Source organism: Netta rufina (genome assembly GCF_964035555.1).
Source record: "Netta rufina genome assembly, chromosome: 5".
Taxonomy (NCBI): Eukaryota; Metazoa; Chordata; class Aves; order Anseriformes; family Anatidae; genus Netta; species Netta rufina.
In genome coordinates this window covers 46441194-46512356 of record NC_140128.1, presented here as the reverse complement: position 1 = coordinate 46512356, position 71163 = coordinate 46441194, and the positions used below count along the sequence as shown (strand labels likewise).

Genomic DNA, 71163 nt, shown 5'->3' with positions numbered 1-71163 from the left:
AAATATTCCTAGTCATTAGGCCAGCAGTTTGAAATCATTCTATACCTTTACAAGCCAAAATTTCCCCTTGCACACCTGGTACAGCTGTAGTGAAGTAACAGGATGCTCCGCAGCCAGCTGTAACAGGTAGGGGAATAAGTGTTTCACCTAAATCACGATTTATCAGCAGAGAGGATACAAAAGCAGCCTGGGAACTCATCAAGCCTGCACTTCCATAGAGGAATGAGAACAACCACAGCCCTCTTAATTCTGGCTGACCAACTATTGCTAACCAACCATTTTCAGCACCAGAAAGGGAGGCAACCACCACCAATGGGTCTATTCTCTCTGATAAAGGGTTTCTGATCACAACCACTGTCCTGCAGATCCTTTGCCACCAAAACCACAAACCAGGCGAAGAGCTTTAAGTTGTTACAGCTCCTGAATACAAGGCATCCCTCCACAGATACGCATGAGAGGTTGGAAGAGGGCAATGCAGCCCATTTAATTCAATTCACTTCCTCTTCCATCTGCTCTAGACAGACATGCCCCATTAGTCTCCTGAGAAGAGGAGGAAAAATGCCAGGAGCCTACGTACATCCAGTGTACATCAGATGCACTGTTCAGAGCCACTACAGGCTCACCAGTTGTGAGCTGCACACCAGCACCAGAGAAATCCTTGTCTCTGTATAATTCCACCCAGCTTTTATTTATCTTTAAAGATAGTTTTAACAATTAAACACAAGCTCCCTGCCAGAGACACTTCCTAACTGCTTCTGCATTTAGTACTAGAGCCAAGAGACAGACTAAGCTCAACTGGTACCTGCTTTGTTTCTGCTTTGACCATTCCTCTCCTAGGAAGCTGCAGTAAGCCTTTGCTTCTAAAACCAGATGTAGATATGGGAGACAGCAAACAGCATCATCACTAGGCGCCAGAACCACTGCATGCATGCTGCAGCCCTATGAGCAGGTATCAGTATGTCACAGACCGAACTGCCAAGGGAACAAAGTCACCCACTGCTACAGAATGAACACCCATGGGGCTAAACCCAGCCAACTGCCTGGCCACAGCTACAAAACAGAGCCCTGCCACTACACCGGATAAATAGGAAGAGCTTAGAAGCAGCTCTGGAGGTTGCAGTGTGGAAGGGCAGCCACCTGATACAGCAGCAGATTGGGACTTTTCAGCTCCTGCACCACTTCTTGCTTTCTTCCACCCGCCCCGCAGAAAGGTGGCAATGATCACGCGTGCATTTTTGTTCAAAATGATTAAGCATGATCTTTTTCCTTCTTATCAGCTAGTCTCCTTTTCTAGCACAGTAACAACATACAGACTTGCCTGCATGCTGTCCAAAAAACTGTATAAAGGTGGAAAATCACACCTGAGCCGCTGAAGCAGGCCTAACATCACCACTGGTCCACAGCATACTGATTTAGCAGCTATTTACCCAATAAAACAGGAGTGCCATATATTTTACAGTACCTATGTGATTTGTACAACTGAAACACAACACATCAGAGCACGGTTTTCATCCTCAGCAGAGGCAATCTGAGCTCCGAGGATCATTTCCCAGGGATGCTGAATAGCTTGGCAGCCTAACAGTTAACTCATTCAACCAAAACCATCCATCTGAAGAGCAGCTGCTCGGTCTGGCAGCTTCCTAGCTGAGAGCCCACATCCTACAGCCATTAAGCACCACTCTTTTGCACCCATCATCAACGAACAGAGCCAGGCAGATCAGCCTTGAAGACTGCACAGCAGGCAAGCATCATATTCTGAGTAAAGCCTGCTCAGTGCACACTAGGCTAGCACAGACCTACCTCCTGTGGGCCCTGGGGTGCCAGCAAGGTGCTGTGCCCAGCCAGCCCACACAGGGCACCAGGCACCACCAGCACCCACCTGCTCCCATTGGGATAGCTCAGACCTTCTCTCACCACCAATGCTGCAACTGGCAGGAGCTGGGCACACACAGAGGTTTCTCCTAAGGACACCAACGACAAATAAAAGCAACAGCACGGTATGTCAGAGCTGCCTGTCACAGCGGGCAAGTCATTTTTGCTACCCGGAGTCCTTCCAGCTCTACATTCGCCCCGATCCTCCCTCCCCAAGCCCATCGCCAAAGAGAACATGCTGTGTTACAGAGACTTTCATCTTGGGAAAATATTTTAATGTAGTAAACAAGTCAATTTACCTCTTTCACATCTGTTTAAATAAGTTTATGCTCATCGGCTAAACAAAACTCGGTACTTAAACAACGGGTTACAGCCTCTACATCCACACTGTCCCCGGCCGGTCCTGCCAACAGCCACAGCTTTGGGGCCCCACCGACATCCTCCCGGTGACAGCCGGGCGCCAGCAGCTCGCGAGTCCAACGCGGGGTCGGAGGGAGAAGCTAGCCCAGAAGGAAGCCACCAACACCCCCCTTCGGAGGACGAATTTCGGGGATTAGGGGAAGATAAGGATGTCCCGCAGCCACAGTCCTCCAGCGGTCAGCCTCCAGCGCCCTCACCGCGGGGGCTCCTCAGGGGGGGGCGCCGCCTCCGTGCGACCCCGGCCGCAACTGGGGGCCCTTGGAAGGAGGCGGCGAGGGGGAGGCAGAAGAAGAAGATGAGGAAGAAGAAGCCGGGGATGGAGGAGGCTCCTTCGGGCCTCCCCCCGCCTGGGCGAGGCCGCTCGAAGCCGCTGCCTCCTGCGTGGTGGCGAGAGGCCGCGGGGAGCTGGAGCCGGGCGCCGGGGAAACGTGGGGCTGCGAGGAGGAGTTGGCGACCGGGCCGGCGCCGCCGCGCACCGGCTGCCAGATGAGGCTGTAGTAGACGGCGAGGACGATGGCGGCCAGCGAGACGGACAGCACGTAGGCCAGCACGGTGGCCAGGCGCACCCACTTCTTGTTGGTCTTGGCCGCCATGCGCGCCTTCTTGTCCCCGGTGTAGGTGGCGGGCTTGCCCCGCTCCGCCCCGGCCTCCTTCTCCTTCATGGGGGCCCGGCCCTTGGCCCGCTGCTCCACCGACCCCTCCGTGGTGGGGGCTCCAAGCCGCCGGCCGCCGCCGCCGCCTCCTCCTCCTTCTCTTCTTCCTCCCCTCAGGACATGGCGCTGCTGCTGCCGCCGCCCCGTGCCCGCGCTGCTCCGCCGGCTCCGGCAGCCGCCGCGGGGCGGCCCTAAAAGCGGCGGCACCGCCCGCAGGAAGGGGAGGAGGGAGTGGGGCTCTGGGGGGCTGAGCTTAAAGGGCTGATGGCCGCCGCCAACGCCTCCTCACGGCCCTGCTCAGCCCCCTCAGGGGGACCTTGGGGCTGGGGAAGCGCGGGGGTGTTGTGGGGAAACAGCGCTATGGGGTGTGTGCTGCCCTCCCGCGGCGGTGCTGTGATGGTGCTAATTGTAGAGTCATTAAGGATGGAAAAGCTCTTCAAGACCATCTGGTACAACCACACCCCTTCCACCACTTTCCCCACTGATCCATCTCCCCAAGCACCACATCCAACCTTTCCTTGAACACCCCCAGGGATGGTGGCTCCACCACCTCCCTGGGCAGCCCGTCCCAGTGCCTGACTGCTCTTTCTGAGCAGAAATGTCTCCTCATTTCCAGCCTGAACCTCCTCTGGCGCAACTTAAAGCCATTCCCTCTAGCCCTATCACTAGTTATCTGCAAAAAGAGGCTGACCCCAGCTCCCCACAGCTTCCTTTCAGGCAGTTGCAGAGAGCAATAAGGTCTCCCCTGAGCCTTCTCTTCCCCAGACCAAACACCCCAAGTTCCCTCAGTTGCTCATCTTAGGACTTGTTCTCCAGACCGCTCACCAGCTTTGTAGCCCTTCTCTGGACACACTCGAGCACCTCAATGTCCTTCTTGTAGTGAGGGACCCAAAGCTGAACACAGTACAGAGGGACAATTACCTCCCTGCCCCTCCTGGCTGCACTATTCCTGATACAAGTCCGCAGTTTTTGGAGAGGCAGTTTTAGTGCCATTCTGGTTGGGCTAACACCAAACTTGCTGGAATAATCCAAAGTGGAGTTACAGCTGCTGAGATTTGGGTTGGCCTTACTCTCTGCGTGTTATTTCCCCACAAAAACATTTTGTCAGCTTATTCTGAAGGTCGCTGAAATGCTGTTCCTGGGTATGGATTAGCTTTTTTTCCCCTTCTTTCTCCCTTTATGGTGCAAGATGTTTATTTCTTAAAGGGTTACATTGTGCTTTTTATAATCATTGTCTTTTCTTCCCTCCCATCACTCTTGGGGCAGCCAGGTGTGTTGCACCTGAAACCCTTTTGTCTGCAACAAGGAGTTGCAGTTGCAAAAGAGGCCCATGGCAGCTGAAGAGAAGACCATCACCCAGAAAAACCTCAGAGAAAGGGGATGAGTGAGTTTGGAATTTACCCTAGCATTCTGCTTTTTCCTTTAATAACGGGATAAAACCTGGAGGGCTGGGAGAGAAGGGAACCTCCCCCCCCCCCCCAGCTTTTTGCAGGAAGAAGCAAGGAACTTGCAGCTCTGAGGAAGACTACTGGGGATAGGGATTAAGATGGAGTAATTTCAAAGCAATTACAGTTCTTGGCAAAATGTGGATTGCATTAACTAAAAGCTCTAGGGCTATTGCATGTGTGCGTAAGGGTGGCATCGTAGTGACAATCTGTACCTGCTGACTCCCAGCGCTTTCCTCATTAACCTGGTTATGGTTCCTCATAACCATAAGGTGGGCATGGCAGTGTCCAGCAGCAAGGGGAGCCTTCAGAAAGGGGCTACGAAACACCCCAGTAAGTGGCACTGGATGGCTCTGGCTGATTGTTCCTAGAAGGGTGAAATAATCTGGGGCTCTAAACAGTCCATCAGGGTGAGCTGATTTTGGTAACAGTGCAGCCGCCTGCCTGCAGTATACATTTTTATCTCCTTGAGCTGATCTGCTTTTGGGGAGGGAGAGCAGCTATGCAGTCATGGGATGTTCTGTATACACACCCTGCTCCTGTGTGGAGGGAAGAGCTAAAGGGTGTGATGCTGCTAGCTGCTTTTGGAGACCCTGACAGTTTTTGCATGCTGCCTGTCTAGTCCATGTTGTTATCTTGCATTTTAAATCTGTCCTTGGAAATCTTACATCATCCCATATTACTTAACTTTAAACCTGTTGTAATGTCTAGAAGTTGGCAGACAAAATTCAGAGTTGGTGTTGCTAGTTATTCAGATGTATAACATGTTGACTTTGTTGTTTGTTTGTGGTTTTTTGTTTGTTTGTTTTTGTTTTTTAAAAAAAAAGATGTTTAAACAACTCAGTAGGTTGATACAGGAAACACAGGGACTGAATGTAACAATGAGCTGGTACTAATGAGTGGTTACAGCTGCATGCTTTAGTCCTATATCCCCACAATCAGATTCCCCTCTCCTGGGAAGGAAACAAAGTTTTAATCTGTGCAAATATTTGTGGCTTTTTCACTGGTGTTTTTTTTTTTCTTTTTTTTTTTTTTTTCTTTTTTTTTCTCTCCTCTGCTCATTGAAAGTCAGTTTTTAAATCTAACAATTAATTAATGGTGCTCCTCTTTTATCAATGGAGATCTTGGCAGACTAGATTTGCTAAGGATGTGCTGTGGAGTTGTAGAAGCAGTCCCAGCAAAGGTGCTGTGTAGTGTGATTGGGATCCAACTACACCACGTACCTCTTGAATGTAGATTCTAGGAGCAGCCAAAGCTGCTTCAGCTAGAAGCTGTGGCAGTAGACAGCTCAGCGTGTTATTCTTTCCTGCCTTCCCACCTCTTTTGCTCCTCTTCCTTCACTCTTCAGGACTATAGTTATGCAGTTTTAAAACTGAACTGTGTTGCTCTTGAGATCATACCTTGAGCCTGGTGTCTTCATCTCCCCGCTACATTTATTCATTGCTTATTAAGGGCATGGTGTGCCTTTGGGTCACAGTGAAGACTTAGCCTTCATAATTTCACCACAGTGTCAGAGAAAATCAGTGTTCTTAAGGCACTCTCCTCTCTGCCAAGCCCTCTGCTCTGAATAAGACAAGAGGTGTGTTGGTAAAGTACTAATTCTTGTTGGCTTTTGCTGTAATCAGGGGGCGAGCCTTTCTTTTTGCTGTGAAGAAATGGGTGTGAGTTTCTCTCCAGGTCTTTTTGTTCAAGTACAGGCAGCTGCCAGAAGGCATGTGCCTTCTGTTCCTAAACTTAGCTCCTTGCTAACAACTGCTTTAAAGGCAAGCGAGAGCCAGGAAGCCAGGGCTGCAATAAAGATATTTTCTTTGTCCTCTGGGTTTCAGCAAAAATGCCAAACTGTGCATCAAACAGCCTCCTGTGGTGCAGAAGTAGAGCTCTGGGAGCAGAGCACAGAGAGGTCTTGTGGAGTTAATGAATGCATCAGACTAGACAAAACTTGCAAATTAGTCCTCTCTGAGATTTTGCCTTGAGAACACGAGAGGGGTTGCTTGCCTGAGAGGAATGAAGGGCGTGTGGTGCACCTTGCGACTGGACCTGCCAGCAGAGGAGAGCTGTGTAGCCCTTGGACATCCAGCCTTTCTCCCAAGCTCTGGTTCAGGCACTGTACCCTTTGGGGTCTGATTGTGTAAAAGCTCCTCTGATTTTCTACTTCTCATGTCTGAGGGTCCTCTGGGAGACTCATCTTCTTATGAGCCCGCTACTTACTGCCCTACGCTTGTGTTTAGTTGAAAACCTCAGTGCCAAAGCATATTATTGAAGATTAGGTGCTCCACCCACCTGACTGATCAGCAGTGCTTGAGTTCTGCAGCTACCTGTTGCAATGGGATGCGTGTGTGCTCTACAAGGGCCCCGGAAGGATGTAGCTAAATAAACTTGTACTATTGATTTTCCACATTCAGAGTCAGTGGATAGCATCTAGTGCTTCAGGACAGAGAAGACTTAATTACGGGAAGATCATTGGCCTAAGAAATTACCTCTGTGCAGACCTTGTTTCTGAGAGCAGTGGAGCACTGGAGTGGATTGCCTGGGAGGTTGTTGAGCCTCCCCTGCTAATGGAGGCCTCCTGAAGCTCTCTGAGTCAATGCCTGTCAGTGCTGATAAGTCACAGCTGATCCTGCCTTGGGACAAGGGATGGGCTGCAGGGCTTCCTACGGTCCCATTGTTCCTGTGCTTTTGGTTTAATGACGGAGCTGCTCTGCCTTCCCTTCCTGTGCTCGGTCCTTAGGAGGCAGTTGGATGTGACACCCTACAAACGATCAGCTTGCTCTGGGAGGTGTGCCTCTTGGTCGCTGCACTTATGCTAGCTTGTATAACACAAAATAAAATCATAATTCAGTCCCATGGCACTGTCCAATCCCTCTTCTGAACTCTAGCCCTGGTTTTTGTTCTGGGTGCCTGCCTCCAGCAACGTGACTTCTGCAGGTAGATTACAGACTTTATTAGTTGTAAGGACGTAGTGTTGTTATACAATGTTCTTGGTCACATCTGTGAGTTGAGAAGGGGAGAGACGGATGAAGCCTGCAACTGTTTAAAGGACAGAATAGATATGTTTAAATCCACCTCTTTCTTGGCTAAAGTTCTTGAGCAAATACTTTGCTAGACTTGAGCCTTCTGTCATGCTGAATGTCTCTGCCCTTGGTAGGGGGCAGTCTTTTAAGCTCAACTCTCCACTCTTCCACTCTTCTAAAGGAAATAACATTTTACACCGATTTTATACTGTTGTTCCCATCTCGTTTGAAGCCTGCAGGGAATCTGATTCCGTTCCTCTCTGGCATTTTTCCTACCACACTTCAAAATCTTCTCTGTCTTATGTAGGAAGGTGCTACTTCTCTCCCTTGTTAATCCAGTAACAGACTGGGGGGAGGCTGGGGATGTTCTTTTAATTCCTTCACCTTCTGATTTAGCTGTAGTAAGCTTGCACAACCCACTGTCTTGCGCTGTCTTGGAAAGCAGAGGTTATGAGATGGGTGGGAACGATAGTAAAAGTGATGCTAGATTTGAGATGTAACAGTGAGATCTGGTTTTGCTCAGGGTAGGGGCCCTGGGCAAAAAGCTCCTGGTAGCTCAAGGCAGTGATGCACCAACAGTTCAACCTCGTGTCATCAATCTGGTGAGCTGTTTTATTCTGTCATCTACTTAGCATAAAGACTATGTCCTACTTGTAGGAGAGCTTTGGATAGTGAACATGCCATGGGAAAACACACTAGATTTATGGGAAAAAGTATGTCTGAAAAGGATTCATTGTTTTGTTTTTAATGCTTAGAAACTCCTGTAAGTAGATGATGGTTCAGGCTCTGGCGTGGGGAGAGCTGCTTGGCTAGCTTTATAACAGGTGCTTACAAAACTGCAGAAGCTCTGCTTTTGTTTAATGTACTGTCAAGTGGATACAGAACTCAGAGAGCTTTCTGATGGCATGGGAGTTCTCCAAGATAATGTGAATTCTCTGTGGCTTGTTATTTTCATGACACATTTCTGAAACTGAAAAAAGGCTGACAAGGGTGGCTTGACAGTGCCCTGGGCATTCACTGGAATAAGAAACCCCACCGTTTGCTTGAATGTTAAGCTCTAGTCCCAGGGGTTCCCAGCACTCTGAGCTGTAGGTTTCACACATGGAGTTGTGGAGGGAAAAGTTGCCCTCATTTCACCAAGTATGGGGACACTAAGAGAGGGAATGTTTTTCTTTTCCTCTTTTTTTTTTTTTTTTTTTTTTTTCCTAAATAAAATCTCTTTGGGTGTGAACTTGTGCTGTCTGTATAGGCTGTGACTATAAACACAATCTCTGCAGGAATCTAGAGTCACAAATCAGTGCTGCTTTTTGCCAGGAGGAAATGTGTATGTGTGCATACACCCACACAGGCTTAGCATCCGAATGCAGTTCTTCGGGCTGCATTTTGAAAATAATCACCATTTTTCAAGCAGTAGGAAAGCGATTGATGGCCATGTAACCCGACTGTGGATCTTTTCCTCTGATTTTCATGGTTTGTTGGAAGAAGCTGAACTTTTCCACCTTTGTGTGGAGAATAAGTACGTGTGTTTTTTCTCCCTGATGCATGCAGACATACAACCATGTTTATGTTATTTGCACACATGTATGTGTGGCAGATCCCTGTCAGAGCTTCTCTGAAAATGCAGCCTGTAATGTTCGCAGAATGACAATACTTTATTCAGTCGCACTCATTTTTGATTGCCCCTGCAAGCACTGGAACAGGATTTTCTAGGAAATCCGTATCTGTAATCTCATGATGCAGACCTGATGCAGTGATGCTGGCTTAGCATGGGTTACAGCTGCTTCAATCCAGTATAGATGTTTTCCTGGGATAGAGAAGGATGCTTTTGTACCAGTTCATTCATGCTTGATTGCTCCAGGGCTATGTCTGACACTCTTTAGGGCCCGCTCTTAATACAGCCAGGCTCTTGGTTAGACCAAACAGCTTGTGCATTCTTCAAAGTCAATTTGCCTTAGCTTAAGTGTGGGTCCTTGCTGAGTTACACTAAGGCAATGTGAAGTTTTAACTGTTTTAAAGATCCACATAAATGCTTTCATATACAGGATTAGTATGGGTTTTCACCCTACTTAAAATAATGTAGCTTTGAATGTGATAAAACTACTGTGAGATCAGGAAGCATTTGCTTGCAGAAACGTTCAGAAGCCGCTGTTAGCTTTTTGACTTCCTTCATTTCTGTGTGCCAGGCTCCAGAAGCTGAATAGGGAAAATGTGCTGGACTTCTATTGATAACCCTGTGCAAGGGTTACTGAGTGAATTAAGATAGCAGGCTGAAACCTCTCCTGATTTTGCTGGAGCTGCACTCTTGTACATTACATCTTACTGATTTCACGCTTGTGTCATACTGGTTCAAGCTGTGACTGGAAATGGAGCTGTAAAGTCTTAAGAGAGTGACTGTTCTGATGCTTCCAGGGGCAGAAAGCACAAAAAACGGCAGCAGAAGTCTCTGCTGTGTTGTACACCTGTGAAAAAGGAGACTTGTTGGTAATGAGCCTAAGAGGGATTCTGCATTACTGCTGTTTTCTTCAGATAAACCTTGTGTTACAAACCACTGGCTGTTCTGCTCAGGAAAATATTTATTCCAGATCCAATAGTTTGACAATATCCACTCATCTGGCTATGTGCACTGCCAACAGAGGTGTCCAAATCATTTTGGTTATGTTACAGTGTTATTACGCTATTTCCTACAGACCACTATGCATCATTATCAGCTGGAAAATACTACAGAGGTCATGTAATCCTGGGGACCAACTATGGCTCACTTACCCAGACCTTAAAGACCACAAATTGTGGACTGCAGGATGAAATCAACCCTGACAACTAACCCAGTGGTGTACACGCTAAGTAGTAACAGGTGGCCTGGGTCAGAGCTGATGTTAAGTTTCATAGAGAGCTTTCTTCCAAGAGTCTGTAGTCATTTTGTATTTGCATGTTGCTTGTTCTCTGTCAGATAAATGTGATGAAATAAAAAACAAAACAACAACAACAACAAAAAAGTTCTAATTTTAACCTCTAGAGAGAAAGGAGGTAATTTAAGATGTAGTGCTGATTGCACCTGTCAGGACTAGAAAAGCTGTGTAAACAACACAAATAAGCAAGGTAAGAAGGGCCTTTCCTGGTAAGGCAGGGAGATGAGTCCCTCAGAGGAGCAGTGGAAGGATGTGATTGCCATGCCATGTGTGTATTCATGTGCTCATCAGTCAGTGGCATGGGTCTGGTCAGTAATCCACTTGTGTGTACTGCAGGGTCGTGGCCAACAACGATGCATCAGTAGAGCAAACCTCTCCTTAAAAGCAAACAAAAGCAGGCTTCATCTCTTCAGGACCTGCTGTAAAACCTTCATCCCCTCCACAGATGGTTAGCAAAGACCAATGCACGAGTGGGTTCTTGCCCCCTTAGCTTCAGACAGCTTTATTTCTCAAAAGGCCATGCTGCCTTTTGAGGTTTTTCAATAGCCTCAATGATACAGGTAGAGGTCAGTGAGAAACCTGAGAGCTGGAAGTGGTCCTTGCCCTGAAAAACCTGCCAGTCTGATTTTTGTGCTATTCACTTAAAATGGTGGAGGCTGTAGACCTGCTTGTTGACCTGCCTGCTTGTTGCTTTGCAGCCTCTGATGGAAAATACATTCTTAGCTGCAAGACAACTTGAGTACGTCGTTGTTTCACCTCAGAGGCAAAGTATTTGGCACGTAGTTTGCAAAGGCCATTGGCAAGGAGTGGAATAGTGGGAGGTGAAGGCTGGGTATAACAGGGCTCTTACTAAAGCAGGTTCTTGGGTAGCAGGCTGAGGCTGATTTAACCTGGAGGCAGCTGGTAGGGGCAGAGCAAAGAAGGCTTAGAGCATGTCTTTTATTCCTTCATCCCTGAGTAGTGCTGCACTGGGGTGTAGTCTGGACTGGGAGCCTCAGTTTTTTGAATGGGATTCACTGGGACTGTGCCTTTCAAAGTCCATGCATTGGGGCTTATGTGGACACAGGTGTCCAAGTGATACAGGAAACCTGCAGTGCACTTGCACTACTTCGTAGTCCTGTCTTAAAGTGCATAAATTCATAACTCATGCGGGGTTGAGAGATCACTATGACAGTACTGATGTGTCTGGGTGTACCTCCTTGGGAGAGAGCAGGCAAAGGTGAACTCTGCGCTGTCAGCCATTCTGTGCTGGATGACAAAAAGCCATCTGTGGTCTGAAGGCCATGTTACCTGCCTCAGCTTGATGGGAACTGAGCTGATATCTCTCTAAATCTGCACACACAGATGTACTTACTCTCAGGGAAGTGTGGATTTAATCCTCCCTCGAAAGCTAATCTGTTGCCTTACCCTGGAAATCCTATGCTAAGAGGCTGCCTCAGAGCTCACTGAAGGGGAAGAGCCAAAACGTGGTCAGTACCTGAGCCTACACCCAGGCTCTTGGTTGGGATCTTGTCTGGATGGGGCAAGAACCACGCATCGTGCCAGTGCAGCTTGGTTTTTCCTGCACCCTGAACACTTTGAGCAAAAGCTGTTGTGTATCAGAGGTCATTTTTCATTCTGGATTCCACAATGAAGACTGATGCTTCAGAAATAATAGTTTCTCAGCTGAAAATGAGCACGATGACCTTAAAAATATTCTCCCATTCCCAAAGCCGTTAGTACCTGGAGCAGGACACAAGCCTATATCCGTGGTGTGTCATTTAAGGTGTTGACCCTGATCTTCAAAGCCCTCCGTGCTGCAGCTGAAATGTCTTGTTCTCTGTGACCTGCCCAACGAAGCTGCACTCTTCTGGACTTGACCTGTGTGGGTAGCAATAGCTATTGTGGGATCTGACCATGTAAGTGGAAAAAAAATATGCCTAACCATGAGAAGAGTGAGCAACGTCCAGGATGTAGAACTGATTGACTGCAAAAAGCAAAAACAGTAAAGTTGAAATTAGTTGGGCTGGTACAGTGAAAGAAGTTGAGATCAAGAGCAAAGGGGGGTCTTTGTCCCCCAGTATCATGATTTTGTGTTCCTTACGCTGTACTGGAGATGAACAAAGCAGGGCAATTAGATATTCTTGCTGCTCTGTTACTGCAAGGTAACATCAGATTGACACATTCTGCCTAGCGTGCTGCTGCTCTTCATCTTTCTTGCTCTTCTGTTCATGACCTCTCTTGGGAAATTTTATTCTTTTGGTTGTAATTAGGAATTGCATGGTCCCATCACCCCTGTGCAGTGATTACGTTTGCACTGTAGTAGTGCATAGGATGCTTAAATTGTGTGTGATTCTGCTGGCAGCACTCAGTCAGCAGTGCAGTCTGGGATCATGCAGAAAGCAATCAGAGTTGTAAGTGTAAGGGCTGCACGTGCCTGCTCAGTTTTGGATCTAGCCAGGTCGTGATCATTTTATTTATTTATTTGTTTATTTTTACACAAGACCTCACTGCTTTTATAGTGTGGCACCTGTGACCACTTGTCTTTCCATGATGTAGCAGCCCCCAGCCCTCTGATGTGACAGCATGGCTGTTGTAGATCAAGATGAAGCTGTCAGCTGAGGGCTGTTGTGAATCCTTGGCCTTTGTGGTTTGGGCTGCAAGCAGGACACGCAGTATATCTTGGCACACACTCAGCAGTTCCCATCTCCAGGGATGGTGAGGATATATTGGCCTTTGTGGTCCTGAGGGTCTCCTTAAGCCGTTCAGGATTCCTGTGGCTCAGACTGCAGAATAGCAAAAGGACAAGTAAGATTAATTCAGTTTTGCTTGGCTGTGAGTTCATTACTGGTGTTTGAAGGTAATGCTCTAAGGCTGTGTGTGTAATATCATAGCTCATTCAGCAGAGGACAGTATTGCACACTGCAAAGTATAATTATAATGGAGCAATGCTGGGAGAGATTTCTTACAGATTTCAGAAGAAGTGGGTGTGCTAGGAATGGGTTGGGGTTGAGGTTACAAAGGAATTTGCTAGAACTGAGGAGTCATCCAGTCAAGGTGGTTCAGGAGATAGTGTGTCTTAAAAGCTCTGTCTATAAACCTTATCTCATAAAATCTCTGAAGGGTAACTCTGGCTACCTTGCCTCTGCATGTATTTTGTGGGGGGTAGAGGCTGCTGAATAGGTAGGACAAAGGAGGTAAGAGAGTCACGGGGGGTGAGGGAAATGTTTGATATTGAAATTCTTGTAGTAGGTGGTGGTATGTACAGTGGTGAAGGTAAAGGATGAAAGCAAAGGAGGTGCAGTGGATGTGGGATGGCTACAGACCAGGTGATGGTTTTGCAAGAGGGTGCTTAGAATAAATGCTGCTCCAAGTGCTGTTGCTTCTGCCTGCTTTGATATCAAAGCTTTCAGCAGAGGGCAGGACTGTTTTATTCTATCGCTATGCCATCAGCTGTCTCTTCATGCAAGAGGCAGAAGCTCTGACATAGAGCAAGGAGTGTGAAATAAGAGATAAGGTGCCTGGGTTATGCAAAAGGAAGTGAGCTTCAGCTATAATGACCATCTTTCTGCAAGGAGGGGTCTTTGCAGTTGGTGTTGCAGTGCCAGGCAGCCTCTCAAGACAGCTGCTGGCTTGGTTGCTTCTTCGTGTTTATTTATTATGTTACCCTTCAGGGAAAGCTCACCGTGAGTGCCAAGCAAGTAAACCCATGGCACAATTCTTGCTTGCTTTGGGTTTGTTGATGGGACAGTGAAAGCTGTTAAATGTACAGTTCTGAGAGAATACAGGAGAGAAGCTGCTGTTCTGTGACACCCTGGTTCTGACAAGAAGCAAGCATTGCTTATAAAGCTGTTATATTTGTGTTAAATACAGGGTGCCCACTGAAATCACTTGCTGTGGCTGCCTTATTTTGCGGACTTCTGACAGCACCTGGTGGCAAAGCTCATCCCACCTTTTGCTGCTTCGCAGCTGTGTTCTCCAAGGCCTGCCTTTAGTGCTTTGTGTTGCACAATGGGAGTTCTGGGAGGACTGCAGCGCTCCTGAGCAAGTTCATCTGTTTCACAGCTGCTCCCTGAGTCAAAGACAAGCAGTCCTGGAACTGCTCAGGCCGTACAGAAGGGGTCAGGTGAGAGTAGCCCAAACTTTCCCTCCTCACTGCAGCCTCCTGTGTTCCTGTGGGCTTTACATACCTATATAGCCTCAGGGTCTGTTCCTATGCTATTCACAAGAAGAACAGAGAAAAAAAAAAACACTCATCGGTGCCTGGAGTTTCACTGACATTTATGCCAAGTCACAGGCTGTTGCTGGCATGTGTGAGCTCCTTCATCACAGCCCTTGGGATCTGGGCAGCCACTGTCATCTGCCACTTTGCTTGTGAGTAACAGCAGTCCCTGCAAGAGGGAGCTTGGTTGTGCTGCCATGGCTGGGCCTGCAGTGCCCCCTGCTCTTTCAGCACATGCAACTTTGATACATAAGCAAAGAAACTTAAAACTGCAAGCATGCCTTGGTTATAAGACTGGAGATAATGCTTTCCTATGTCTCAGTCTCAGCCCTGACACTGAGCAACCACAGTGATGGGTAAGCCACCTCTGCTCTCTGTCATAATAAAATAAAGCTAACAGCCATCAGCTGGGTAGCCAATCCTTAGAGTACAGTGCCTTGCAAAATATTTTGGTAAATGCAGAAAACTCAATGGTAGCTGGCAGTGTAGAAGCTCCCTAATTCAATGTTTGTCAGGCAGATAAACTCTTGAAAGAAAGGTACAACGGATGCGAGGTTTGCTCAGCATTGTGTTTCTGCAGCATGAATCTGTCTGACAATTGCTGCCATCTTTGATTCTTACAGCTAGAGCACTTCCTGCAGGTCCATTTAATCTCCTTCCAATTTCTCTCCTCCCTCATGCCACTGACATTTGAAAATGCCTTCCGATTCCTTCAGATAGGCTAGGGAAGGATGACTGATCCACCTTCAACTGGCCTTGCTGAAGTGGGTAAGTCGAAGGTGGGAAGGAACAACAAAATTATGGAGCTAGCTCCCTTTGCTTTACTTGGTATAGTCTCATTGCCCTTATAAACAACACACTATGACTTTCCTGGTAGGATTTTATCCTTGGCATCTTCTATGAAGAAGGAAATCTTATTACAGCAAGTGCAGTACAGCTATCTCCACTTCTACTTAGTTCCATGGCTCTACCTTTTTGACTTAATGTTGCCTGTTTCAGTACTTCACACAAGACACTCTCCTTGAGGTTAGCCAGTACACTTCTGGCAGCAGAAGCTCCTTTTCTCCTCTGCTGTCCACGTTTAATTCCTTTTCTTCAAGTTTGGGAGTGGGGGACTTGTTTTTGCACTGTTTGCCATTAACCTTCTGTTCCCCTTTCTGTTTCTTCCCTGCAGCTTCATTGTTATAGTCCCCACCTTACTCATCTTTATTATCCTGTGCTCCCAGAGGACCTCCCAGAGACCAAAGTGAATCTGGAGCATGTTGCAGTTCCTAAGTACTCTTGTGAAGGTTTTTTTTTTTTTTCATCTGCCTGTGAAATTTCCATCTGCCCTGCTGGTGGACCTTCTCACCAGCACCTTCTCACTTTGAGGCTAATGTTAAGAAGAACCTGTAAAACAAAGAAAAAAGTTAGATGGGGCAGTGCAGCAAGCGGCCCCACAAATGGAGTTGACAGAGCAAAATATAAATTGTACGTGATATTTGTCCTGGTTGCATGAAGGGGGCAGTCTGCTTGTAGCCAAACCCTGAGCTGTTCTGTAACCACATCTGCTGAAATAGTTTTGAGTGTCAACTGGCAATGCCTGCACTTTGTCAAAGAGAACATTTAAGGAAGTTCAGTTGCGGAAGTGCTGCAAACCGTGTGCTTCACAAGTACGGCCCCGAGGAGTCGGTCCCTCCTGGAAAGACGGTGTGCGTGCATGTGTGCCCACGCGGGCATCTCCGCTCATCGCAGGCTTCCCTCTAGGTGACCTTGGGCTGAGCTTCTCGTGCTTGTTTGGAGAGCTGTTGATTTACAATGCAGATTCGTCGGTCCTCGCCTGCCTGTCACTGCCCCTCCTAAATTTGGCCGGGATGTAAGAGGCTGTTTGCTTTCTGATGCCAACAGTGGAGATGGCAGAGAGCCTTGCCATGTGAGAGGCAGAGATAGAGGAGAGGGGGCCAACGAGGAACAAACTGTGCTACTCCTATTGCTTCTTTTAGCTGAGGAGCACAGCTACGGGACAATGTCAATGCTTACCCCTGTCCTGCAGCCCCCGGAGGTGAAGGAGTATCTGTCCAAGGGCGAGCGCTTCATCAAATGGGATGATGTGAGTACCGGGGCTTTTGCTTCTCTAGATTGTAAGCATGGTGGTGGGGCAGGTGGCGTGTTTCGGGCAGGGTTTGTGGTGGCCTGGGAGTGTGTATGTTCAGCTGGGGGGCGATGAGGCACTGGCATACCTGAGAGCAGTGATGTTTGAGGAAGGAGAGTGAGCTGAGAAGAACAGGAGAGTTGAGGGCCAAAACTGAAGGGCGTACATGTTGGGAGTTGGTGACGTGACTTCTGCATCTCTTGTTCTTGGGGAGGCCAGAAGGAAGGAGTGTGCTGCTGGGTCTCAGTTCAGCAGGTGTAGGACCCCTGGGTCCTGCTGCTCTGTGCGAGCCAGCCCTCAGGAAGGCAGTCCCGGCTGGCAGCCTCCCCGGGCTGAGGCACACGCTGCTGTTGGACACATCTGGGGAGTGCGAGGGGTAGGATTTACTTGCTGCATGGGCTCTCCATGCTTTGCAGATGAGAGGCAATCAGATTCCAAGTTGCTTCCTCTTACAGTCCTGCTGCTGGAGTGGATCTGGGCGAGCCATGTCCTTTCGTGACTGCCTGGCTTGCGGGTCTGTGAGCTACCAAACATGTGGTGGCCGAGCAACGAGGGGCCTGGGCTTTAGCAGTTCCGGAGCCTCGGTGGATGCTGTAAAAAGCTGCTTCTCTCCTCAGCTCTGTGTTCTCTTGTATCTTCAAAAGGCCTGGTTTGCAGTCTCGTTTTGCCTTTCATTGGGAGGGGAAGAAAGCGTGGATCAGCAGAAGAGTTAATTTGGGTGTAATAGTTCCCCTCCTCATTTTCTAAGAAGGCAAAGAGTATTTCCCCTAATACCCACACACCCAGGCAAGGCGATGGCAGCTGCCCATCCATCTTGTTTGGAGTTTGATGTGCGTGCCATCGAGTGTGAATCTTGGTAAGCCAGGGAGCAGGCCAGGTTATGATCATTCACCGAGATCTGGGGGAAGCATTTGATGTGGTGTTGCAAATGAGGTTCGTTAGAAGGAGCCTCCCACAGCAACACAGGAGGGATTAGTGCCTGCTTTTGTGGGCGTAAAACTGGAATAGAGTTTTAAGTCCCAAGGCAGTGCATGCGGGGGAGGTAGATCACTTGTGTGCAGCATAAGCAGGGGTGGTCCAGCAGCACAAAGAAATGAGAAAGTAATGTAATATACTGCTGACAGGAAGGATGAGTGCTGAGGAACACTTGTTGGAATATCACTGGACAATTATTCCACTAGCTCTCCATAAGCAGGAAGATGACACCAGGTTTTGGTGGAAAGAGCAGCCCTCCCTTCCTTCCCAGCAGGGCCATTGCCTGTGGAATGTACTTGTGGCTGCTTTGCTTTTGAACAGGGATTTAGCTTCTGAGGATACCAGGAGCCAAACTTGCCTAATCAAAGGCTGAGCTTTACCAAAAATCGCTGCTGACTTTCTATGCTCAGTCCAGGGGGATCACTTTCCCCAAAACTTGAAGTTGTTAAATACACTGGGAATTTCTGGGTCAGTCAGGTTCCCTTGAAGCCCAGGGTGAATTGAGCTGGACTTCCAAGACTGACAAAGTGCTTGTGGTTGCAACAGCAAATAGGAATGAGGGAGCTCAAGTCCCGTGTGGATTTTTGCCCAAGGTTTACAGACCTGTAAGCACTCCTGAAAAGGCTTTGTCTAATTACTGGACTTAGAAACCTGATGTCCAATAATTATAAAAGCCTTTAGGTAGTCTGTTCTGGTCACGTTGCTCCATCTCATCATGCTTTCCTACTCTACAGTTACAGCAGGCTGCAAAGGAAAATGGAAAGAGCTCCAGGCTGTTGGGTTGCTAGTGGAGGGTCAGAGTAAAAACAGAGCTTCAGGGGTCATGGAACCTGTGTTGGTTTTATTGTCTGACTCTTTGAGGTGACCTGACCATGCTGTTGGTAACAGGTTTGACCTCTTTCTACAATAAATGAGGCAAAGGAATGAACGTAGATCAGATTGGCTCCTTACATCACTGTAGTTTTGGGGAGCACTGAGGCCTTCATTGTACCCAGCAGGTTCTCAAGAAAAGCAAAAACACTCTCCACGCCCCGCCCTGAGCTGCCTGTACCTTATCCAGCATTTGTAATGTCTTCTCTATAGGAGAGTGTGATAGGATCCAGGCTAGGCTGGATTCTTCTGACCCATCCCCACTGGGTTAGCATGCAACATCTTGAGCTATGGAGCAACTCTGCTGGGCTTTGTCTAGTATCCAGTGTTCTGGGGTTGCCAGCCAGAAGAGGGAGAATCAGCTTGGGAACCCTTGCAATATCTAAGGTTGAATGTAGTAGATGGCTTTTAAGTGGAACAGATGTGTATGGGTTTGGCTCCATGCTGACTCTTAACCTTCTGAGTACAAGCAAAGATGTTTTCTATCCATTTAAGATTATGGAACCCACATTACAGGATTTTACCAGACAACACTTGCTTTCTTTTTTGTCCTAGAACTGAATTCCACAGTGTGAGCAGCAGCCAGTTTGGCTGTGGGACTATCTGCTGTGGAATTCACCAGCTCTTTTTTTTGCCAAGGAGCCACCCTGTGGGAGAGTGTACCTGCACCCCACTGCCATCCATGTCCCTGATCAGGTGCATGCCTTTTGGCAGTACTTATTGCAGCCTCAACTTATTTTCAAGCTGCTTTGTAGGAGATAAGGTTTATCTAGAAACCTGACACAATATTTAGTAGTAGTAGAACAGTGTTTCTGCTCTTCATGGCATGAGGCCATGTGTTCAGAGAGCCAGCTGAGAGCTCTGGGAACATAGGCGTGATGCTGTGCAGCTCAACGTTGTCCCCAGTATAGTATGAGAAAGACAGGGAGTCAAAGAAGAACATATGATTCATTATGGCACGGGCAGTTTACTGTAGTGGTCACAGCCCAAGGAGTATAATGAATCTGGAAATGGAGGTCCCTGGGAATAAAGATATATTTTAGGGCAAAATATGAGTTCAATAGCAAACTGAAGAACCCAAGGCCAAATGACCAATACAATCTCCAAATTCTTTACTGGCTTCAACTCACTAACTGAGTATTTCAACTTCCTGAAGTGAATTTGAAGCCTTCTTAGAAATGACTGATAGGCCTTGCGATCCTATCATCTCTACCACCAGAGGTCAAATGCAGTCAGGAGCCCACTAGACTGAATGAGCAGATGGGCTGGCCCCAAGCAGAGGCACTGCGCACTCTTTACCGTTGTTTCCAAAAAGCTCGTGCTAATTCATCTCTCAGCACAGGCTTGGTGGGAGATGGGAATGGGCATTGTGTTGGAACTGTCTGTGAAGTTGCCTTTAACTGAAAATGCAGAAGCAGCGTAATTATTTAGAGGCAAAGTATGCAACCTCGCAGCAGCCTGTTTCCTTTGCAGTTTGTGCCTTCATTCTGATCTGGAGGGCCCCCGCCCTGGTGTACAGGATTCTGTATCAGCCCCAAATCGTTTTTATCTAACTTTCTGGGTGTTTAAATAGGATGTGGTTCTTATAGTCCATTTAGATATAATCCATGGAGTTTAAGAACCTCCTAAAGTAGACTCATCTGTTGTATTAGATGGACCCCTCCTTGAACTCCTCCTGGCTAGATCCCCATGGACTGTAAAGAGAGCCTAGGTAACTAGCACAAATAGATATCTAGATGGTAGGTGTCGCAGATGAATGTCATCTATGCTTGGCTTAGGCTCCTTCTGGAGCTCAGGAGGGAGTAGGTGCTTTGGAGGGAAGGCAGTTCAAATGAAATAGTCACAGCTACAGGAACTTTCTTCTCTATTAATTGTATAGAAATGTCCCAAGAGTTATTTTAGCTAAACGCATAGTGTAAGGTGAGACCCAGGCTTCAGCAGAAATCAGCTTCTGTAGCCTCACGCTGTTACGCTTGAGATGTACTGAAATAATCTGGTTCTTTCCATAAATCAGAAGATGATTCACCCGACTGGGTCTATATTTTAACTGAGAATATTGCATCCCATGATGGATTCCCCAAATCACATAAGGTGCTAACCTTTTGTGTCTTTTTTTTGTTGTTTGTTTTGGTCAGGAAACAGCAAATGCTTCTCCTGTGATTCTTCGGGTGGATCCAAAGGGCTTTTACTTATACTGGACCTATCAGAATAAGGTAAGTGCTGAGATTTCACAGGTTGGTCTCCAAATAGTCAATTCAAGTTTGTGCAAAATTAGAACACCAGAAGTGCTGGAGTACTGCACACAGGAAAGCAGCCATGCTCATTCCACTTAGCAGGAAACCCCACACAACAGACCTGGAAGTTTAGTGCTTATTCAGTGGCCAATTTATCTTCAGAGTTCCAGCAGGAGCAGAAAACTAAGCTGTGAATGTGCCAGAGGTGAGCACGGCCATTCAGTGTGACAAGCAAAAACAGTCTTATACGTGTGAAGTTCACTACATGTGTTTCAAAGGACTTGTCAGAAAGGAGTAGTCTTGATATCGCTGTTATCCAGCTTGCTGAAGGATTCTTCATTCCAATACAATGGTGCAGCTAGAATAAAAACAGCTATAAGTGTGCAGTTAAGTGTGTGCAGCAGCGGCTAACGTACCTTCTGTGTAGCCTGTGGTGTAATTAACTGACCTGCTATCTTTATAAATAATAAAGGTAGTGGTGTAGAGACTACATCAGGTCTGGAGAGTGAGTTGTACTCTTCTAAGGCCAAGGTGGTGCGTACACTGATGGAGATAAAGCACAGGATGCTGGCTGCCAGAGGGGAGTTAGATGCCACAATTTTAGGAAATAGAATTCTGTTCCTTGCTGATGGGTAACAATAAAGGGTGGAGAGGTCTGGCTTGCCTGGAGGTGGAAGGCTGGGTTTACTTCTGCTTTCCAGAGCAGAGCTGTGGTTCAGTGCTACTTCCTCCTCATGACCTACATGCTAAAGAGGCATGGTAGATAAAGGCAGAGATGGTGTTCCTCCACAGTACGCTGGCCAAGAGGCCTGACGTCTTTTGGTGAGCTCTAAATTCTCAGAAGATTGTGCCCCAGTGCCAGCTTGGGCAAAGCACTGCCACGCAGCCCTAACATCTGAGAATACAATATTGCACGGCTGGGGACTGTGACATCCCTGCAGAGGATGTGTTTGTCTTTCAGCCCTCTCCGTCACTCTCATTCTCCTTTTCAAGGGCTGTGCTCACTCCTGGTGATAGAAGTTAGGCTGCAATGGTTCCAGACAAGCATCAAGAAGTGGTAGCACTTGGAGATGCATAAAATGGGCCAGGGGAGCTGTTATCACCTATCAGAAGTGAAGTATTTCACTGGGTTAGTCGTGTGAGGGATTTAATTACTTAGGAAAGCTGCTGGGATAAGGAAGCCAGCTGACATGCGAAGACCCAGACAGGGGGGTCTCATTTTTCTGGAAAATGCCATTGGTTAGCACTTAAAATAAACTAAACAATTTTGAGAACTGCAGTGGAGCAACAGCATGGTTTACATACTTGGGCAAGCATTTGGTGCCTTTCCCTCTGAGGGAATCCGCAGAGTGTGTGTGAGCTAGTAAGGGTGGTGGGCAAATGCTGGCTGCCAGAAGGAGCTAGGGCAGGCTTGAAAAGGTCATGTGCAGGCTGACAAGCACAGTGACCAGGCACAAGAGATGTGCTGGTACAGACAGAGCATGAGTTCTTCGTTCAGTTGCTGAACTCATATGGATTATTAATCTTTCTATGGCTGACTCGTCTTGAAATCTGTTTGTCATAAGCAGCAAGGAAAAGCTGCACTGTTTTTGTGCTAGGGAACCAAAAAGGAGTGAGGTTAGCACTAACATTTCCATCCTGCTTGACAATAAAGTGGGGATACAGCCAGAAGACACGGTATCCACATTGTTCTTTATTACAATCTTGGAAAATAATATCTGCTGCAACAAGTATAATTTGTTCTCCAGATATGTTGTGAGCAGGTAAATTAGTAACAGAGGAAGGAAATTCAGGCTGGATATTAAAAGAACAAACAAAATAAACACAGCAACTAGCCAGTAGCAGGGACAGTGAGGATGTGGAGTGGGCTGCCCAGGGAAGCTCATGGAATGTCCTCCATGTGAATTGCTTCAGGAGGCTTGTTGGGAGAAGTGGTGCTGCCTGCCTTCCAGCTCAGCTGCCCTGTGTTGATTGTGTGAAGGCAAAAGACAGGTTCATAATATCACTGACAGGAGATTCTGGATTGCATTGATGTATAAACTGTTTGCTGGGGAGGAGTTTCCCCATTCAAACCTCTATGCATATCATATACTCCCTCGCATGACATGAGTTCCTGTCTCAACAACCAGTACTAGACTCTGGTACAGAAGTGAGAGAATGTAATAGTAGAGTAGGAAAGGCTACGTGTGCATCAAATCCATGTGCATGCTTTTTCTGCAGTACCTGTCTCCTTAAATTGATCCAAATGGTACAGAGTAGGATGAACACTTGGCTCACACCACCATTGTGCTCTTCCCCTGCAGTGCTTACTGAGCACTTCATGTTCTGCCACAGCTCTGCCTAGATTCACCATTTTCATTTCAAAAGTCACACTATCTGCTTTCTTGGGTTTTATTTACCCAGCTCTAGCTCAGTATCCTCATCCTGCCATTGTACCCTGAGGTGAAAATGCAGCTGTAGTGGTGTTCCCATTCCCTGCTTGCCAAGGTTGGCAAAAATACTGCCCAGGCTCTGCCACTCCTGTTGTTTCTGCCTGGATGTCTGGGCCAACTCAGGTCTACTGTGACTACAGTCCATATCTGAAGCCCAGAATCTGGTGGTCAAGACAGGAAAACGGAGGCCTGTTGTATGGGTAGACAGGAGTTTCATTTCACCCCAGTGTCAGAGCCTTTGTAATCCACACAGGGTCTCACCCTGAAAAGGATGGCGCTGCAGACCAACACTGCCTCTATGCTAACCAGCCTGCCAGCTCAGCATATCAGCAGCTGATGTTCCCCTGCCTGTGTTGTTCCTGTTTGGAGTGCTCTTCCCCAACGAAGGGCACTGGCTCAGACCAGCTTTGCAGCTTCTGGGGGCTCTGCAATGGTTTTGTCTTTACATCTTCCTTTCCTTAACCTTCCTTGTCCTTGTTCTGTTGTAGGAAATGGAAATTCTGGATATAACCAGCATCCGAGATACTCGAGTAGGGCGATTTGCCAAAATCCCCAAGGTGAGTGCTTCATTTCTGTCAGTTTGTATGGCAATGGCAAGGCTGTCTGGGTCTTTGGCATAAGCTGAGGCAGTTTACTTTGGCTTTCTGTTATAAGAAGGTTGAGGCACCATTTTCTCTTCACATCAGAACTATGTAAATATAGAAAAGCTGTCTACTCATGTTCTTAAACTTCCCAGTAGTTCACTGTGCACCTGAAAGACACAGACTGTGGTATATGAACCTGTTGGAAGGAGTATGCCAGAAAGCTGAGGAAACAACAGGTCAGGTTCCAAGTGCATGCCAAAAGAGCAATCTTCTGTTGTGCACAGCAGCTGTGTTCTCTCCTGTGCCATGCATCTGGCTGTTTTTAACCTTGGTCTGGCCTTTCTGATCACTGAGTTACACCAGGAAGGAGTCCTGTGATGCTTCTGTACGGAGTTACCAGAGTTGCTATCATACAAAGATGCATAGGCTGGATCAAGGCAGCTACAAACCTGTAGTTAGAGTCCAACACAGTGTGTGGTGGTTTTGGTTTTGGTTTTAAAGGGGAAAAAAATGTAGTTTCAGAAAAAAAGATACTGTTTTTTTCAAATAGCTGTTTGCAGGGTAGCATACTAAGGGAAGCACATGATTATGGCTTTGTTTTTGGTTTCAGTTATAATTTAAGCTTCCTGCAGCAAAGTTGTGTCCTTGTTAGGACTTTTTTTTTCAGGGTTTGACTTTTGTTTGGTTTGAACTTTTCTGTGTGTGAAAAAGACAAGCAGAACATTAAAGTAAAGCTAGAAAGCGAAAAGGAAAAAAAGTGAAGGTAATGGCTCCGTATGGTAACATAGGTGATTCTCAGTCTAATGTAAAAGAGGAAGATTTTGCAATATACACTGAGAGACTTGAGCAGCCTCTTTGCGCAAGAAGTATGGATGTTTTCCTAATACCTCTCTAAAAATGTCTAATCAAAGTTCCCTGAGGCTGATGCTTCTCAAAACAACCTAAGAAGATGGATGATAAAGGTACAGCAGAGCTCAAAAGCAGTACCCATCTTTCACAATTCTTAAAAATCTTAATTCCTTCTAGGAAACTGTTTCTTTTCAGAAAAATAACTAGAATTAAACACATTTGAGTTGTAAACAAGCCTACAATTTCATCTGTAACTTGTTTTGTGGGAATAATATTTGAAAAAAGCTATCAGATTTTTTTTTTCATTTGAGAGCATACAATTTTTGGAGCTAATAGAACTGAGTGCTACACTGAAGGAAAAGATCTATGCAAAGGAGAGTTATGAGACAGTTTTCTAGGGTGTTAAACTTCACAAATAACCGGTTTGTGAAATATATCCAACTTTGTAGTTTTTAAATTGGTGGTGGAAGTACTGAGGCCATAAATGGGTGTCCATTTGGTAGCAGCAGCCAGGCAGGCAGGAGAATGACTGAGATTTTGGTCTAATTAAAGAAGACTTGCATTGGAGACTACCAAGAGAAACATGGCAGCACAAGTACAGTGTCAGGGCTGCCCCTAGACAGAAGGAATTTCTACTCAAAAAGCATCTTTCTGTGATGAGCCACTACTCCCAGAAAGGAAGTGCTCTGGAAACAAGACAAACCCCAGTTTAAGAGTGATTCACAATGGTTTTGTGATCAGCACATTCCACATCAAAGCTGGTACCTGAAATAGCCTTTTAAAAGATTTTTAATAAAAGTAGAAAAAGGCTCTAGTAAAGAGTATGGTGGGTTCATGAGCAGTACCAGGGTAGCAAAAGGCAAGAATGTTGGAATCAGTGGCAGTGTCCCACAGGTAGCTCTATATCTTTTCAATAAGATTAAAAAGTGACCTGTGTAATTCCCATTTTAGTCAAAGACTCTTAAAGAACAGAATGAGAGCTGAGGTCTTTGTATGGAAAAATTACTGCTTGAGAGTAAAAAAAGATATAAAAGATGTCCTAGGAGAAGACAGAACTAGTATACTCCCATGTTCCCAGAAAGACCAGTGCTTGGGCCTGTGACATATTCCATGTTCATATGGGATCTACAAAAGAGGTGTACAGAGATGACAGTTTTCCAATGGTACCAAGTTATTTGTAGTAATAAAATGAGGCCTGATTTGTAGAAAGACCTTGAATTGCTGATTGACTGGATGATCTAATAAGTGATGAAATTTAGTACGGATAAACATCGGGCAACACACAGGAAGAAAAAAAAAAAAAAAACATTTTAATCTTCTTCTGACAGGCTCTTAGTTGACCATTACACATACCCTCATGATCTTGTTTTTGAGTAGTAAACCCATGAAAGTGCTGACTTAGTGTTCTCTTGTATTTGGTCAAAAAAGTTGTCTGTTAACAATTATAAGGAATTAGGAAATACCATTATGCCACTGTGTACGACCTGAATGCACCCCATTTCTGTTTTTCTAGTGACTTTACCAAATTAGACCAAGAACTGGAAAAAGTAGAAAATAGCCATTTCATACTTTTATTAATTATGCTACTGTAGGAAGAGCATCAGTGGAAGAGAAAGAGCAGAGAGTCTGCAGTCAGACAAAAAAGGGGGGGGGGGGGAGGGGATTGTGGGAAGAGTATCGTGGAATGCTGTTAAATCAGGAGCTGAATGGAGAAGATGAGCATGAAGCTGTTGCTCAGTGTTTCTTCCCATGAGAGCTATGCATCAAGTGGAATTTTCCAAAGGCAGGTTCAGCACGAGCAAAAAGAGATGCTGCTGTTTGACACGTGTCATTGTGCTGTGGGATGCCTTCCTGCACAACATGTGAAAAAGAAGAAGGCCTACAGAGAGCTGAAGCAAGGACAGATAGCCTGGGAGGGATGCAGAGACATTGTTCAAACAGCCTGAGATCAGGTTAGGAAAGCCAAAGCCCTTTTAGAATTAAATATGGCCAGGCTCAGCAAGGGCAACAAGAATGGGTTATATAGGTACATCGGTGATGAAAGGACGTTTAGGGAAATTCTGGGCCCTCTCTGGAAGGAAACAGGAGACCTGGTCACCTGAGATTTGAAGAAGGATGAGGTATATAAGGACTATTTTGCCTTAGTCTTCACCAAAAAGAGCTCCAGCCACATGGCTTGGGCTCCAGAAGGCCAAGGCAGGGACTGGAAGAATGAAGAACCACCTGCTGTAGGAGAAGAGCAGGTTCAAGACCATCTAAGGCTACAAAGATGATTAGGCTGCACGACCTCTCCAGTGAAGGCAGGCTCAGGAAGTTGGGGTTGGAGCTGGCTTAAGAAGTTGCCTAGCCACAAATTGCTGGAAGCTGCAGAAATGTGCCAGGGAAGTATGATTGGATTTGCCCTGTTCTTATACTCTTCCCCAGGCGTCTGGATGGTTCTTTGGGCTTGCCTGTTATAGCTGTTGTATTCTAGCTATTTTAATAGCCATATTAATAGCTATACAATATTCTAGTATTCTGTATTTTAATAGGCTAGAAACAGTGTTTTGCAGTCTTGGAAACTGGCTACAGTTCATTTTTTACAAACAAAGAAACAAAGGTCAAGCTTTCAGTCATTTATTAAGTATTTTCAACATGCAGAAGTGATGCACATGATGACAACCTCTGCTGTGAAGATTGGAAGTGCTTTTTGAGTCCTGTATCTTAAAATCATTTAATATAACATCTTTTTATTTCAGGAGATTTTCTGGTATTTCTTTGACAGCACTTTATAAAATGTACTAGGTTGGCTCCTTATCCACCTTTCTCTTATGAGATGATGGGAGGTCTTGTGTGGGTGTTGAACCGAAGTGGTGGGAGAGATGTGCTATCCAGTCCTGGAAATGTCCAGTTTATGTACAGCTGTCCTGACTGCTTACAGAGCATGTTTGAAGTCCTCAGTTGTGTATTCAGTTGGCTTTCTTGAGAACAGAATTTGAGAACACTCAAAGAAATGTCGAAAGCAGTGAAAAATTTCTTAACAAGAATCACCACACCCTCCCCATAGTGCATCCAGCTCTGGTGCATAATTACAAAAAGGTATAAATATGGAAAAGTGGTGTGACAAAGCGGAGAAAGATCTGTGAGAAGTGAAGGGAAGAAGAATGAAAGAATGTGCTGGTTTCCCCTGTTACGTAATAATGGCTTGGAATGGTTGTAGGATATAGCTGCTGAAATTAATAGACAGTTACTCATCTTATTGGCGAAAAGTGGAAGTGAAGGGGCTAATGGTTGATATTTAAGACAAAGAGAACCAGATCACAGCTGTTAGAAAAGCTTCAGATACAAGCAATGCCACATCAAGCATCCTTTCCCCTTGCCTTGCGAATGACACCAGCCATAGTAAATCCATGGCCTCTGTGAGACAAAGCATGTGATTCAGTTTTCTTACTGAATCATGGCCAAAAGCAATTACCAGGAAGGGCAGTGCTTTACCATGGGCATCTAGTGCTTTCTTCTACAAGGTACTCAGGACAGTAACATTCTGCTGCTGCTGCCAAAGGAAGAGGTTTTGTATTTTCTTTGTAACTTCTCTTTGCATGGCAAGAAGACTAACACCAAGGGCTCTGTGCAGAAGACCATTTCTGAAAACATCTGCTGTTGCATGCACTCCCTCACCAGTACGGGTCCCAGCGTTGTCCCTGCGAGCTGTGAGGCAGGGGTTGGTAGAGGGACTTTCTCTTTGACTGCAGGGTGCTTAGGGAGCGTCGAGCAGACAGGAGTGTAACATCCAAGAAGGAACAAGTAGCTAAGAGCTGGCAGCAAACTTCAGGGAACTAAACTTGACTGAAGGTGAGGAACAGCTGTGCCCTTTCAGCAAAGGCTCTCTGTTCCTGCCTCTGGCTGGAGCCCTTGCCTCCTGGCATGTTAGCACATAAACACGCACACAGCATGCTGAAGTCCTCCTGTGACCTCTCCTATGTGTATGCATTTTCTCCTTCTCACCCCCCCTTTACTTTATTTTTTTAATTTTTTTTTTTTTTTTTTTTGAGAGCTACGCAAAATGTTCTGCAGCTTTTTTTTCTCGATTTTTTTTTTTTTTTTGAGAGAGAGAGAGAGAGACAGGGCAGAATGAACTCTGGCACAAGTTCAAGAGCAATAAAGATAAGAATTAGCAGAGACTTTTAACATAAACGAGACAAGATAAAAAGCTATTGAAAGTAGTTCAGCAGCATGCCAAAGCAGATCAAGATGTTATTTACAATGCAATTTTGTGTTTTTCTTTGAGTAACAAGGAACAATAACAGCTGCTCCATTTTGTTTTCTTCTGGTGCACCAAGACCCTAGAACACTTACACACTGTAATAATTAAGACCAAAATACATGGTTCTGTAGACAAGGCTGCTGAGCTGTTGGCTACGTCTTGGGTTTTGTTTAGACATTTTAGAAGGCATTGGCTCTGAAATGAGTATAATTTTTCATAAAAACAAAAGTTGTGTTTTCTTGCTATTGCTCATTATTATAATACAATTTCGTCCTCTTACACACATTGTTGCCATTGAATCTAGACATGTGGACGCTGAGCTGAACGTGTATGAGGTATTTCTCATGGACTTTGGACAATGCAGTAGGAACCTGCAGTGTTTAGGAACCACCCACGTAGGGAGCATTCATATTTGCTCAGAGATGAGCAGAGTGCTGAGCTGTGGGCTATAACCAGGTTGGGGGCTGTCAGTCATTTTGCTGCATTGCAGGGTTAGAGAAAGCATCTCTGGGCATCTAACAACACCTCAAGTGCTATGCTTTGCATTCAGCAATGGGTGTGAGCACAGTTCCCAGGATGGACCTAAACAAGGTCTGAAATTTGGGCCTCCAAATAAGAGTGATGATCCTAAGAAGCTGTACAGAGACAAACTGATACATGTGAATGAGAAAAGCAAGTAGAAACCTCTGGCTCGCAAACTGATGGTGGAGCAGGGGGTCAAGAAAGCAAACAGCCACATCAGAAAAATGGCCTTTTGCTGCAGAAATGCGGGAGAGACAGCATGAGCTTACGGACTACAGGGACAGAAGTTATTGAGGATGCACAGCCTGGATCTCTCCCTCACAGTCTGTTCCTGTTTCATTCCAGAAGGCTGTGGGTTATTTTGTGCCATGCGGATCTGTGTGCAGCTGTGTTTTCCAGCTCCTGTAGATAAGAGCAGTGAGGTGCTTCATCTATGCATCTTTCTCTCCCTTGTCTCTCTGAGATGCTTGCTGCAGGTGCCACCAGCACTCCCTGCTGCAGCTCAGCCACGAGCCTCCTGCCTCCCACAGTGCCGCAGATCTGCCAAGGAGAGAACACGAGCGTTACCTGAAGAGACAAAGACATTGGGATAATCTTGGTGCTCCCTTTCCCGTTGAGTGACCCAACAAGACCTTCCTTCTCCAAAAATCTTTCAGTCCCCAGGACCACCTTCCCCTCTAGACAGAGCACAGTGACCAGAGTCTGGGGCATGTTCACTCTTCACCGTGCCCTCTCTGACTCCTCTTCTTACAGCTTTGAGAACGCACCAGATCTCTTGTTTAGGTTTTCTTGTGGGCTTGGTACTACTGTCCTAAAGAATGTAAGGGGGAAAGAGTTTGTTTTTTCTAGTTGTGTTCTCCAATACCACAAGCACTGCATCACATAACGTGTTTCACAGGGACACAGAATTGTCATTGTGCAGCGAGTGTGTGCAGCTGTAGCAAATCCTGGCTGGCATTTGGCTGTATCCTGCTTCAAGCAGAGAAAAGACAAAAGACTCTTTCCATCTCTTGTGTTAAGCCTAGTTTTTTGTCTATGTTTGCATGAGAATTTGCTTTTCTCTGGATTATGAATGTGTTTTTTTTTTTGAGATCAGGATTTTAGGGAAATCAGGAGGGTAGGAAGGGAAATGAAAGCTGATTCTGTATTTCAGCCACTCTGCTGATTGGTCGTTTTCTGTTTGTGTGTTGTGTTTTTTTTTTTTTTTGTTTTGTTTTTTAAGTGGATTTCCTAACTCTGTGTTTCCCTTCCTCTGATTTGCATAGCTAACATGGTTGTCCTGCTTTTCACATATCAATTCCTTCTCTTCTTTTATGTCCACCTGCAGTGTGGCATTACGTGATTACCAGTGAAGCTGCAGCAGAAAGCGCTGAAGGAATACAGGTTATAAAAGAGGAAAACATGGCACGAGGTTCGGTGCCTTTAGACACAGTCCGCTCTCCCCATTTTTGCTCGGTGTTATGCTAACATCACTGCATTTATCCCATGAGGGAGATAATCCTCGTGTAAAGTAGGCAGCACAAAGTAAGTGAGTGACTTGCTTAAGGCTAGGGAGGAAATAATTGCTAGGAAAATATGACCCAATTTAGATCCCTAAGAAGATCATCCTTCCCTCTCTTTTCCTCTCCCTGCTTCAGTTTGCTTCTTGTACAACGAAGCTAACAACTCCACAGAGGTGTTAGGGGGTGTCGTAAACTGATAAAGTATCTAGAGAGCTCTATAGGGCAAGGCTAACCATCAGCTGCTTGCTCTGAGAGGATGGTCAGGCCATTACTGAACACTGCACACATCAAGTTTTGTCTGGCAGAGCACAGCAAGAAGGGCAGAAGCCCTGGTACAGCATTCAGCCTGCTAGGGACACATCCTGCTCAGAAATGGCTGCGGGAGAGCCAAGGGCCACCAGATTGCAGAGACGGAAGGGGAGGGAGGAGCCGATTTGTAACAAATACAGGAAATGAGTTCAGCATAAACCACAAGTTCTCCATTGTCTTAGCTTCATATAATTTACAACACCAGAGGTAAGGAAGCTGAACAAATACCGCTGGGTTTGTGAGATGAAGTTAAATTTGAGACTAAAATCCTGACACTTTGCCACTTATCAAATGTGCAAGCTCCATCAAGAAGTCACTGTGAGTGCAATAGGGTGTGTGGATGCTGTTCACTTCTGCAGAGAAAAATTGCTTACAGTGCAAAAATGACACATTTCTGAAACCCTGTGGCTATTAGAAAATAAGCAAATTGTTTGGGTGACTGACTGCCTTCCCACTTCTTTCCCTCCAAATATTCTTGGATCACACAGGTTTCAGGTACCACCAAGGAGAGGCTTCTGTGAAGTGAGAGACAGCAGTCAGATGGTCTTGAGTTATAATCCAGCTCATTTTGTTTTTCCTAAAGATGCCTGCTTGCAGCAGGTGTGTTCAAATTTCAGATGCTGCAGGAATTTAGAAAAATGCAGTAGGAAAAAAAAATTCTGCGTAGTTCCTTATAAAATATATATGCAGTTCTCTGTGTGAGACAGTGCAGGCATATGAGAATGCCTGAAGCTGATCTGTTTCGGTTTCAACTATCATAGTCCAAATATAACGAGAAAATTTGGTGGCAGAAACAATTGGTTGCATTTGAATCACGCTGGAATGAAAACAGTTGCTTGTATATCTGAGGGTTTTTGTTTTTGTTTTTGTTTCAATTTATTTATTGGTTTTGGCTAAATTGAGGTTCGTGAAAGATCAGGAAGCTAATTTTCATCATCTTGCAAAGGTTCAGACATTGTCCAGTTAATAGCAGATTAATGAGTTGCTAAACAGGAGCTGAGCTGCAGTGGCTGACTTTAAGTGCTCTAAATTTATAGCAAACATGTAAAGTCATTTAACTAAAAGCTCTTTTGCTGAGGTTGATGTGGTAACTCCAACGTGTTAGGGTATTACTGATGTTAGGGTATTATTTGTTGAAATGAAATAACTCAGCCATGTGTCTAACTGCACGTGCACACAATGAGAGTTCAAGTTCCAGCTGTAGTTAAATTTCTGAGAATGACGTGCCTTTCTAAGAATCTCTGATTGTGAATTTTGCTCTTAGTTTCTGAAAGAGCAGATGCTTTGACAGCCTCCCTGTTTGCTTCAATGTGGATTTATCCTGCACTTCAAATAATAAATTGCTGTGCTTTATTTGAGGACACGGGAACTTTATCCTTTGGTTATAAAAAGAGACCATCAGTGTAACTCCAGGATACCTTGGTTTAGTGATGCCTTACATAGGAATGCAGAAAATGCTAAATAAGTTAAGGGGATTCTATAAATACTTTCATATGGTGATGAAATCCAAGTATGACTAATCGGATGAGTCTTATACTTAACAAATCTCTGGTCCTACAGCAATGGCTCACATTGCAATTGCTATGGAAAAAATAAATGTAGCAACTGACAACTCGCAGAAAACGTCACTTGGAAGGAGAGGGCCTCTTTTTGCAATAACCAGGCTTAAACCCTGTAGACCTTCTGGGATCCCTATCACCACCTTTCTTGTGGTGAAGGGAGGCTAGAGCAAGAAGTATCATGCTGATCTAAAATACGTTCTTAGCATATGTTTTCACAAATGGCTGTCTGTAATAACTTGGTTATGAACCTCTAGTATGGGCAGACCAAATACTCATCTGCCTCTCTTCAAGTTCAGGCTGAAGATTCACAAAGAATTTCTTTCAAAGCAGTCTCCAATGTGTACTTTTTTTAGACCAAAACAGCATGTTTGTGCAGTGATGTTGGTCGCAACTGTTGTTGCTTGAAGGATGAAGGTAATGCAGGCTCCAGAATAAAAAGGAAAAATAAGGAAAGACAAGGAAGATTGCATTAAATAATTTTGCAAATGCCAAAAAGCTTGCTGTGGATTTGGGTCAATGTTTGCATTGGGTCCTGTTCACTTTTTTTCAGGTGCAGTTCACCTCATTCTTCACTTGTCCTGACCTGTTCTGTTTATTTTGCAGTGCCAGAAGCTCCGAGAAGTTTTTAATTTGGATTACCCTCACAGCACCTTTCTGCTTAAGACTCTGACTATTGTATCTGGCCCTGACATGGTGGACCTCACTTTCCATAACTTTGTGTCCTACAAGGAAAATGTTGGCAAGGTATGAGGACCTGAGGACAAGGAAGCACTGGGAAACACTGAGCTGGGACATTGAAGGGGGAGCAGGAAAGAAGAAGGGAAGACAGGGAGCCTGAACCTTGTCAGTGTTACCAGCAAGGTTTTGTTCACGTGTGTTGTTTTGTGCTTTGTATGAATAGACAACTGAGATGACTCAGTAAGAAAACTTTCGGCTGCTGGTATGCATAGGCAGTAGGAAGGTGATGTAGCCAGGCCCAGGGTGCAGCTGGGATTTGTAGCCCAGCAGTATCAGGACATGTCCATGCCCTCTCCATATTCAACGTGGTGTTCCTACTCACAGTTCTGTAATGCCCAACTACCTCCACTTTGTGTCTTTGCTTTTTCTCCAGAGCTGGGCAGAGGATATTATGGCCATCGTTCGGAATCCCCTCACATACAATGCTTCTCGGTACACCTTCCTGGAGAAAATGTAAGTGATTTCTAACAAACGTTCTCTGAAACACGTATTTGTTGCTCTTTCTGTCTCTAATAGAAAGAAAAGGCTTCTTAGCTTCCAAGTCTTTTGGGCAGTCTCCAAATGAGTCCTTTTTTCAACTTGGGAGCTTTATGGCACAGGGCAGGGGGTGGTAAATGGGTCCTCTGTTGTATGACAACTGACTGGTACCACAGTACCAGTCAAACACACACATGGTATTAGGTGGTATTAGACAAACTGAAATTCTGAGCCTCAAATATCCCCCACCCACCCACAGTCACAGTGCTTGGCCCAGCAACGTGCTGCCTCTTTTTCTTGTCTGTAATGCTGTTTGGTTGGCAGCCTGGGATCACTAAGGAACAGTAGGATACCATTATCTCATATTTATGTCATATGTTTCAGAGTAATAATTCTGATATCAGTTCTCTTACAATTCTCCCGTTTCTCTTTCCCAAGAAGTGAGAATAGGTTCTGTCTTGAGGTTAAGGTAACAGTCTGCAGGACCCCGTTTTCCAGTTAACCGTTGGTTTCCTTTCCCAGTTGCATTTTCTCTTTTGCTCCTTCCTTAACAGAATCTGTCAGATTGTACAAAGTGAATTTTCATCATCTTGACTTCTTTTTTCACAGCCTGGTGAAACTGAAGATGCAGCTTAATGCAGAGGGAAAGATTCCTGTCAGGAAGTGAGTATGGGTTGGTTGTTTTTTGTTGTATGTTCAATTAAAGACAGTAAAGACAGAGGAGCTGGTAAGAGGATGGTAGCTCAGTGGCTTCAGCTGCCTACTACTGGGCCTAAGAGGTAAAGGCCATTGCCTCTGTATTCAGGTCATGAGGTCCTGCTGCACCTAGATTCCTCCCAGTGAGGGGGCTGGGACATAGTTTGGGTCTGGAAAGGAGACCTTTTGTGACCACTTCCTTCATCTACAGAAAGAAATTGTCTTGAACAGCCATGGACTTCACTTCCAAAGCTAAGCAACTTTGGTAAAATTCTAACTGGGGATTTGTTTTGCAAACCTGAGTTTTGAGATTTGTAAGACTTGTTTGAGATTTCATGCAATGAGCTCTGTATGTGTATCGTTCCTACAGGAGAACTTTTTGCTTGACTTTCCAGATAGCCTGAAGTAGGGATCCATTGCTTTCACTCCTGTGTTCATGTACGACTGCTATACCTATTCTCCCCTGGTGTAATCCCACTGCCTTCCATCTTCACTCTGCATGAAGGAAACAGCCTTTGAGGACAGACCACTGAGCCAATGTTAAAGCTGGCTCAAGTACAGGATAGGGTAGATTTGAGCTCAATGCCACAAGTATTGGCTTTGTTCATCAGGGTAGGGCTGCCATGAGAATAAGCCAATGCTGCTTTGCTGAAGCAAAGATGGACCTATTACTTCTCCGCTGCACTGCATGGCATAAATGTAGAATTGGTTTTGTGTCCCTCAGTATCTTCCCTAGTCAGATCACTCCATGGCTTACCCTGTGACTCCTTGATGTCGATTAACTCATAGACTAAAAAAAAGCTGCAATGCAGTGTTGAATTCCCTTTGAGGTACATAATTTATCTTTTGTTTTAAGAACAAGGACCTGCAGTGAGTGCATTCATGGGTATTCACAGGAAAGTTCTGAACCACTCTGTTTCTAAGCTTATGCTGTGTTACAGGGTCACAAGAGGCAAGTGCTAATCACCTGTAATAAATACACTACCTACTGTGTGTTATATTGCATAACGATTCCACATTAAATCTGTGCTGGCTAAATGTGCTCCTGGATGGTTGATCATTATTCAACAATAAACATTTTTTGTTGTTTGTTTTCTAAACTACAAAACAGTAGAATTTCATTCTACCAGAAACCAGTGTACACATCAAGGGGCTTTTAAAAATGTATAGCTCTTTAATGAATAACTCACACTAGGGAAAGAGTACTTTAAATTGATCTTTAAAATGCAAGCAAGGTAGCATTACTGTAGAGAGAAAGCAGCTTATTTTTCTGAAATAAGCTCAAAAAATGTCTGGTGCAGCCTGGACCCCTCTTCAATGCCCTGGTCTTTCTTTCTTGCAGAGTAGAAAAACAGACTTATGGTCTAAAGCATTAGTTGTTTAAAATGGTCTGGATTAAGAGCCAGATTTATAAAAATATTCAGCATTTCCAGGTGCAGGTGTATGCAAGGTTTTCAGAACTTCATATCAGATTTTTTTTTTTTAATTCCACATTTATTTGCCTTTCTCTTTTGACATTTAAATCCCTTTTGAAGCATAACAAGAGTGCTGCATTTTTTGCCTTGCAAAGGGCTGCTCGAGAAACCAGCATGCACTGAGTTTGCATAAATCATCTGCAGCTCCAGTTGAGCACTTTTCCACCTGTCAACACGTTTGGCACTTTTTGTTCTCCTTTTTTGTCATTGAGCAGCTGTGATGCCAGGAGTGTAATAGACCTGACATTTAAATTTATCCACAGCAGAGACCTCATTGTTGTTGATTGGGATATTCTGAAATTAGGGAAAGCTCAGTTAATGTTAATTCTGTAATACAGCAGAGGCTGCTTTAAACCAAAGGCTTGACCAGGTGAGTTCTACCCTGTAGACCAATACCCAGCTTTCTAAATCGAAGATGAGCTTTTTTTGTTGTTGTTGTTGTTGTTGTTGTTGTTGTTTTGTTTTTCTTTTCCTCTGTAATGAGTTTGTTCCTTGAATTCATGGAAAGCCTTTGGTTTCCAGGACAGAAATTTTTGCCTTCTTCTAAACCAGCAAATATGTACAATGTTTGTTTGCTTATTTTGGAATATTGTCTTGACTACAAACTTATTGCTGGCTAGTGCCAGCTACTGCATTGGTAATGTCTTGTGGGAGGAAGTATGGGGAATTTGTAGCATGAGAACAGCTACCAAAGAGGGCACCTCCAAGAGATGTAGGCAAGGATAGCGAGTAATGATTTTGGGAGTAAGCTGACGCAGCTTAGTAACAAGGCTCTTCTAGATCCCTGTGCAAAAATATAGAACTTCTATATTAAGGCAGCAGTCAGAAAATCAACCATAGGCTTATAAGATCTGGTCCATCAGGTACTCTTGGAGAAACACTGCCTTCCTTCTTTGGTTCATGTCTTATTGTTGGTCTCCTTTGTTGTGCATTTTGAATGCCTTGCACTCTGGTTGCAGCTCCTAGCCACCCAAACCCAGGCTTTCTGACTTGACTCCTGTGGTGATGGTTTCTTTTTTCCCTGTCTGCTTAGTATTTTTCAGATGTTTCCTGCAGACAGGAAAAGGGTGGAAGCAGCATTAAGTGCTTGTCATCTTCCAAAAGGCAAGGTAAGGGTCTTACTAGGTACCCAAAGATCTCTCTAGCTTGAGAAAAATCTTTCTGACTACCCTGACTGTGATTCCCTTGGCTTTAAAAACTTCAGTCACCCAGATGCTCTTAAATTGCTTTGAAACCCTGTCCTTTTGCTAGCTACCTTGCCTTAAGTGCAGGCCTGCTAAGATCAATTCTTACTGTTTGTAAAGCAATAGCACTTGCAGCTCTGTCACTTGCATTATGTGGCACAAGAAACAGCACATTCCCTTCTGCCTGTTTCACTGCTCTTTGAAGCAACAGGTCTCATGGTTACTCTTAGCACTTCTACCAACCTGCAGAGTACAATCTGGAACTCTAACAGTTCCTGTCAGTTCACCACGCACTAGTCTTATATCATCACACAAGAGGCACCAAGGGACAGTTTAAATAACTGTCTGTTCTGAAGTAGGCCATTATAATGTTTCTCCACTCCATCTCCTCTTTCCTAAAAACCTTGCTAGATGTTCCAGTTGCTTATTTGCCTTTTCACAATTGAGTGCTGGACTGGGGGTGTTGAGTGTTAACAGAGGTGAAAACCATCATGGGTTAATGGTACTGACACGTCCTTCTTTCATTCTCAGAATGATGCCATCAATCCAGAGGACTTTCCTGAGACTGTGTATAAAACTTTCCTCATGAATCTGTGTCCACGGCCTGAGATTGATGAGATATTTACCTCACAGTAAGTTTCCCTCAAGCCACATAAAAGGATTTGATCTCTTGTGGCAAAAGATAGGCAAAAAGGTGGGGAGAGGGGTTGCTACATTTATTATTTGGCTGCTCTCAAGCCTGCCTATAAAGGCAGGTACCCATGTCACAAAACAGTGCCAGTGCACTTTACTCTTCCACTGACAACCCTGATAAAAGGGATCAGGCGTCACTGTGCTGCATGGGCTCTAAATAGTCACTATCGGAAGGGCTGATTCCAGGTCAACACTAGATCGTGCTAATGTGATACTGCTTTTGGCTAGCCTTAGACAAGACCATGTACAGCATTAGAACCACAGAGCTTTGCCAGTAGCTAGTGAATTCTTTTCAAGTAGCTAAACCTGTGAATTCTTAAATGGACTTAATTTCTATTCAATGTGTTCTGAAATTACCTTTAGAGTTCAAGTCAGAAGCTCAAATTATGCCGCCTTTTTCCATTATACAACCTCTTAACAGTAGCACATTAGTTAGGAAGAATATAAAAGAAGAAAAATAGCCACAGAGAGAAGCATCTTTTACAGGAAGGAACGCAGACAGAACATTGGGCCCAGAGAACTGGGTGCCCATTGCTAACCTGGGCAAGGACCAATCTCTTGTGAAGTTTTCTTAGTAGTATACATGCCTTACCTCTGCTCCCCTATAATTCTCTCCCCTTAGCCATTTAAAAGCAAAACCCTACATGACCAAGGAACACTTGGCAAAGTTCATCAACAAGAAGCAGCGAGACTCTCGCCTCAATGACATCCTTTTCCCACCAGCAAAACCTGAGCAGGTGCAGAGCCTGATAGAGAAATATGAGCCCAGTGGGATTAACATCCAAAGAGGTGAGTCTTGCTCGGCCCGTAGGTCTTGTTTTTATGTCATGTCCTGCTGTCAAGGTAGCATGAAAATAGTAGAGGATCTCACACCTTCTGCTATCCTGGCTTTCCCAGGGGAACAACCAGCCTGATTCTCACAAACCTCTGTGTTGCAGTGCACTGGGACGAGGTGCCAGAACTATTTTGTTTCAGTACCATTAACATCTTTGTTCTCTATGTAGGGCAGTTGTCTCCAGAGGGGATGGTCTGGTTTCTCTGTGGCCCTGAGAACAACGTGATAGCGCTGGATAAATTGGTGCTGTACCAGGACATGACGCAGCCACTCTCACACTACTTCATCAATTCATCACACAACACATATTTAACAGGTATGGGCAGTTCCAGAATCTGCTTCAGCTCCAGCAGGTATGTACCATCACCAGGGATGGATGAATGATCCTGACAATTAATCAGGCAGGTGCATCTACCCTGAAGTTTGGAGGGCTGAGGGCTGTAAAGCACAGTAAGGGGCTTGACACTTAAATGCTGTGTAAGAAGAAATGTCACCCTGTTACCTAAAATGTCTTGTCATTCTGCCATGCACACCTGCTCAAAGACAGCAGAGTTCTGTTGCTCTAGTTTATGTAGAAAGTGTCCCACATGAATAGCTAAAGAGCCTCCCTGCCTGTGCTCTCCTGCAGCTGGTCAGTTTTCTGGTATCTCGTCTCCTGAAATGTATCGTCAGACACTGCTGGCTGGCTGTCGCTGCGTAGAGCTGGACTGCTGGAAGGGCCGTCCCCCAGATGAGGAGCCGATCATCACTCATGGATTCACCATGACAACTGAGATCCTCTTCAAGGTACAGAAAGAGTCTTCTCCTCACTTTTAGTCCTGCTTGGTTTTAAACTGATCTCAGCTCAAGGAGGCTAGCTGACCGAGGTAACAGTCAACTGCATGGGCTGAGGGCAAAAATGTTTGAGAGGGAAAGACTGATGGCAAAGTGAATGAATGTGTAGGTAGAATGAAAGATGAGCAAATATGCAACAGGCTGGAGTTTGCATACGTTTTTGGAGTGGGAGGACCACTAGAGAAGTTGTTAGCTGGATGAAGATGAAGGAATGACTGAAACGCAGGCAGTCAAGTAAAAGTGATGGAGAGACAGTTGAGTAGGTGTGCCTGCATACACGCAGTTGTGTAGCAAGATGGACGTATGGATAGAAAGTTGCGTGAGGATGGTGGATTTTATGGATGGATGCAAGTCGGAGAAACAATCAAGGTGGCTTTTAGAAAACAAATGTTTAAAATGAGTTCATTTTCTAACTGTTCTACAGCAGGTTTGTGTGTTTTACAGTCTCAGATAGCGGTGCTTTGGAGGAAAAAGTTCTAATTACTTCCTAATTACATGACTGTGTGGAATGTGTTCAGGGGAACAACTGCTCTCTAGCATGCTGGGCAGACGTATTCCCCAAGGATTTAGCTGCCAGGCTTCAGAAGCACAGTCCAAAGCCTACTTCTCCCTTGAAAATTTAGGGTATTTAACCACAGAAGTTACAAACATCAATGCACCAGTTAAAAATCAATGCACCATGCTTATTTTTTCTGCCCTCATTTATAGAGCAGCTGCCAAAAGGCAGAGTCACTCTTTATTATTTTTTGTCTTTATTCTTATTCCCTATCTTCCCCCAGTTCCCACACTTCACTAGTACTAAAATATTTATGTGTGGGGGGAAAAAAACACCACAACCTTAGTAATGATCAGAGGTATTGTCTTATTCAGTGTCAGTAATTTCCCAAATCCTGTAATAGCACTGCTGCATTTTGCACAGCAGTTCACTACAGATAGGAGAAATAATGACAGCTGTAGCTGCTGTAATTGCAGAGTTCTGCTAAAACATGTGACTGTACCTCAAGGAAATTATAACCTGTTAACATATGCCCAGGTTTTAGTTTTACATAATGTGTAGATGTTTCCCTCCACACCTCTATCCATTTTTCTGCCATTGCCTGTGGCCTTTTAGCAGCTGCTTTTGTAGTTTCTCCTCCTCTGAACCTTGAAGGTTTCTTGGGCAGAGTCCAAGTGGTCCATGGAGGAGCTGCTGGGGTCAGCACCCCTCAGTGCTAAAATCACTGCTGAAACAGGATTTGGGGGGGCAGTAGGGGACTGCTTAATTGTTTGGGGAATATTTTTTAAGGAGGAAGGAGGTTGCCCAGGTTGAGGTCATGGTGCTAACCCTGGCCTTGTTTAATTTGCAGCCTGGTTGTCGTAGTGCAGTATGCCATGGACTGTGTGAAGTTAGTGCACAAACACACCAGACTAAAAGCTGGGAGGTAATTGCAGAGGAACAAATGATGTTTCTTTACCATGTCAATTAGCAGCACCAGGGAAGAAAATAGTGGAAAGTTTGTGGCAGCTTAACAGGGACTTGAGGGAAATACGATTATTTTTTCATCATTAATGCTGGGAATGTTTCCATGGTATTTGCATTTGAAATGTCAGCGCTGCTGGTGACTGAACATTCCAGTTTTCTCTGCTGCTAGACAGAAGAATTTTATGAGCAGGTGAAATGATAGAAAATTGGACAGGTTCAGAGGTAAATGTAAATTAGGTTTGAGGCAGTTTAATCTGGTGCTGTGTATACCTTTCTCTACCAATTGGAAGTGCATCTGGCAGTGACTTGCCTCTCTTGCTAGATATTCTGTCATTTCTGGATACATTAAGCCATGTAAGGAAAAAAACAACTGAGTTTCAGGTCTTCAATTTCATGTTTATGCAAACTATTGACTTCAGCTGTGTGAAAGAGAATTATAGGGCTTTAAGGTTGGAGCTGGAAATCTGGACAGCTATGAAAGAGAAGACATCTCTCACTTTCTTGCCAGAGAAGTTTAGTTACATTAAAAAGAACCCCCTGACAAGGATGAGTGTGGAGATCTGAAACTTGGGGATTAGTTTAGTGGGGAGATGGATATGCTATTAGTGATTGCTGATCTCATCTCTGTGACCATTCTCTCTCCTTTAGGATGCAATCGAGGCCATTGCAGAAAGTGCTTTTAAAACATCTCTCTACCCTGTCATCCTGTCCTTTGAGAACCACGTGGACTCGTGAGTGTCTGGTGATTGGGGACCAAATGTGGGAGAATTGTGTTCTCTGTTGTCCAGAGCAGACAGGCAAGGGATCCTTGGTTTCAAGTGAGTGCCTGAGCTGACATGAAACACTGTTAGAGGTTTTTGCATCAATTGAAAGGGGGTCAGAGCCAAAAGGTGAGACGTAAACTGCAGAGTGAGTGCAACCACAAGTGTGCAACCTTTTAACTTGGTGTGGCAGAGTATGAAAAAATGAGAAGCCTGGGAAGGGATTTCAGGATACGTGTATTTGTGAGAAGGCAAGAGATGGTTTTCTGGGTAGAGTTTTGTGGATCTCAAGATGGTTGCTCATGCTAGGCTCTGGATTTGGGCATCTGTTCTCCTGTTCATTCCTGTTTTCTCTCGTTGTATACTAGGCCCAAGCAGCAGGCAAAGATGGCTGAGTACTGCCGAACCATATTCGGAGATATGCTGCTGACAGAGCCACTGGAAAAATACCCAGTAAGTGGAAGTTGGGGAAGGAGGTTAAAGAACTTGGATTAGTGGAGAGGTCTTTCTGAAAAAGCAGTCAGTCCTGGTGCTAGGAGATGCCACAACACATAGAAGGACAGTGACAAAGATAGGGTGCAGCAGGTAAATGAGCTTGGTTCATAGTGGAGAGCAACACGGAAAGAGGAGGGAAGACCTTGCAGTCACAGAGGTTTTTCTAAGTGTTTGCCTGATTCTGTTCTTAATGCACTGTCACCTGAATGACTTTGGAAACTGAGCTCTAGGTGATCAAGCTATACTGGTTGTACGAAGATGAGTTAGTGTATTTTCGTACATGGTATAGTTTCAGATCTGTCTGCCAGCAATTGCTTTGGAAAGAAACAGGAACAAGGGCTTAGCAGCATTTCAGACTCTTCCTACCAATGCTTCTAAATCCCTGTTCACACCCTGGAAATATCCCCTTGTGGGCATAGATGGACAGGTCAGTGACATGCGTAACTTTACGCTTAGAATAGCTGAATAAAGCTCCTGCTCTGCTTGACCCTAGTCAACAGCTTGTGCAAGCACGTATTGTTGTGGAGAAGGTGGTGTTTTCAGTGATCCTTATGCACAGCACTACTTCAGCTGCCTTAAGAATGGATAGTGATTTACAAATAATGGGCAGTGCCTGTGTTCTGCAAAGTATGAGGCAATTCCTTTTTGTTAAATAGGGGAGAGGGGAGTTAAAACACCTAGTCCAAGCATCTGCCTTTAGCACTGAGATCAGAAGAGCTGAAAAGAAGCAGTGAGCAAATTGCCAGTTGCCCCCTGTTCAGACTCATGTCTTTGTCCAGGCAATGGGGAGAAACTGGGGGGGGGGGGAGAGAGAACCAGATAAGGGTGATTCTATTAGCTAAATTATTAATAGGCCTGTTGCTATCTGTACGGGGAGTGTAGGTCTAGAAGCACAGTCTGAGTCACACATCCTTGTATGACACACACAAACCCACCTACTTCAGGATTTTTCTTTTCAAATCTGCCTTAGGCAGAGAGTTTAAATATGGCGTGAGTGCTGATCTAGGACTGAGGCTCTGGGATAATGAGAGAAGTAGGTGGCATTTGAAAGCCAGAGGTGTGTGGATGCCTCCAGGGCATGTAGATGGTTTTTTAGCTGTGGTGCAGGATGGGTGGCTGGAAACAGCATGCACAAGCAGCAGAACTTGAAAGGACTGAAAGGTACAAAATGCCGGTGTGAAACTGACATCAGGAAAGTGAAGTCTTAGGAAAAATCTGCATAGATATAGTAGGATGAGCCAGCAGATAGAAAAATTAAATTATACAGTGGGTGAGAGATGTTTCCATGCACCAGTAAATGGCCAGAGGAATGGCACTGGGAGGGACAGGACTGCTGAGTGTTTCAAGTTCTATCTTTGAGATGAAAGTTCAGTATGAAGTTTCTCTGTTGCAGCTGAAGCCAGGAGTTCCCCTGCCAAGTCCTAAGGATCTCTTAGGGAAAATCTTGATTAAGAACAAAAAGAAACAATCTGTATCTGGGAAGAGGCAGAATTCTTTGAAGAAAGGGAGGAATGTGGAACCAGAACTCATTGGGCAGCCAGCCCCTATGGATGCTGAAGATACTGGTATGTCTAAAGGGGAAAACGGGACTACTATAGCTAGATGAGCAAGTCTGGCCTGCTGGAGACCTTCTAAATCGCCCAATACTAGCTTGAGGCAAGCCGATACCAGTCATTCATTCAGGTATCTCACGAAGTATAAGCTTGGAAGGTATGTTAAATCTTCAGAATATTTTCAGATGCTTCATTCCAACCCAAAAGAGACAACCAACTTAATTCCCTGACCATCAGTCAGTTCTGCCTACTCTGAGGCATATGGCTGCATGGGTTGGTAATTCATTGATACACAAATGAACATGTTGTTTTTGTGGAAGAGTGCAGAACTTCTTACCACCGGTAGCTCTCTGATAACTACAAATTCACCTTCGAATAATGGAATCATAGAACAGTTTGGGTTGGAAAGGATCATCTACCTCTACCTGGTGAGAATGAGGTCCAGCTTAGCATCTCTCATTACTGGTCCTCACATTGAGGTTCTTGAAGGTTTATAAGACATTCAGACCCTACTCTCCTCCCATCCTCCTCCTCCCAAGGTCATCATTTCTTGGACTCAGGTAGAGAGTTCTACCAATGGTACAACAGTGAATTTTACAGTCCCTGTCATGGCAGGAGCTCATGAAGTCTTATGAAGACAAGATGTGCACTCCTACAGAGGAGCTAGAAATCAGACATTCAGTCCCACAAATGTGTGTGACCTTGGTGGGGAAAACAGCATTGTGATCATCGCTTTTGGGAGGCCTGCAGGAAGAATGACTTGGTCTCTTGGGTGTGTTAGTCCAGTTTGGCCTATTCATACTTGGATTTTGCTAATAATGATATGATATTCCACTCTTGCTCCTGTGATGTGATTGTGAGGTTTTGTAGAGTTCTTCCCTGTCAGCAGAGTTAGAGCCGGAGGCTGTGTGAGCAGCCACAATGCCTTGTCTCCATGTGCTACTGGCTAAGTACTACTGATGTGGGCTGTGTGCGCTTAGTTTGGGCAGGCGATGTGGCTGAAGAGGAACCAGAGGAAGAGGATGAGCAGCTGGGAAACCTGGATGAAGAGGAAATTAAAAAGATGCAGTCAGATGAGGTACTGTCACTACTGTCTCTCTTCCTTTTCTGTGGTTTTATTTTCTTTTTCGGGCCTGACCACACTGAATGGAGATTAATTCCAGAATGCAAAGGGAAGTGAACCTGTGCTATGACAAGTATACATAGAGGATATAGCTGAAGAGGTATAATTTCTGACTCTGATATTCTGCATGATTTGGTGATAAATATCTGCCTTCAGGGTGTTTAGAGAGGCTCAGCCTTAGTGTGATAAAAGTTGTTACAGAAACATGAAGTGCTGCTGCAGAAGAGGGAAGAAGCAGATCAGCAATGCCTTGAATAGATCTGTTTCCCATTTCCTTCTCCCTAGTATCACTCATAAGAGGCAAAAAATGTCCCAGGTTTGTCCCAGAGTCCATGCTTTGAGAGGTTAAAGAGGTCCTAGACTTCTTATGTACTGATACCTTTCTGTATGTCTTGGTTTCAGTTTTTGCCAAGCTACCCAGAAATTCAGTGTGCCCTTGACAATGCTGCCCACAATGTAACTGTTAGATCAGGAAGCCAAAGAAACTGGTGTGCTTTGGTCAGGGCAGCCATTGGCGCTCATTGCATGTGAAGCCCAGGTGTGTTTTGTTTCACCTCTGGAAAAGGTTTCATCTGTCTTCTCTAATGTGTTTTTTCTATTTTTTTTCTGCCTAGGGCACCGCTGGTTTGGAAGTGACAGCGTATGAGGAAATGTCCAGCCTAGTTAATTACATACAGCCTATCAAATTTGACTCCTTTGAAGTCTCTGCCCGTAAGTTATATTCAGTTCTTTCAGGATCCTGAGTATTTCCATTTGACCAGGAGAATACGGCTTTCAAATGCTGCTGTTCTCCACTTTCTTTTGTGACTTGCTTGAACCTATTTCCTGCCATTTTCTCTCTCTCCCACAACATATGTACAATACAAACACTCTCCTTCTGTCCTTCTCCTTGTAGTAAGGAATTGATAAGGAAAAGACAACGATATGTCAGATACTGCTCTGTTACATCAGTGAAAATGAAAAGCAGCAGCTTAAGGCTAATGACATCTATGTGATCTTGCTTTGCTGCTTCTGAGGGCAGGATTCAGCCCAGCTTTTCTTAATGTATGAAACTGGCCTTCCTCTTCTGTGGTGATTAGGATCCTGGCTGGTGACAGAGAAATATCTGAAATGCTGCAAATGCATGCAATTTCTTTGTACACGATAGGGTCCTCCAAACTGTCACCACATCTGGACCAGAGAAAGGTAAATTGCCTTGATAGAAACCAGTAGCTGGAAGAAAGTGGTGATAAACAGGTTGAGTGCTTCTTGAGCCCATTGGTCCCCACACACAGAATTGGGAGCTGCGTGCTTCCTATGTCTAAACACTCTCTTATTTCCTGTTTCTAGAGAAGAACCGGAGTTATGTCATCTCTTCCTTCACGGAACTGAAGGCTTATGATCTGCTAACCAAGTTCCCTATGCAGTTTGTAGAGTATCCTTTTGGCAATGTTTGCCCATGGTAGTTGGTGGTATGGAGCATGGGAGCTAATATGAAGCTTGAGTTAAGGCTAAGATATGTCCAACTGGCTTTCTGGTTTCAGGACCTGGTAAGCTCTTCATCAAAGGTATGAAGAGTGCAGGTGCTAGAGATACGGGATCTTCCAGGGTGTGCTGGGGGGCTGTTCACAGAGATTCCTGACAGATTCTTGTATCCTGGTGTAGTAAAAGCCAAGACTGTCAGCTGTTTGCTTTTAAACAGAAAGGGATGTGGGAAAGGAGCCTGTTGTTGCGTGGGCCTCTCTTTTTAGAAGGCTCTGAGCATTCGTAGAAGAGCTTAAACAACTCTTTAATCTGAATACACGAGCTAGCCCCAGGGTACATAAGGAGTGCTCCAGACTTGTTTCCAATAGAGCAAATGTAGATACAACAAGCGACAGATGAGCCGGATTTACCCCAAAGGCACCCGGATGGACTCCTCTAATTACATGCCCCAGATGTTCTGGAATGTTGGCTGTCAGATGGTGGCACTGAACTTCCAGACTATGGGTGAGTGTCGCATTGTCCTCCAGCTTCTTAGTGGGTAAGGCTGTGTGCTCATGTTCATTGTCTCTTCCTTCACTGCTATTTCCTATGGCCACTGTTTCCCTGAATGCATTTACTCTGTGTGCCTTGTTCCCAAAGTGTTGCTCTTCTGCCTGAGTCTCCCTCAGACCAAAAGCACTTTTCTAGGCCTGGCACAAACCTGGCATGCAGTGCCTGTGATGCCTGTCCTACATATTTGTGCATGCACACATACATGGGCTTGCTGTCATCCAGTATCTGGGTACCATCTCTGGCTGTTCTGTAACATGATGTCAGAGTAAATAACTTGTATGGATGCACCAGAAGCTCCTGCCTCCTCTAAGCTGCATCCTCTTTTACAAGGCAGCAGGCATATCTCCATCTGGCTACAGGACTGGACTGTCTGTCCTATTATTTCCAGTATACTGACCTGGGCAGGAAAGAAAGGCCATTCCTTGCTGTACAACCAGCATAAGAAAGAGACGTAGAAAAGCCTCCAGATAATGGTGTTCTTTACTGTTCTTCCTTCTTTGCTATCTCATGTATAAAGAGTGTAAGAGACTTCAAAGGATCAGTAGGAGAAAAAAAAAACGATTTACTTAAAAAGGGAGAGTGATAGATTGGTTACAAAGAGTGTATCTTACTGAAGACAGATGCAGAAGCCACAAGACGCTGTCCACAAGACAATAAGTAGCAGAGGAGATGGACTGAGAGGAGGCCCAAAATGACAGGAGGAAGGAGTAGAGACAACTATTTACTTCACACTCAAAATAGTGGGTACTTCTTAGAGTAGGTTTTAATTTAGTTCTACCCATGATTTATGGTGCAATCATAAGCAAACCACTTTACCTTTCTTATAACAGCTGCTGCAATATTTTTCCCTGTAGGGTGCTGAGAGGCTTAATTAGTTTTTGAAAGGACTTTATGAACCCTTGGCTAGCACAAACTATAAAAGTACAGCATCTTTCAGCTCATGCGTACTACACAAGACATCTGATGAGGTCCCACAGTAATTTTTCTCATTGTTCTCCTCTGTTTGTACCTCAGATGTCCCCATGCAGCAGAACATGGCTCTGTTTGAGTTCAATGGCCAGTGTGGCTATCTGCTCAAGCATGAATTCATGCGGCGTCCAGACAAGCCATTTGACCCTTTCTCTGTGGACCGCATTGACGTGCTGGTGGCAAGTACCCTGTCTGTCACGGCAAGTACAAACTGTGGTGCTGTTCCTCCCCTGACAGCCATTTGCTGTCACCACGTGTATAACTGGCATGTATGTCCCCTCTATTTATTACCCAGTAGGGTTCTTAGTGGCAAATGAACCCAGAGAGTCCTGTGGGAGAGTGTTACCATGGCAACTCCCAGTCTTTTCACTATATCAAATTAATCATAATCACATGAAAATGGAAAATTAGCATCTGCCACGCAAAGAAGCCAAGGCTGTGATGATGGGGAGGGAGGAGGTTGGAAGAAGTGTTGAAGCAAGAAACACGGGTGACGAAAAGCCTAATGTGGATTGGAAGCTGCAGCAGAAAAGATGTTTGGGGCTGGAGGGGGCCTTAAAGGGTGAAAGTATGGGTGGGTTCTTTTGTTTTATTCTTTTCAGCAGTTGCTAATTATGTTTCTGCTTGTTTCTAGATACTTTCTGGTCAGTTCCTCTCAGACCGTAGTGTGAAGACATATGTGGAAGTAGAGCTGTTTGGGTTGCCACGGGACACAAAACGCAAATACAGAACCAAACTGACCTCCACTGCCAATTCCATTAACCCTGTATGGAAAGAGGAGCCTTTTGTTTTTGAAAAGGTAGTATCATTTTATTGTCATTTAGATGGAGAATCTTTACAGATCCTGTTGGTCACAAGCACTGCTTTGAGAGGTCAATGACAACAGAAGGGACTCTCTTCTGGAGATCTCAGTCATCAGCTTTAGACACACCGAGGCATTATTACGTGTTGCACCCTCAGATAATACCCAAATAATGTTGTCCAAAACAACTCCCCATGAAGATTTCCAGGTATGGATAAGGGGAGCTGTGAACATTTCTGGCAATAACAGGCATCAAGAATCTCCCCTTTGTGAAACACTTTAGACTGAATTCACTAATCAGCTTTGAAGACTTCAAGCATGAAAGGAACTGAATGTCTGTGGTTAAACTGTGAATCTGGTGCAGATGTACAGGACAAGTAATGGGACCAGCAGGAGGTTTTCAGCTGTGCCAGATTACAGAAAGCTGCCTTGTTTGTCTTCAAGAATTCAGTGGTCACTGGTTCAGTTATAGGGCATGGGGGGAGGTTAAGTCAAGGGTGGTAGTAAGCTCTGGCCTTTCTGCTGTAAGTTACAAAGGCAAAATACATGTTACACAATTCATCTCTGTCAAGCACGCTGTGAAATAGCAGATATTTTCAGCCTACTTGGGATGTGGTAGATAAATATTATCCTTGTTTCAGAAAACACTTTTCAAGCTACAGTTTTGACAGAATAATTTTTAGTTCATTTTATGGCAGAAGGAAATGGGGGAGGCTGATGAAGCAACTCTTATGGCAAAGTTACCAAGCTTGCTAAATTATCCTTCCAAGTTCATTTCCTTCTCTGGCGAATTGCTTTGTGGAAATGCTAGTTCAGTGGATTTATTGCACAGTTCTTTCTTTAGGCAGCCTGCCCTCCTGAAGTCTCTCCTCTGAGATGCCTGTGTTTTGTGGAGTTTTTGTAAATTCAGTTATGTCTGTGACAAACTGCAGCCTTAAATTACAAGATGTGGAAACAGACGATGACTTTCCTGGAGAGATGGCTTTGTTTTGTTGGAAGTAGAAGAGAGTAAAGTTCTACCTAGTGAACCCAATATGCTACTAGAGATCAGAACATAGTTGCCTTACTCTGTTTTGTTTTGTTTTCCTTAGATCATGATGCCTGAGCTGGCATCTCTAAAAATTGTGGCTTATGAAGAAGGAGGGAAGTTCATTGGTCATCGTGTCATTCCCATTATTGCAGTGCACTCAGGTAAATTCTGTGGAAATCCCTTCAACTTTTGTAACCTTGAGATCTATCCATTTGAAGTTGGTGAAGAAAATATGGACATCTGCTAATTTTGTTAATTAATCTCTGATGTAGAATATACCTGTAGACAGTGGTGCCTTCAATTCATCCTATTAAAGCCTTGGTTTAATGCCTTAATATATTCACAATGCCCTCCTGTAGACAGATACTCTTACTGTTGGAGTACACAGATGAGAAGAAAGAGAGATTGGGTCAGCTTACCTCTTCTGCTTTCTGTTTTCAGGCTATCACCATGTTTGTCTCCGCAGTGAAAGCAACATGCCACTCACTATGCCTTCTCTATTTGTGTACCTGGAAGTAAAGGATTATGTTCCTGATGCTTGGGCAGGTAGTATGCATTAGTGTGTGTGTGTGGGGGGGGGGGGGGTTGTTCCGATCTTCTGCTCTCAAATCTAGAAGCATTTTTCCAGCTGTGGAGGTGCTTTCCCACTGCACCCTTAATTCCTTGTCAGAGTGGGACTTGAGCACATACTATCATCCTGTCATACCCTTGCTTTTAGCTGAAGAGAGGTGGCCACTTGTGCTGTTATTGTGACCTGTTCCCTGTGTGGACCATGGTGCACATACTACATTTGCACAGTGGCACAGAGCAGTTTCCAAGTGCAGAGGTGACTGTGAGGGACTGGCAGCAATAGGGTTTTACAGAAAGGGTTGCACGGGAAGCACAGGAGAGAAGTTCCTCCCTGTATGAAGAGAGGGGAGGTTTTTGCTGGTACTGGAATACAGAGATCTTCCTTTAAAAAGGGAATGGTCAAAGAGAGATTGAGAAATAAATGAGGAAAACAACCCCCTGGAGGTATTAACAGGAAAGCCTTTTAACAATCATGAACAAAGCCATGCAGAATTTTGATGGCATCAGCCACAGAAGTTCTTGTGAATACTTTGGTTTTAACTGCAGGCATCTTGTGTTTGCTCTCTCCTTCTCTGTGTTCATATACAGGAACATTATTCATGGGGGAAATCAAGTGAAATTGATGGTTTTAACACAGATTCATAAGAAATATCAGTTTTATACAGGATTGAACTAGGGTTGGAGTAGGGAAGTGTGCAAGCTGGCAGTCTTAGCCTTTGGAGCTTTTGGGAGTAATACACTCTTCTCAGCTCCTTATAGCTGGCTGTAAACATCAGTTGTGAGCCATCACTGTAGAATAGGACTGAGGTAAAGACAGTCCCCTCCCTCTGTGATGTCAGAGAGAAACTTGTTACAAGTAGAAAATACAAAATATCCCTTCTCCACAATTTCCCAATTTAGGCCAGACAGGGCAAGAAAAGGTGGAGTACTGCGAGTTATTTGACAATCCAAGCAAAGACCTCCTTTTTGTTTCTAGATCTGACTATTGCTCTCTCCAACCCGATTAAGTTCTTCAGTCTGCAAGATAAGAAGTCAGTTAAGCTAAAAGATGGCTCAGTGGAGGTAAGTTTCCCCAAGTTCTGTCATAGTCTAAAATATGCTGTGTGAATTCAGCCTGAAATAGAGGGGCTGCCAATAGGATTTCCACTAACCTGGAACAAGGCTGTCTTGTTTGTTGTTCCTAGCCAGAGGCAGGCAGAGAACTACCCTCAGTATAGAAGTGGAAAGTGTCTGAGACTAACAGCAGTGGGAGAAACTTCAGAGGCTGTTTCATACATTGCTACAGTTTCTTTTGTCTTAGTTCTCTGAGGTTAATACCACTGCCAGTGAAGAAGGAATCTTAGTGGTGTGAAACAGTCAGATTTCCTTAGTCCAACATGGGAGAAAGCATACAACAGCTTTGTGTGTCTTTGCTACAGCTTTTGTTTGCTAATCTGATGGTCTCAGTTTCCATCTGCTGTGCTTTGATTTACCTCTGATCTTTGTTTTAGAGGCTTGACATGCAGAGGAACTTCCCATCTGCTGAAAGCAATGGGATACCAGACTCCACTGGGAAATTCACCACCCCTTTTGCAAATGGACCTGCAGGTAAAGCTGTGGGTGTGGGATGAGTTTACAGAAGGGAAAGCCTTGTCATTAAGGGCAAAAGGTGTAGGTATGCCTTGACTGTTGTGGCAAGAGCAAATGTGACGTGTATACTGCTTTTACTCCACAAAAAAAAAGTAATCCCAGATACCCACTAGGAATACTAGGAATCAATTTGAAGGCTCAACTGGCATGAATGTCTTTTCTCTCCAAGTCGGGGCTAACTTGTTGGGCTAGTATCACTGTTTCCTGGGAGGTAACTACCTTAGGAGGGAATCGAGGGAGAAGTGGTCTGTGGCAGAGATGTAGCTTTTTATCCCAAGTGTGAAATTGGAGGTTGGACTTTAATTTTGAGCAAAGACATGGGAGTTCTGGACGCTTGTGAGAGAAAGGTCGTAAGATCTGGCTTGATTCTATCACTTAACACCTCCCTGCTCTTCACCTCTTTGTTGTTCAAGGTTCTTTTTCTATAGATCACTCTGACTTCTGACATTTTAAGTATGTTCAGATCTCTTTGAAAACTCTACATTTTGAAACTGCACTTAAACCAGCATTCTGTTATGTAATATTTGGGGAGCCGTATAGACTGGTAATTTTATTCATCATGAGACTCGTTTATAAGATGCACTACAAGTTCAGAGTAAGCAGATCCCACATCTGGCATTCTGCAAGACTGTGAATGGAGCACAGTCCAGTTTTGACCACTAGATCAAATGGGGACCTATTAACATAATGAGAGCAAAAGCCATACAACTCTGCTCGGCCATGAGTTAAAAAAAATAATTACAGATTTGCCTGACCAGAAGTCAAGAGACAAAGTCTCTTTCATTTTTTACTACTATAAAAAGCATTTATTACTCTGTTCAAATATGGAGTAGCAGAGAAAGATCTCACATTGTTTGTTCCTCTCATTCTGGCACCTTCTTGGCCTTGCAAAACAAACCAACAAACATTAAAGATATATTGGTGAAAGTGCCAGAGGGAACATTCCTTTAATATGCTTCTAATCCAAACTGATTGATAGAGTAATTTCAAGTTAGGTAAGAGCATGTCCTCTACCATGCACTTAGATTAACTCATTCTGTTCTGATCTATTGTGTAGTAATTGACAGCTAATCGGTGTTTCTTCCATATTAGCTGTATTAATGTAGTTAGTGTCCTTTAAAATATGTTGGCATTGAAGCAATCTGTTTCTTCAAATTTCATTATAGTCTCAAATATCCTCCTCAACTAATCAAAGCAAGTTAACACATTCCAAATTATCACTAGCAATATTCAGTTATTACAGACCAAATGCCCTTTTTTCTCCATCAAAGTCAAGAATCCTGTTCTTTTTCTGCTGTGCCTGTTAACAATATTCCCAAGCACTTTTGCATCTCAGTAGCTTAATTAATTCTTTTCTATTCACACCAGCAACCTTTGTGTGGCTCGTGTTCTTGATGAGCTCTCTACTGTCATTTTTCAACCCAAAGGTTCAAGATAGAACATAAACAGGAACTTCTTGTGATTTCAGGAGCAATGGCTTTGGCCAAGGATGAAAATGTGATAGAAGTGACACAGATTACAGGTAACTCCCTTTATGCTGTTCCTATGGGCTGAGGCCTTGCCAGTTATCTCGCATTCCCTTGCTGCCTAATTTCCAACCAGGATAGAATTGAAACCTGTTTGTAAATTAATAAAGGCCTGACTCAGCCCTGCTGGATGTAGCCAGCATAAAGGACAAACTACTTGAATCCCTTGGGGTCGGAACCCCCTTCCCCTGCCTACAGCACCATTTGCCCAGTTTGACAACTGCTCTGGTGCATGACAAGCTCTCAGGCTGGGAATGGGCTCACGGCAGTTCTCCAGGAAAAAAGAGACTTGGGAGTTGCCATGGTCTATGTCTTATGCCCGCTCAGCCACTGATGTAATAAGCACAGATTAGTGAGAAGAGCTTTGGACCACTCAAGCATTAGCCTTCTGGGGCCACAGGCTGCAGCAACACTGCCGCACTTCAACTTCATAGCAAGGTAGGAGGCTTAGAGATATCACACAAGTTCTGCTCTGGCCAGATTTGATGAGTCCATTACTTTGACTAAACCAGACATGTAATAAGGTATTGTTCAGCTGTTTTTTTTTTTCTGTTTTTTTTTTTTTTTTGTCCCAATGCAGTATGGTACAAATCGATACAAAACACTAATAACCAGTGTGCCTACACTACAAAATTGAACAGAAGGTACAAGAGTAAACCTGTTGCCCTCAGGACATGTTGCCAAATAATTGCTATATGCAGCAGATATTTTGTTGTTGTTGTTGTTGGTTTTTGGGTTTGGTTGCATTTTTGTTTGGTTGGTTGTTTTTAAGTTCTTCATAAACAAAAATGCTCCATGAGACAGTACTATGATTACATTAAATATGTATTCTGGCAAGAGGCATCGCATAATATGGAAGTGTAGTGGGCTCTGGTTTGAAAGTCTAAACTTGTTGACCGAGACTTGCATTTAAGTTGTATACTTGAGTTTCCTCAATACAAGCCTTCAAGCCTTTTATAAGTAGTTGACCCTGTGCAGCATTGCACTGCAGACACGCCCACGAGTTCTGTTAATTTTTACACATTCCACGCCAAAAACCAGTTACTTCCCCTGAGAAGATAACTCCTTGTGGCTTTTCTGCCACAGATAACCACATCTTAGTGACTTGCTACTGTCAGATAACAAAGTTCTCCAACAGTTCACAGGCACCTTCCCTCCTCATATTTTCACCTACCTTAAAAGGCCTTTCACTCACTCCTGACAACTGAGGGAATGCCAGCTGTTAGAACTGGAAGGAATAAAAGCTCCTGTCATTGTAACTTGGCTTTGCAAAAAAAAAAAAAAAAAAGTAATTAAATAACAAAGCTTTTCACTTGCAATTAGAACTGCCAGCTAGCTTAACAGTTGGGGTGTGTTTGGGATGCTTAGACTTGTGGAAAAAGATCCAAGTCCTGAGATAGACCTAATAGCACGTTACCACTATTGTGTTCTTGCGGCCAAAATACCAAAAGGCAGCAATTCTTCCGGCTGTCCCCAGGCCAGGCATCCACCAGATGGGGAACTGAGCTGTATGTAAAGCTTTAAAGAGAGAGGAAAAGCTGAATGAAGGCAGTGCTGAAAAAAACTGTCTGACCCCAAAAGACATCACAGAAGGGTGAGAAATAGTGTGTGAGAGAAAACGGCCTCTATTTTTATATTTTAGAGCCTCAGACAGCCAGCCTCGCAGAACTGCAGCAGATGAAGCTCTTTCTGAAGCTGCTGAAGAAACAGGAGAAGGAGCTAAAGGAGCTGGAACGGAAAGGAAGTAAACGGAGGGAAGAGCTGCTGCAGAAATATTCTGTCCTCTTTTCGGAACCTATCTACCATGGAGGCAAGAAAAGGGCAATACACTCCAGGAAAACCCAGAAGAAGAGGTAAATACAGCACAAGGTTTTCAGCAGGGGTATCTGGCCTCTGGGTCATGAAAACCCCTCAGATAAACACGGGTGAGCAGTGTGCTCCCTTTCTCTGAGGGGAGTATGGAGTGATGTGGACATCCACATCTCCCTGGTTTTATTGAGGGATGGATGGGTGGGACTGTTGGGAGCATATAAGCATCTCTAGAAGCAGCACAGCTGCTGTATCTGTTCTGCAGGAGTCTGACAATAGCTGATGTTGATACTACATGTGCAAATCCTGTAGTAATGGCAGAAAGCACAGATAGCCAAGTTTTGGAACTGAAAGAGAGGTTGAAGATGGACCTCATCCAGCTGGGGGAAGAACACTTTGATGGGATTCGAAGGAGGAAGGAACAGCATGCCACAGAGGTAAGGACTGCATCTGTCGACAAAAAATGTAGCCTGGGAGAACCCCTTCAAGGACAATGTGAAAAACCAAGTTCTTCACTGAACTGTGAACTCAGAAATGTGGCCACGGGGCAGAAAACACTCCTCATAGCAATTGTTAGGTCCATACAGTATAATTAAAAGAATGTAGACAGTGATACTTAGTTGGTAGAAGCTACAACATCCAGCAGAAACATTTTTAAAGGCCTGCAATTTGAAAAAAATATGAGAAGCAACTGCCCTGGTGCACATCAGGCTCTGTCTCAATCTCTTCTGATAGCTTAGCTTCAGGTTAACATAGCATTTATTGGCTTCATATGTTGCCAAGTGCAAAACTGTATAGGAGCATGGGTACATCAGGTTGTACCATGCTTCTCACAGCTGCCTGCTCAATGCAATACCATCAGAGGTAGGGTGACACCTTGGAAGCCCTGCAGGTTCACCAGTGGTAAGCATCAGAACATTACAGACAATGCTGTAGGGGCAGTTGCATCCACTGCTGTCACGCAACCAGAACAGCTGACACATGGGAACAGAGCAGCCCCAACAATACATCCAGTGCTTTCTATTGGCACACATCCATGCTAATGAATGGAAAGCCCTGCAAGGGACAGTACTCTGAGTACCATCCCTTAGCACTGACAGCAGTGCTGGATCTCATTCCTCTTGAAATTTGGAAAATGCCTTCCAGTTTGTCTTAGTTGAAGTCAAAGTAAGTACCTACATGAGGTGTTGCCAGTTGGTCCTGCAGCGCGCGAGTGTTTCCTGCCCCCTTGGGCCCACCACCTTGAGCAAACACTAGCAAGAGACACAATGCCTGGAGAAAAATTGCAGTCCACAGACAGTAATAGTAAGTATGGCATATGCTACCTACCCATTGTAATGAAAAGGGGGTGACTCCAGGAATCTGAGGCCTTTTCCTATTGTTATTTTGCTGAGGAATTTGCATCATGTCTTAAATTTCCCTGGTGCACTTTGGCTAGACAAGAACCTTGTAAAGCTGTATGCCATACTGGCTATCGTATACCAACCCTGAAAAAAAATCTAAAAAACCAGTTTCTTCAGAACTAGATTATGTAGAAATCATGCTTATCACCAGACAGAGAAGCCAAAGGAACAAAACCTCCCCATCTCCCAACTCTGTCAAATGTGAGATTTAGTGATCAAAGCTACAAAAATGAAATAAAAAACTGAGTTCTCTCTACACGGCACTTAGACCAGCAGACAGATTTTCTCCTTTCCAGCTATCTCAGCAGTGCAGAGAAGGTTCACTGAACTGACACTATAGCAATAGTTTCCACAGGATAGGAGGCTCATCCTCTTGTTAGCTTGTTGTTTAGAAGGTAGGCTCCAGTGCTATTTCCCATTTACCCACAAGTACCATGAATCTGTTGTTGTCTCCAGCACAGAAAGATAGGAGGCTGTCCACAGAGACAACCTGGAGTTGTGTGACCTGGCTCACAGAGTATGCTTCTGAAGCCTTGGTGCAGTCAGTCCACTAGCACAGTCTGATCTTTTTGCATGTCTGAGCTCTCTGATGTGGTGCAAGGGTTTGTACAGAGCCTCGTGGATTCCAAGCGGGCCCTTGGAATTCAGTACAGGGAGGGATAAAGTTGAATCTGGTGGTAATTAGATATTGATGGTGCACTATGTCTCATCTTTGTTTGTTTTTGATCTTGTTTTCATCCCTCAAACAGCAAGTTACCAAGATAACGGAGTTAGCCAAAGAGAAGCAGACAGCTGAGCTGAAGGCACTGAAGGAGTCATCAGAAAGGTAAATTTAGTACTTGAATAGCAAAGTGATAACGCATAGCTCTTATTTCGGGTAGCATTTTCTGTTAGATCTCAGAGCAATGTACTACAGTGAGCGAGTGAATATGGGAGAAGAGAAGTATTTCTTTGGTGAGAAATTGAGGCACAGCAATGTGATGTATGCTCTCTCACAGTTACACAGTGGCAGTGTTGGGAAGACAGCTCTTGTCTTGTGACTCACAGCATGGTGTTCCTACCACGAGGAACTAAATAGGTACAAGTGTTTGAGCTGTAGTAAGTAGCCTTGACTGACTAATTCAGAAAGATAGGAAGTAAAAGTGTCAGTCACTGGATGTCATTTCTGCCTGCTGTAGTCAGTACATCACTTAATCCCTTCCAGAGACTTACCAGCTCAGAGTGAGTGGAGTTTTGGCCGCTACTTAAATAGGCTGGCAGAATCGATTCACTAATTTCTAGCCAGACATGTATCCATTTGTTCTTGCAGTAACACTTTCCTGAAGCTAAAATCCTTGCTCATTCTTCTTTGCCATTAAATCCTCTCACAACCCTTAGTTGCTAAGTCAGACAAAACTTCCTCTTTTTGTATCCTCCCATCAAGAAAGATTCTGTTTCTCTCGGCTATTAATTATATTCAGACAGGACTAAGAAAAACCCATTGAGTAGCTAGGTAATGGTTTCCTACCAATAGAATATCATTTAGTATAGTCACATCTACAGCTGGCTGTGAGGAACCTGAGAAAGATTCAGAGATCTTGAGCAAGATTCTTGAGATCTTGTATGGAAGAAAGATTGAGAAGCGTGTGGGAGAGGCAGATAGTAAAGTCAGCATAACCTCCAGATGTATTTCCACAGTGCAGTCACCTTTTCAGTATGCCATCTTAAACAAAAACCTTTGAAAGAGCAAGGAGTGACAAGGATAATCAACAGTAAGGAGTAATTTCTGTACAAAAAGAAATTAAACAGGACTCAGCTTGGAGAACAGATGATTGAGGGGGATGTGACAAATGTGTAAAATCATGAATGGTATGGAGAAGAAGAACAGGGAAGTGATTACTCACTGTTTCTCATAAGAGAAGAAATGTGGAACACCCAGTGAAGTACTCAGGGAGTACTTCCACAGAGCAAATAAATGCAGTTCCTTGCCTCTCAGGGCAAGAAGCAGTCTAAAAGTAGAGCTAAACTCTAAGTATGAGAGACGTGCATGGGAGATAAATGCATAGAAACTGGAGCATAGACAGGAAACTGGTAAGGTGTAGAAGGGAAAAATTACCCTAAGGCTGTTCTCTTTCTTTTGCTTCCCTTAAGCATATCTTCTTTCCACTGTTGGATGCAGGACTCCAGATGGATGGGCTACAATCTGATGGCCATTCTCATGTACACCTCAGCAACTGTCCTGCTGTAATCATTTTGTACCTGGATGGCCAGCATGTAGGCACTGATTTTGTGTCAGCAGACTCTTACATCTAACACTAACACCTTTCTCCACCTGTCTTGTCACCTTCCCTGGCCTCTAGGTAGCATTTTTGATGGCCACATATGCCTCAGTCAAGGACAGAGTTCTTAGTTGTTTGATTTTATTTTTTTTTTCTTTTAAACTATCTTACTCACTGATCGAATGTCTTCTAAGCATTTATGGTCTCTGCTTTGTGGATCACATCCCGTAGTTGACGCTCCATTCTACCTGCCTCAGGTGTTCTTTTTTAGCTCTCATATAACCATGTATTTCCTTCTCTCTTTTTTTTTTTTTTTTTTTTAATTTAGCAGTTTAAGTAGAATCATAGAAGGTAGAATCACTTAGGTTGGAACAACCTCTAAGATCATCTAGTCCAACCTTTATAACCTAGCACTACCAAGTCCATCACTAAACCATGTCATATCTAAAAATATTTTGAAGACCTCTAGGGATGGTGACTCAACTACTTCACTGGGCAGGCTATTTCAGTGCTTCACAACCCTTTCAGTGAAGAAATTTTTTCCTAATATCCAGTCTAAACGTCCTCTGACACAACTTCAGGCCATTTCCTCTTGTCCCATCACTTGCTCCTTAGGAGAAGAGACCAACGCCCACCTCGATACAACCTCTCTTAAGGTAATTAGAGTGCGATAAGGTCTCCCTTGAGCCTGCTTTTCTCCAGGCTAAATTATCCCACTCAGCTGCTCCTCATAAGACTTGTTCTTCAGACACTTCACTAACTTCATTGCCCTTCTTTGGATATGCTTCAGCACCTCCTGTCCTTCTTGTAGTGAGGGGCACAAAACCAAACACAGTTTTCGAAACAGCGCCGAAAGCCTTTCTGACATCTAGGTAGACCACATCCACAGCCTTTCCCTCAAGTACTTTCAGTAAGTGTGCTGCTGCTCCAGAGGAATCCAAATGTAGGTATACAATACAACCTAATTATATAGTGTGTTTTCTCCTGTACTTTTGCTCTGACTCAAGAGAACAAAAAAAAAAAAGACCTCCAGGACTTAAAATATTTTTAAGACTTGCAACTTTGTCTTGCAATCACTCAACTTTGCTTTTCTATGCAGTAGGCACTCTTCAGAGAGTATGTGTGGTGGGCTAACGCTGCTCTGTCAGCCTGTGGGGCTTATAAGCAGTCCTGTCTCTCACAGCACACTTTTCTCTCCACAGTAATATTAAAGATATTAAGAAGAAGCTGGAGGCAAAGAGAGTGGACCGAATCCAAGCCATGATGCGGAATACTAGTGACAAGGCTGCTCAGGAGAGGTACTGAGGAAGATGTTACTGGTCTTTACCTACGGGGAATGCTAGCTATACTGCTTCAGGCAGGGAACAGTGCTACTCCACAGTCTCTGTCACCATCAAGAAAACTTTCTAAAGCAACCAAACAGGTAGTGGCAGAGCTACAGGGGGTCAAGGAAGGTTTGCTGGCCTGCCCTCTCTCATAGCATAGCATTGTTTTTGCAATTTCATTTCAGTACGCAGGCATATACACAGTGAAGCCAAACATCTGCTCCCTAGCTGCAATAATAATGTCATTCCTGCAGTTGCTGCTGACAGCGGCTTCTGGAGCTTTCTGCCTAGGCTTAATTCTTTTTGTGTATGGCAGTCAGCAAGATCCATGTCACTTACTGGATTTCTGGATAGCCAGAGAGGCATAGAGCATTTCTAAAGAAATATTCCCTTCTGCAGGGATTAGGAGCTAATACAAAAATACAGGGGAAGGTCGTTATCATGGAGAAATGGTACCTTGGAGATGACCCTCCCCTGTGGCCCCTGTGTCTTTGGCTCTGTTACATGTCTCAGTTACTTGCCAAAGTGATAACGTACCTTGCAGCCAGTTCAGTTGAATTCTAAGAGTGCTTCTAAATATTTCCTGCCTGCCTTCATGCCTTAGTGGGCACTTTGCCCTGTAGAATCAAAACCAGGTCTTCCCAAGCCTCTGTAGAATCTGTACTAAATTTCAGCAGCCCTCTCAATTAAGAGGTTGTATTTGGGCATATAATGGCTGCATCCTTCCTTTACAATCATTTTGTTATAAAAATAATATTCTGCTACCAGGCTTGTGTACTCAAGTACTGCTTGATATGAATCAATTTTAACAGTTCTGTATGTTTAAGGGTATAGAAAAGAGGGTACACTGCCTCTTCTGCTTCTTGCTCAGAGTAAGGTCATTTTGCTGTCTGTTAAACTGAAAAAAAAAAAAGAATTTTACATCCAATTGTTTAACTAATGTCTCTGTCAAATTTGAATGGTGTTTATTTGCCTTTTCCTAAAATTGGAGAAAGCTTGTAACGTAGGAGGACGCTAAGCAAGTATACCACACCTGTCTTTCTGTGTGGGCACTAGCAGTCCTATCTTGCTGTATGGCACTTTATCAGTATTGATAAACAGGTTTTGTATCAAGATAACAGATGGATTCTATTTTTTTTTATACATTTCTTTTCTTTAAAGGTTGAAGAAAGAAATAAATAACTCTCATATTCAGGAAGTGGTGCAAACAATCAAACTGGTAAGTTCTGTGACAATCTGCCACAGCATGTCTGTTTTCTGCAAAGTGGGGGTGTCTCATGTACGTCATCAGCATGTGTCACAGACAGAATGCGAGTTCTCTAAGGTATTTAAATCCCATTAAATTGCTACTGTATTGAGGATTGAACATGTACTTTAGTCAACTAAAGTGCAGCTGAAGACAGTTACTACACTTAAGACACTGCAGGTCCTTCAGGATTTAATCAGTCCTCCCACCAGGCTGCAGACATAGTGCAAACAGAGCAGTCTAGCTTCTGACTTCCTAATTCAGGTAGTATGTAGCGTTTTTTTTTGTAAGCATTACTAATTGGCAGCATAACCCCACATCTATTTAATTAATAATGTGTGAAATCTTGCAGAAGAGGAGATTGTCCTACCAATCCCCTTCTAGAGCATGGCCCTGTGTGTGTTGAGTGCATGTACATGTTATGTATACTTTTGCAGTGCTTATGTAGCATTGGTGTTCATGGTCTTGAGTACTGGACAAGTAACTCAGAACCAGCAGAAGTTGTTCAGAATTGGGAGTGAGAACGTTACTGTGGGCATGTGCTTTATAACCCTGTCTTGCTGTTACAAGCATTTGTTTATAAAAACTTAAAATTTGGTGTTTTTTTTCTTTTTTTCTTCTCTTAAAGGTGATAGAAAAAACAGCCAGGTATCAGCGGAAACTGGAAGAGAAGCAGGCGGATAATCTGAGAGCAATCAAGGAGAAAGAAAGCCAGGTAAGGGCAATGATTCTTAGGCTCAATGCTGCTACTCCATACAGTAAATCCACACTACCCCAGGGGATCAGCCTTCCTTGTGTATTCTTTAATTACAGCTACACTCATCCTCTGCACACATACTTCAGCCACCCACTCCCTCAGTATGTTGAGAAAATGAATGGTTTAGAAGGTGGCTCCACAGGAGCCTCGACAGAGCTGAGGCAGAGTTGCTGCACTCATACACTCCCTCTCCCAGCAACAGCTTCCATCCAATCATACAAAACCCTAAATTTAAAATGTGATGGAACTTGTATTTTTAGAAGAGGTGAGGCTCATTCCTGAGCTACTCATACTCTCAGAACACAGAAAACATGTTCATGTACTTTAGAGGTTGATATGCAAAGAATGTGCAGACAAGTCATCCATCAAATTATGATGCAAAACAGAATAATGTAAATCAGCATGCAGCCTTCCTCCCCTCTTTGTCCTCAGGGAAGATAACATTTGCCTGGGGGATGGAGATAAGTCATTCAGTAGTGGGTTGAAACCAAAATTGCAAAGTGCTAATATTTCATCATATTGGCCTCTCTTAGAGCATGTTTTTATACCATTCGCAGCCTGAACTCTATTTTGTTTCAGTGTTTAGAGAATGATTCAAGGTCTCTGTTTGCAGCTTCAGCAGGAGGCAGTGGCAGAGTATGAGGAGAAATTGAAAAGCCTGAATACAGAGGTGCAGGAGATCATGAAGAACTGTGCAAAAGTAGTCTTTCCTGAAGAGCCAGAGATGTGGAATGAAGCAGTTCTGAGCATTCCTAAGGAAGAACAACACTTTACAGAGCAACTGGAAGAGAAGATCCCTGTGGCAGAGGTGTCAAGGCTTACAATAGCTATGGCTGAACCCCCAGAAACTGAAACAGATAGTAATATTGAGGAAAGTAGATTTTGAGAGATGCTTCCTTTACTCACTGTTCCACTTCAGGAATGTTTATGGACATATATAGTGAAGTTAAAGACCAGCTTGACAAACTACTCTTTCCATGCTGGGAAACCCCTGAAATTCTTCAGGGATTTACTACTTTGGTATTCTGGGTATTGAAAGTAGTCTGACGAGCTCACCTTCCAGAGCACGCTTCACTGTCTTCTACAGTCTTAGCACTAACCTGATTCTGCAGTGAAGGGACCTGTGGCTGAAGACAAGCTAGTTGTTGACACTGATGGCAGTGTCTACATTAATACCTGAGTCTGGGTTCAGACAATTTTCAGACCAAGTTCCTTCGTCATTCATCACAGATCTGTTCACATCATAGCAGTCTCAGAGCTAGATTCCTTTGAACAAACTTTAACTGAAAGACATTCTACAACAACCTAACTAACAGGCTTCAACCAGCCTGTGAAATGTACAGAAGCATATATAATATAATAATAACACCCCGTGAAATATACATAAGTGTGGGTGTCAGGTGCTCAGCAAAAACTCTTGTCCTGTAAAGCGCCATTCCTTCTGGCAACACTACCTGCTAACAGACACAGCTTCTCTTTATAGGAAGGAGGGTTGTTTTGATAGAGCTTCATGCCATCTTTTTTTTTGTTAGCATACCACTCCTTTGCACAGCCAGTGTTGGCTTTTTAACTTTTTCCCCCCAGTAGTCAGATGAGGAGATTTTTCAGTGCAATGGTATCCATAAAACATAAAAGAGCATTTCCTTCTGTGGCAATGTGCATTACTAGCATTCTAGCTTTTCCTCTTTCTTTTTAACCTCCACTTATCCCCAGGGGCTGATTCCCACTCCTAATTCTAAATTTATAACTCTGACATGTCTTCAGGCACGTTCTTAGATCTAGATCCAGTATCTCCTGAAGACCCTGCTAGTCTTCAGCAGGCTTGTTGGGCAATTATAAGGCAATAATACTATGAGGAGTCTAAGAGCCTTAGCCTTAGCATTTATTCCTGCTAACACAAACACACATGCAGAGTTCTCACCTACAATAATTTGACATTTTTAGAGCGTCAGAGAAACTTTTTCCCATGGAGCTAATTTAGCTCCATATTACAGGCTTAGGATAACAGCACTTACCAAAATTTCTAAGCTGTTTGAAAATAATTGTGTTACTTAAAGAGCCAGCCAGTTATATTGCCCATAAGAGTACCTTGCACAGAAAGCTATGCTCAGCTCATAAAAAAATACATTGAATTATCCATTCTGTAGCAGAAAGAGCAGCAAAAAACAGAAGCTTCTTTCACAGGCTGCCATCCCAGTTAATGACAACAGAGGGCTCAGCTGTAATCTATAGAATATGTTCCTTGTTGCTGGAAAAGCCAGCCTCCTCAACTACCCATGTTCTTTGGGGCCTGGAGGGGAAGACCACACATCATTTCTGTTTGCCAGAGTACTGTTCACACCTTCCCCCAAAGCCTTAGTCACTTCCCATTTTGCTATGAATTATGCCTGCCTGGGACTAATACCAATTTCCCCCTGTTGATGACATAACATAAAAGTCTTGTTCCACAGCCTGATGCTGAAGGAAAATTGCCCAGTTGTATGACTTTAAAAAGGGCAAATGGTCCTCAGCCTCACTCAGCCCTAGCAGATACCTCTTGTCATCTGTCTTCACTAAAATCACATCTTCCAGCAAAACACACTTGGAGGTCCAGGTTCCCAATATCTTGGCTTTGTCAGAAAAAAAGGATAGGTTCATCTTAGCCATCTTTACACTTCCACTTTCTAGGACAGCAAAACCTTATTTTGTGAATGCAGAACTTATATCACTGTCCCCTGCCTCCACACATACTTTCTCTCACCTGTTTTATGACCTTCTGCACTGAACAGCTTTGACACGGCAAGTTCTCACTCATCCAGACGGAAGGAACTGGAAACATATGGTCCAACTCTTTTCCTAGCCCCATGTAAGATAGACTCTGTTTATGGATCCTAAAAAGGCAGAAAACAGCAATAATTCAGTACAGAGTAGCGACATTCTGGCCTTCCTTATATCAAGCCCTGAAATATTAGCCCAAGAACTGGAGTTTGGCCTGCCAAAGCACAAATGCACCAACTCACAGGGGCTTTGCAAAATTCAGCACTTGTACTCACCAGACTTCATAAGGGGAGAGGAAGCACTGACCTGACCAAATGAAAAAAAGAGACTCATCTTTCTTCAGTTGTCCATTTTGTCCATAAGCAAGACAATAAAAGTGGTGGAAGACAATATGCTTAGGGATACAAAAGGAAAGGGGAACTGCCACTACTTTATTACAACAACTGCTCATCCTGGCAGTAAGATAATAGAAGTTGAACCTTCCACATTTTTAATCTTTTCAAGGAACAAGTGTTGGGGGGGGGGGAGGGGGGAAGCCACAGAAAACAAAACACTGCTGCACATAATCCTGGACCTGCAGTTGAGCAGATTTGCAGCTACTATGTCTGAGCACCAGCTACCCAGAGACCCTTGCATTGAACTGACCCTTCAATGCACTTAGCCATTCAAGCCACCTTTTGCTGTGGCAATACAGAGCTGCAGACAGTACAGAGTCTTTAAAACCAGCCATAGAAGATAAACAGGTGAGAATCCTTTCTGAAAAGTTGCTTCTTCCCGCCTCTCATTAGTGAAACTTTTGCCCTTAGTTTGAGACAACGAGCGGTGTTCCTGACTGCAGAGACAGTCTGTCTCCCAAACGTGCCACTCCACAGGGCAACCTGTTAGCCTTCCTCACCCCTCAACTTGTTCTTCAGCTTTCTGTCTTTCCTGGAAAAGTGAGCTCAGTCATGGCAAACCTACAGCATGCAGCGTTTATTACATGAGACCTGTTAGACCTAGAAACTGCATTGAGAAACGCATCATGAAGTGCTGCTATAAAAAACAGCTAAAGTAGACATGGGCAATGAGATGTTCCAAACCAGGTCTGACATACAAGAAGAGACCATATCTCCCCCGCGGCATTAACATAATACTGGAATTGTGTATTGTAAATTTCTGACTTATTTATTTTCTAAAAAAAAAATAAAACAAAACATTGCATTTCTTACAAAAACTGGATCACCTGTTTTACCTTCTTTGATTGAGGTTAGCAGATATGGGTGCAAGTCCCTAATGCTGCACAACATATGCATATGTTAATATAGACAGCAAATGCGCAGAGTTTTCTGCCATCTGTGCCTGCACTCCTCAAATTCAGCTTCTCCAGTTACTAAGTATGCAGTGAGTTGGCTTAAAAAAAAAAAAAAAATCTAAATACATCTTTCTCACACACATTCAGCACTAGTTCATTCTGTTCTTTATTGTACTTAATAACCAAATCTAGCAAAGCCATTTTCTGACAGCTCAAATACCACTCTTGATTACCAGTACAGGCAACCTTGCCTTACTCTAATGTAGTGGCATCCTCCTCACAAGCACAAATTAGAAGAGCATTTCAACAGGAGTCAAAACTACTTTGGTGAGTTCACACTCCTCACGTTGGCTTAATCCAACCTAGCGAATTAGCTTAATTCAGCCTAGTGAAGGGCCTGCCTAGAGACAAACAGGCCTTTCACAGATGCACCAGAACAGCAATACAGGGCCTGGTCTGCAGTGTCTTATGTTTGCAGGTGGTTCTCTCCCACCCTCCAGACCCGAACAATGCCAGCTTACCACAACACGGGCCCAGCTCCCTTCCTTCACAGCTCATTGTGACTGCTGGTTGGCCTCCTTCACATGTATAGTGGAGCTCTGCCATGGGTATTTGTTAATAAAGGCCATTTTCCTTCTGCTGACAGCAGTGCCTTCTCTGTTGCAGGACCGAATATGGTGGTAAAATACTGCTTTCCAGTTAGACCAATTTTGCTGCTTTTCTAGAACAGCCTTCTCCATCCCTGAAGTCTCACTCGTGCTGTGAAGTTTGAGGGCCTTCAGAAAAAAAAAAGATGACAAACATCACAGCAAGGGAGAACTGCAGCCAGGAAGCAATTTAATATCTTTTATTAAACCAGCTTGCAGTGTTGGCAGTTCCAAACTGCAGCTCATATTCATTAGCCCCCTGCTTCTACACTGGGGAGCTGGCAGTGGAGATCAAGGATGGTGTTAGAAATGGGATCAGCACAAGAGGAGAGGCTGCTCTCCCAGTAAAAACACAGAGCAGAGCCACAGCAATCACAGCAGTAAGAGACACTGCAAATGGAAAACATACCCAAAACACACCCAGAAAAAACTCCTGTCTGTAGTGGGGTTCCCCAGTTTCTGCTAAGCACCCGTCATTTCCAGACAAAAACAGCCACCAGGGTGCCTGCAGTTACTCACCCGGATTCAGCCACATGCGGGTGCAGCTGAAAAACAAGGAACTGCACTTAAGTACATGTGAACTTCCTATCAGCATAAATATAAACCAGCAATGCTCACCGTTTTACAGCCTGAGACTGCTGATAACAAGAGCTGTTTGGAGCTGTTTCTAACTGTATTTCCAGGGGCATGACAGCCCCCACCTGCTCCATGTCACTACATAGCATACATTGCTTAACACACATGAATTGCTTGGTGAGCATCCTGCCCTCCTGCAAGCACGCAACACCCAGGACTGCAGAAACACAGCTCTCATACTGGCTAAAATGGGGTTGTCCCCAGCTTCAGCCACCCAGTCCATAGTGACCATCCCAAATCCCTCCAGACAGTTTTTTTTAGAGGATATTTTAAAGGATAATTCATCTTATCTCCCTCTGGAGGGAAGTCAGACTGCTAGTTCAGACCTGATGTGCACATGGGGTGCCCCCCTTTCCATGCATTGCCAAAGCACAAGGAGTTAGGTTTTCTGCACTCACGTCCTTACAGTGATTGAACACAACAGAATAAACCCAAGTTACAGGGACATACATGTAAAGCCAGGCAGAGCAGCAGGGCTTGAGCTAGTGGAAGTCTTCACTCCTCTCTCCCATGACAACAGTGCCTAAAAAAAACCACACAAAAAACAAAACAAAACAAAAAAACGTTTCACAGGAACGGGGACAGCCCTAATCACAGTCCTAGATAAAAGGGGAAGGACGAGCCCTCTTACTCTGTGCAGCACACAGAAGGACAAAGATGGTCTCTCAGCTAGGTCAGGCAGGCTCAGTCTCACTCACAGACTGCTCCCCACCTACAGCAGCCCTAGGAAAGAGGGACAGCACGGCTACAACCCTCTGGCCTGCACCAACTCATGCAGCACCACCTGTAAGTAATCCCCAAATCCCCAGCTGCTTCATTATCTGGAGACCTCTTATCACTGCATCATACCAGCTTTTTTAGCAACTCCCTTCAGTGAGAGTTCCTGAGCTGTCTGTGAGCTTTTTGAGGTCGATATAGCAGGCTGAACCCAGTACTCTTCTAACTTTATTAGCTCTTTTTGCCATCAGCTCCAAGCAGAACATCAGCTCTCTTGGCAGCCTTTGGACAACATAAATTGGTTAGGCAAAATGAGGGCTGACATAATGCCAAAGTAAAATGCTCTTAATGAGACTTTTTAACGGTGTGGACATTTAAAAAAATAATCATAGCTCAGCTAGACTATGACACAGATGGAAGAAAAAACTTAACTCTTGTAGTTTGGATTCACATTATCAGCATCCTGTGATGTTTGAAGCCTGAGGAAGAAAACTCACCATGACAACCCTTAAACCACATCACAGTTTCTATTGTGTTGTTGTGCTTCTGCTATTAAACAAAATACTGGTACAGCTTTATCAGGTGATTTATGCAGAAATGCATGAAAAATAGGTGGAATATTTAATGTAGATTACACCTTAGTGCTAAAAAAATCTGCTAAATGTACTTTCCAGAGCGTGTACAGAAGAATCACTAAGTGTACGCAAAGCCACGTCTCAGAGTGCAGACCACATTCGGCATCAACACCTTTCCTCACTGAAGTCTTCATGCCTCAGAGGTTGGGTGTGCTGATGCTCCTCTAGACCGAATACCATCTCTAACCAAAGAGGATGAAATTTCTGGAACATGAGAAATGGACAAAAGTAAGACAAAGGCACCAAAATTTCTTTGGGCAAACATTACTGTAGGGATTTTCAAACAGCACAAGGAATAATTTCCCAATTTTGAGGGACACCATCCCTCCAGCAGCACAGCAGCTCACCGAGTCAGTGCATATTGGTTACTTACGAACTCTGGAATAGAAATGCCACCTTCTGATCTTCCAGCAATATTTCTTCCTACAGAATTCAAACATCTTTGAAGATTTCTTTGGGTAGCTGTGCAGCCCGGCCTGTGTTTTTGCTTAAAAAAAGGATATTTGCTGATCACAGGGAGATACTATAGTTGGATGAGATAGGGCTCTTTAACAAGGCTGTTTTATACAGAAACCAAGATCAAGGGCAATTAAGACAAGAATAGTGCCTGTTCAGACAGAGAACAGTAGCAGGTTTAGGATCTATCTTGGATTCTTGTCATATTTTCATCTTTTATGTGGCATATTTTAAAGCTCATTTTTTACCACTAAATGTTCTTGTGCAAAACACTTATTTTTCAGGATACGCATCTTTTTATTATATTCTTAAAAATCAAATAATGAATATTATTTGATTATACTGAGATATTTAAGATATATTATTATTTGATTATATCAATAAAAATATTCTTAAAAAATCAAATAATGGAGATTCCTAAGCAAAGGAGGACTGCAGCCACAAGGGACACAAACAACATGGGATACACACTATACCTGAAGGAGCACAATCAGGACTCTGTAAATCAAGAACATTACTAACAAGACACACAGCATGCAAACTCCTTTCTGGGACATTTTTTTCAGGCAGATTCCCTGATCTTCCCCTTGTAGTCTCTTCACTATCCATCGGAACTGGAGGCAGCAGGGAAGTTAGGGCAAGCACAACTCCTGGCAGCTGGCTGGCCTGCTATTAGCACCTTTGTTATCATCATGCTCTTCACATTTTCAGAGCTCTTTAGAGACAAAAGGGAAAAGCCTGAAAGTCACTGCTAAAGCAGATTAGTTTTCTGTGATGAGTAGATGCAGATCCCTCTATACAGGCTGTTTTCTCTGCTTCCTTTCCTGCAATTAGAAGAAACATTACCTTCAAATATTTAGCGGCCACTCTTCATACTGCTAGCTGCTCTAAATCTTCCTACAAACCACGTCCAGTTGAGAGTCACAGTTCAGGCTCAGTTTGTACCTGAAGATCTAAAATTATCTTCTACCTCTGTAATGAAGATATGTAGCTGACATGATCGTTGATGCTACAGAAGGTACAGAAGTGCTGCACAATAGCTACAGTATTTTAGAGCCACTCTCCCTGCCCAATACATCCCCACACAGTCAGGATTTACTGCTTATTATCCCCACTTTATAGACCGGGACCTAAAGCCCATCAAAATGTTTTCTCCAGGCGAGAGGGAGAAACACAGGATTCTTCTCACTAAATTGAACAGTCTTAAAAGTTGGAAGCCTCATTTCACCTAGGGTCCTTCTATAATCAGTGGTTAAAAGATAGGGGCCTCCAGGGAAAGATCTGTCCCATTCTGAAATGAATGGGATAATAAGCTGCTGCAGTCAATAGCATAGAGCCCTGTTTGAGGAGGACAGGCACCATTATATATACAGAAGTGCAATTGGGAGGTGACAGCAGTCGCAGACTCCCTGTTTGATTCAGCAAATTGTTCATATAAATTCAGCCTGCCATCTTCAAAGGCCTACTGTATGCTGATTGCCAGGGCTGTGGCAGCATGGAAAAGGCTCAATACCAGCAAAGCTGGCAGAAAGGAAAAATAAAAAGGAACAATTCAGGTGAAGCTTGACACAAAACAAGAGATACAAGTGTAACCTTGTTGATAGCACATACAGAAAGATATTCAGAGAAAAAAACAT

General features: G+C 44.2%; 2 protein-coding genes across 2 annotated transcripts; one reads left to right on the top strand and one right to left on the bottom strand.

Moving 5' to 3' along the window:
• Nucleotides 1–2131: 2131 nt before the first annotated feature.
• Nucleotides 2132–3204, bottom strand: INAFM2 (InaF motif containing 2). The gene has a single exon (XM_084287224.1). The coding sequence runs from the start codon at nt 2952–2954 to the stop codon at nt 2502–2504; it is 453 nt and encodes a 150-aa protein (XP_084143350.1). The 5' UTR covers nt 2955–3204; the 3' UTR covers nt 2132–2501.
• A 13095-nt stretch (nt 3205–16299) lies between these two features.
• PLCB2 (phospholipase C beta 2) lies at nt 16300–65632 on the top strand. Its single transcript, XM_084287395.1, has 32 exons — nt 16300–16597; nt 20620–20697; nt 23639–23707; nt 33325–33465; nt 33833–33912; nt 34546–34599; nt 37141–37216; nt 37823–37923; nt 38607–38773; nt 38989–39135; nt 39448–39605; nt 41764–41846; nt 42245–42329; nt 43765–43936; nt 44905–45002; nt 45662–45758; nt 46377–46461; nt 46891–47015; nt 48078–48232; nt 48667–48831; nt 49926–50025; nt 50306–50410; nt 51411–51496; nt 51925–52021; nt 53532–53585; nt 55232–55442; nt 55664–55835; nt 57551–57627; nt 60262–60357; nt 61546–61603; nt 62259–62345; nt 63001–65632. Exons 1-32 carry the CDS (start codon nt 16514–16516, stop codon nt 63271–63273), a joined length of 3636 nt encoding a protein of 1211 aa, XP_084143521.1. The 5' UTR covers nt 16300–16513; the 3' UTR covers nt 63274–65632.
• The last annotated feature ends 5531 nt before the right edge of the window (nt 65633–71163 follow it).

Coding starts and splice junctions, on each gene's coding strand:
- PLCB2 (XM_084287395.1), top strand. CDS start 16,514: ATGTCAATGCTTACCCCTGTCCTGCAGCCCCCGGAGGTGAAGGAGTAT. Junction 37,924..38,606: donor GATGAGATATTTACCTCACA/GTAAGTTTCCCT, acceptor CTCTCCCCTTAG/CCATTTAAAAGCAAAACCCT. Junction 51,497..51,924: donor TAAAAGATGGCTCAGTGGAG/GTAAGTTTCCCC, acceptor TCTTTGTTTTAG/AGGCTTGACATGCAGAGGAA.
- INAFM2 (XM_084287224.1), bottom strand. CDS start 2,954: ATGAAGGAGAAGGAGGCCGGGGCGGAGCGGGGCAAGCCCGCCACCTAC.